The following is a 72,089-nucleotide window of genomic DNA, read 5'->3' on the forward strand; positions in this document are numbered from 1 at the left end:
TCACACTGCTGATGTCAGTGAATATGAGCCGAATATAGGTTATTCCATGCCCACTCGATCTAAATAGGAAGATCAGGAAGGAGTGAAAGCCCAACTGAGCCGATGATTATGGCTGGGGAGAAATCGATCGTTTAATCCAACACGAACGATCTCTCCTCTAACGCGGCAACACAGCGGCCGCAGCCTGCCTGCAGCGCGTTTCATAACATTCATCGGCTCAGCATACACAGTCGCGATGGTTGAGAAGATTAATCCTCCTTCTCACAGCCATCCCTAGAGCACTTGCAAACAAGTCTCGTCAGCCGCCAGATCGTCAGAGGGAAGAATGCCTTCCCGTGACGATTTAGCAAGCTCTATCCGGGAAACCCGTGACGTGCGTCCGCGCACATCCTCGGCATGAGCGGGACTGCATCATCGGTCTCGGATGCCAGACCCTCTTCCCTCAGGAAGAGAATCAGACGAGAGCAGAGCGATCTCGGATTGACAAACTCTCACATTATACAAACAAACAAACAGCTTGATAAGAGCTGACTGTGCATGCTCTTGATCCCAGGCAGAAAAACACAGCTCGTGTGTATATAATAATGAATTTGGATTACCTTACTCGAAGCAATTCAGACAAAACAGTCCCTGAAGACGAAAAAGCGGTGTCATGTTTGTGAGGCGCCCTTATATACTTCCTGGTCGCACCTTGATGACATCATAGGCTGTCGCCGGTCAATAGGATTGCCGTGATTCGATAGTAGTTCAGACACCTGTCACGCTGGAGGCGTTCCCCGTAGCGTCAAGCTGACGCAGCGCGAGTTCCCTTTCGAAAGGGAACTGTAGTTTCAACAAGATATTTCTTGTAGTAAATGAAGATCTATTTCGATATAAGAAAACAAGTCTAGATTTAACTTTCTTCTGAAGATTCATCATATGGTCAGTGAAAGTTAAAGAGCTATTGAGCCAAATTCCAAGATATTTATACGAGGATACCACTTCAAGATTTGCCCTATTCAGGGATGTAATACCTTTGTTACACGGACTCTTTCCAAACCACATTACAATATACCTCTGTTTTTGTGCTATTTAAAACTAGGTTTAACTCATGAAAAGCTTCTTGAATACTATTAAAACTATCCTGTACCGGTTTTACTTCATCATTCGATGATCCTATGGAGTAAAGCATGGTGTCATCGGCATATAAATGAATAAAAGTTCCCATTTGAAATGGTTCCTCATATTGTGTTGTTATAGGCGTTTATGGGAAAACTCCTTTTCTCAAAATATTGAAGCCTTTATTTTAAAAAGCAGTGCAGCTGCACAGCCAACATTGTGCAAGCTATAAGCGTGATGATTGGTTGGGCTGCGGGAACTGCATGAACCTATGGCAAGGCGGCATATCTGCTCGAACAGGGAGCATCCTGCCACCTGTGAGCTGAGCCCGCCACAGTGGGTGGCGCTATTAGCTATAAAAGCAGCTCATTTTCATAGAAATCACATTTATTCTCCTTCAGCGACGACTCACATTTTCGCAAATTTTTCCTGCTCTGAAGCCCTTCTCGCCACCTATCGAGCCGCAGTTCAGTGGACAGTGGCTTCCTACTCAGCGTGATCTGACTCGACGCCGCCATCTACTGATTTGCTGTTTCACCGTCGTTCAGCACCGACGAGTATCCTGTAATAATTTCACTTTTGGGCCCAAACAAGGGACGCCAATTATGTAGTGATTTTACCTTCGTCCATCCAAGGACGTTAAGTAAGGTAGTGATTGGTACTCACATCACCGCTGACGTTGTGATTTTTGGATCACACGTCATCTTAAGGTGTGGTTATGAGTACATCAGATGACCACCTTCCCCCTCTCTTAGTTTGGGACACTAGTCAAGGTCTTTTACCTTGGCTCTATGAGAACACTCCAAACAGGAGGCTGTTCAATCATTTTAGATTGAATGTAAAGTGGGGTCAGCTGATTTATCTGAAAGATTGGTGAGATTTCTAACTTGTAGAACCTTTTCTGTGTTATCAGCACAAGTATAATAAAATAGATTTTATTAACAAAAGATAAACAAGAATAACTAACACAACTACTAAATGAATACAATGAATGATAAAGGAATAAAGTGCATAAGATACATAAAATACATGTGATTAAGTTGAGTGTGGCTATGGAAGAGTTGCGTTATCTTATGGAAAGATAAACTGTTGTTTCTCTGAAACTAAGGTGAAAACCTTATTGTGCATCAAACAAATAAACTAAAGATTATTTGTTATTAACTAGCATCAGTTATATTACCTCTACTGTAAATTAGAAAATTATATACTGATAATATACAACAATGCCAAGGTTTCTGGAAAGAGGTTTGGTTAAGTGATATTTACGTTCCACTTGGTTGAGTAAGCAGTCCGATGGAGGTGACTTCTTCCTCTGGTTGTGCTGGGTGACAATGCAGTAGGAAAGGAGCTGGACTCCGTTTCAACAGTCTTGAACATGAACATGATCTGTGGGATGCTGATCTCCTGGAGCACCAAAGGGTCAGAAGGTCCTTAATCTGGAACACGCAGATAAAGGAACCTCGAAGTGAAGGTTTTACTCTCCTGAGCTTAACCTTGTTGCAAATGTCTGTTTGTGTCTTCTGACTCTGTGGGTCAGACACTCAGGACTTGGTCAATCCCCTTTTGTCTCTCTGGCATGGAGACTCGGGACGTGCTGTAGTCATCTCGCTGGACTAAAACTCTGAACGTAGTGGTTGTTAATGTCTCTTTCCTCACAGGCTGGAGGCTCAGAACGTGGTCGTATCTGTTGCTGCCTCACAGGCTGTAGACTCAGATCCTCAGATCTTTTGTTGTCTCTCTGGATTATTCAGAGACTCAGAACTTGGTGAACTGTTTGTCTCTCTCAAGGAGAAACTCAGAACTTGTTGCTTTGTCACAGTCTCTCTCAAGGAGAAACTCAGAACTTGTTGCTCTGTCACAGTCTCTCTCAAGGAGAAACTCAGAACTTGTTGAACTGTTACAGTCTCATCCTTGCTGGGGAGACTCAGAACGTGGTTGCTCTGTCACAGTCTCATCCTCGCCAGACAGACTCAGAACAAGGTGTGTCTGTTGAAAGGGTACCTTTATCCTTTTCTGAATAGGAGGAGATTGCAATTTGGCCCTTCTCCATTCCAGTGTTGCGATTGGCTGCAGGCATCAGAGGGGGCACACCGAGTGGCCCTTTCTCCTGTGGAACTCATTTGCATACTGTACACAGTTAGAAGTCTTTAAAGTGTCCTTAAAGTTTACCAATGCATTTCTCCCTTTCCAAACCACCATCAGAATACCCTTGGCAATATTCTAAACAAATAGAAACCAAACATGATTGGAAAAGATTGAACTGTTCATTAATTTGTTCATTAACAGCTGATTCTGTGTAAGATGTTGCATTACAAATACCTGTCACTGAGAATACTTATTTGAAATGGATGTAATTAGTATGAAATGGATGTGTGTAGTTTACATCAGTCTTAAGGTTTCCAAACATAGTTATGAATGGATTTAGATGGATCATTGTGGTCTTTGTTTCACCCACTACTGCTAAGGTCCTATGGAATTTTTATGGCAGTCATAGACCAGGACACTAGGGATTTGGGTGAAGGGCAGAAACTGCATGTGGACCAATGAGATGTCTTGTCCTTCCTGGGCTTGGTACAAGAGTTCTTCTTATTGCCCTCTAAGAGGTGTCTGGCTGTTGTCCTAGCATCTTTATCTGATGGCGTTGGACAGTTTGTTTGTGTCAGTCTATCAAGATCCAATCAAAATGTAGCAAATCTTTACAAACGAACTTACAAAGTCCTGGCGCACCCCCTACTCTGCCTGCTTACACACTTCCACCTCAACAGCGTTCTCAACATTAGATGTCACGGAGGAAAAGGACTATAAGAAACTTCCTCCCCTAGAGGAAGCGTTGGCCGTGCATCTCTGCCCGCCCACCGCCATTGGATGGAAGTGCCGCATCCATCAGAGCTGTGCAGGACGACTTCAGCTGTCGCCAGCCGGGCTTACACCTCTGCTGGTCAAGCAGCCCTGCATACTATGGCGGTCCTACAGGTTTTCCAGGCGAAACTCCTCTGCTCTATGGATGAGTCTGGCCTTCCGCGACCTGTGCAGCGCCAATAAGACCACCGCACAGGCTATTGGAAGGAGCCTGTTCAGCCTGGTAGTGCAACTTGACGGAGATCAAGGACACAGATAAGACTGCCTTCCTTGACTCCCCCATTTCTACCACTGGTCTCTTTGCTGAATGCTTCACTGAGGCGCAGAAGTCTTTGCAGGCCATGCAACACTTCTTTCCAAAACACTGCAGCTCTCCTCCAGGTCGCCCAAACAACGCGCGACCCAGCAGCCTGTCAAATCAGCGCCGCCGGTCTCTCAGCCCCCTGGCTGACACCAGGCAGTGCCCACAGACAGCAAAGTGCTACCCCTTCCCTAAGCGCCAGGGACCCAATATTTCGAGTTTCCCGTTTTCTCACTAGAGATTGGGAAACACTATTTTTATAAATGTAAAATAATGTAGAAGCTATCAAGCCTTGAGGAACATCTTTGTTAATAGTTAGGGGCTTAGATAGTTCTTGTTCAATTTTACATGTTAGGATCTACTAAATAGATAATTAGAGAACCACAATAGAGTTAAATTAGATGCACCAATACTACGTAATATGGATAAAAGGATAGAATGATCAACTGTGTCAAAAGCTTTAGCAAGATCAATACAAATAGTTGCACAAAATTGTTGTGTATTTAAAGCATTATAAATAGCATTCATTACTTTTACAACCGCTGTAATGCAACTAAATGATGAAGAAAACCAGACTGAGCATCAGAAATTATGCTAAATTCATCAAGAAACTATTAACTGCTTATTAATTAATTTCTCCATTACCTTTGCAACACATGGCAAAACGTCTCGGTTACGTATGGTAACCCTCGTTCCCTGAAGGAGGGAACGGAGACGTACGTCGGACGTACCGACGAATTGGGATCACTTCTGGGAGCCCCTATCAGCTTCGAGCTATCTAGAACCGGCCAATGGACAATTGGCGTGCGAGATTTGCATCTCGCGCCCCGCCCCGCGGGTATAAACAGGAAGCGAGAGCGAATGCAGGCTGTTTTTCACTGAGGAGCCACACGTAATGGCTCAACCTGCAGTGATGGTACAGCAACTGTGGCGACGGGACGTACGTCTCCGTTCCCTCCTTCAGGGAACGAGGGTTACCATACGTAACCGAGACGTTCCCATTCAGTCGGTCACGTTCGACGTACGTCGGACGTACCGACGAATTGGGATCCCCTATGGAAAACGCCATAGTTACTACCACTTCCAGCGCCCAGCGATGAGCCCCACAGACCCCGATCTGATGCGGGCGGGTAGGTTCACGCAGGGAGAGTCAAAGCTGCTGTTCCGCAAGACCCATTCAGCTGACTGTATTGGATAACGCTGGGAAAGCGTGCCTGTGAAGGCAGCTGCGGAAGACACATCATGCCCAGAGGGAGTTAACATGTGGAGAATACACGTATGGGCTGGCCGTGGGCAGCACAACATACGGAAGTCCCAGGGGTGGCCCCGGCCAATTAGGAGGGAGACAACACGTACCTGGGACGGCAGAGGAACTCTGCCGAGGGAAAGACACGGGCTCGCCGTAGGGAGCCGTACCGTGGAAGAATACACATACGGGACCGCCGTGGGGGTCTATAGAATCTAGCGAACGTGTTAGGTGTCGCCCAGCCCGCAGCTCTACAAATATCTGTCAGCGAGGCGCCACGAGCCAGCGCCCAGGAAGAGGCAACACCCCTAGTGGAGTGGGCTCTTAACCCGAGCGGGCAGGGCACGTCTTGGGACTGATAAGCCAAGACGATGGCGTCCACTATCCAGTGGGCCATCCTCTGCTTGGAGACAGCCTTTCCCTTCTGCTGTCCTCCGTAACAGACGAAGAGCTGCTCTGAGGTCCTGAAGCTTTGCGTTCTGTCCACGTAAGTCCGGAGAGCACGGACGGGACAGAGAAAAGCTAGGGCTGGGTCTGCCTCCTCCGAAGGCAGCGCTTGCAGGCTCACCACTTGGTCCCGGAAGGGAGTAGTGGGAACCTTGGGCACGTATCCAGGCCGGGGTCTCATGATCACATGAGAGTTACCAGGCCCGAACTCCAGGCACGATTCGTCGACCGAAAATGCCTCCAGGTCCCCTACCCTCTTGATGGAGGCCAACGCAATCAGGAGTATAGTCTTTAACGACAGGATTTTCAACTCAGCTGACTGCAGAGGCTCAAAGGGTTCTCTCTGTAGTGCAGTAAGCACCAGAGCTAAGTCCCAAGAGGGTATAGAGGGAGGACGAGGTGGATTTAATCTCCTCGCTCCCCTAAGGAACCTGACGATCAGATCGTGCTTACCTAGAGATTTTCCATCTACGAGCTCATGATTAGCGGCGATAGCGGCGACATAGACCTTGAGGGTGGAGGGAGACAGCCTTCGCTCCAACCCATCCTGTAGAAAGGTAAGCACAGAAGCGATCGAACATTTCCGGGGGTCTTCTCGGCGAGAAGAGCACCAATCGACGAACAGGTTCCACTTCAACGCATAGAGGCGCCTCGTAGAGGGGGCTCTAGCGGAAGTGATGGTGTCAACTACCGCTTGTGGTAGGTCACCTAGAACCTCCGCGTCCCGTCCAGGGACCAGACATGGAGTTTCCAGAGGTCTGGACGCGGGTGCCATAGGGTGCCCCGTCTCTGAGTCAGGAGGTCCTGTCTCAGAGAAATGGGCCAGGGAGGTGCTGTCGCAAGGAGCACTAGTTCCGGGAACCAAGTCCGGTTGGGCCAATACGGAGCAACCAACAGGACCTGCTCCTCGTCCTCCCTGACTTTGCACAGTGTCTGCGCAAGAAGGCTCACTGGGGGAAACGCATACTTGCGTTCTTCCCGGGGCCAGCTGTGGGCCAGGGTCCCCTCGGTCAAGGAATAAAACCACTGACAGTGGGTCGTCTCTGGGGAGGCAAACAGGTCTACCTGAGCGGTCCCGAAGCGACTCCAGATCAGCTGGACCACCTGGGGGTGGAGTGACCACTCTCCGGAAAGCACCTGCTGACGTGAGAGCTCGTCGGCTGCACGATTGAGCAGGCCCGGAATGTGAGTGGCACAAAGCAACCTCAGATGCTTCTGACTCCACAAGAGGAGATGGCGGGCGAGTTGTGACATGCGACGGGAGCGTAGACCACCCGGTTTGTTGATGACCAGTTTTTCATTTAGTACTGCCCTTCAGAAGCAACAGAAGATACTTGCAAGACAAATTAAGTACACTTTACCTTTTTCAAATTGAATAGGCCCCCCCCCCCCCGGCTCTTAATGCATTGTGTTTCCTTCTGGAGCATCAGTGAATGTTTGAACCTTTTTTACTAGTTGTGTTTGAGTCCCTCAATTGTCCTCAGTGTGAAAAGATGGATCTTAAAATCATAAAGTCATTGCTGGAGAGGGTTCAAATATGAAAAAGAGGCTGGAAAACGTCTCGGTAACGGAGACGTACATCGGATGTAACCGATGAATTGGGATCATTTCAGGGAGCCCCTATCAGCTTCGAGATCTAGAGAACGGGCCAATGGCCATTGGTATGCGGGATTTGCATCTCGCGCTCCGCCCCGCACCGTGGGTATAAAACAGGAAGCGAGAGCAACCCGCAGTTGTTTTTCACTTCGGAGCCGAACTCAGTGGCTCAGTACTGCAGTGATGGTACAGCAACTGTGGCGACGGGACGTACGTCTCCGTTCCCTCCTTCAGGGAACGAGGGTTACCATATGTAACCTAGACGTTCCCTTTCAGTCGGTCACGTCCATCGGACGTAACCGACGAATTGGGACTCTTGGAAAACACCACAGTTACTACCACTTCCAGCGCCCAGCGAAGAGCCCCTCAGACCCCGTCTGTATCGGGCGGGAAAACTCACGCAGGGAGAGTAACCCTGCTGTTCCGCAAGACCCATTCAGCAGACCTTTAATGGATAATGCTGGGAAAGCGTGCCCGGAGGGACGCTGCGGAAGCCACATCATGCCCGGAGGGAGTTACCATGTGGAGAATACACGTATGGACTGGCCTTGGGCAGTGCAACATACGGAAGTCCCAGGGGTGGCCCCGGCCAAGTTTATGGCGGGGGAACAACACCGTACTGGGACGGCAGAGGAGCCTCTGCCGAGAGAAAGACACAAGCTCGCCGTAGGGAGCTGTACCGTGGAAGAATACACATACGGGACCGCCGTGGGGGTCACAACATATGGAACCCTGTCTAACACAAGTTCCACCAATGCATACGAGTGTTAAACCTGGCGTCGGATGCTCCGCCACATCCGACTGCCGCGGGTTTGTGGAGGACTCGACAGGGTTCGCCTATCCCTAGGGGAACTCGACTGGAGCAGAATAAGCACTAGTATCCGTTCCATGGGGAAGGGCCGGCACAGCAAGCCGACACTAGAACGGGCACTCCGGTGTTACTGACTATGGGAAGCGAGCACACGGGAAGCTACCGGCTCTGCACGCAGGCTATAGAATCTAGCGAAACGTGTTAGGTGTCGCCCAGCCCGCAGCTCTATAAATATCTGTCAGCAAGGCGCCACGAGAAACCGCCCAGGAAGAAGCTACACTCCTAGTGGAGTGGGCTCTTAACCCGAGCGGGCAGGGCACGTCTTGGGATTCATATGCCAAGACGATGGCATCCACTATCCAGTGGGCCATCCTCTGCTTGGAGACAGCCTTTCCCTTCTGCTGTCCTCCGTAACAGACGAAGAGCTGCTCGAGGTCCTGAAGCTTTGCGTTCTGTCTACATAGGTCTGCAGGGCGCGGAGCGGACAGAGAAAAGCTAGGGCTGGGTCTGCCTCCTCCAAAAGCAGCGCTTGCAGGCTCACCACCTGGTCCCGGAAGGGAGTGGTGGGAACCCTGGGCACATATCCAGGCCGGGGTCTTAGGATTACATGAGAGTTACCAGGCCCGAATTCCAGGCACGATTCGTCGACCGAAAATGCCTGCAGGTCCCCTACCCTCTTGATAGAGGCCAATGCAGTCAGGAGTACTGTTTTTAGTGACAGAACTTTTAACTCAGCTGACAGCAAAGGCTCAAAGGGCGCCCTCTGCAGTGCGGTAAGCACCAGAGTTAAGTTCCAAGAGGGTATAGAGGGAGGGCGAGGCAGATTTAGTCTCCTCGCCCCACTCAGGAACCTGACGATCAGATCGTGCTTACCTAAGGACTTTCCGTCTACTAAGTCATGATTAGCGGCGATAGCGGCGACATATACCTTGAGGGTGGAGGGAGACAGCCTTCGCTCCAACCCGCTCTGTAGAAAGGAAAGCACCGAACTGACCATACACCTTCGGGGGTCTTCTCGACGAGAAGAGCACCAGTCGACGAACTGGTTCCACTTCAACGCATAGAGCCGACTCGTAGAGGGAGCTCTAGCGGAAGAGATGGTGTCTACCACATTCTGTGGTAGGCCACCTAGAACCTCCGCGTCCCGTCCAGGGACCAGACATGGAGATTCCGGAGGTCCGGATGCGGGTGCCAGAGGGTGCCCCGTCTCTGAGTCAGGAGGTCCTTCCTCAGAGGAATGGGCCAAGGAGGTACTGTCGCGAGGAGCATTAGTTCCGGGAACCAAGTCCGGTTGGGCCAATACGGAGCCACCACCAGGACCTGCTCCTCGTCCTCCCTGACCTTGCACAGGAACTGTGCAAGAAGGCTCACTGGGGGAAACGCATATTTACGTAGGTCCCGGGGCCAGCTGTGCGCCAGAGCATCCGAGCCGAGGGTCCCCTCGGTCAGGGAATAAAACAACTGGCAGTGGGTCGTGTCCAGGGCGGCAAACAGGTCTACCTGAGCGGTCCCGAAGCGACTCCAGATCAGCTGGACCACCTGGGGGTGGAGTGACCACTCTCCGGAAAGCACTTGCTGACGTGAGAGCTCATCGGCTGCACGATTGAGCAGGCCCGGAATGTGAGTGGCACAAAGCAACCTCAGATGCTTCTGACTCCACAAGAGGAGATGGCGGGCGAGTTGTGACATGCGACGGGAGCGTAGACCACCCGGTTTGTTGATGTACGCAGCGGCCGCAGTGCTGTCCGTACGGACTAGAATGTGCTTGCCTCTGAGCGGCCCCTTGAGGCGGCTGAGTGCAAGACGAACTGCTAACAACTCCAGGCAATTGATATGCCATTGCAGTTGGGGCCCCGTCCACAGACCCGAAGCTGCAAGCCCGTTGTACGTGGCACCCCAGCCGGTGGATGAGGCATCCGTGGAGACAACAGCATGCCTGGACACTTGTTCTAGAGGCACTCCTGCCCGTAGAAATGAAGGGTCCGACCCCGGGCTGAAGGTTTGGCGGCATCTCGGCGTCACTTGGACACGGAGGGATCCGCTGTGCCACGCCCATCTCGGGACTCGATCGTGTAGCCAGCGTTGAAGCGGTCTCATATGAAGCAATCCGAGCGGCGTTACCGCGGCTGCAGATGCCATATGCCCCAAGAGCCTCTGAAAATATTTCAGTGGTACCGCTGTCCTGCATTTGAATGAATTCAAGCAGTTCAACACCGACTGGACACGCTCCTCGGTGAGGCGCGCTATCGGGGCGACCGAGTCCAGCTCCATCCCGAGAAAAGAGATCCTCTGCGTAGGGCAGAGTTTGCTCTTCTCCAATGAAGAGTTTGCTCTTCTCCTATCTTGAACGGCAGCCTGTGAAGGGACCGGTTCAAGAACCGCAGATCCAAGATCGGCCGTAGAAGTGAAGTACGGGCTGTAGAAGCCGGTCTTCATATCGGCTAGAGGGACCGGCTCTATCGCGTCCTTTTCCAGAAGGACCGCAATCTCCGCCTGAAGCAAAGGAGCGTTCTCCTTCGACACGGAGGTGAAGTGATCGCCCCTGAACTTGGTGGGACGCCGGGCGAACTGAATCGCATAGCCGAGTCTGATGGTACGGATGAGCCAGCAAGACGGTCTGGGAAGCGCTAGCCAGGCTCCCAGGGACCGTGCAAGCGGGGCCATCGGAACCACAGATGTACCCGCAGGGGGGCAGCGAGGCGGCATGCAGGGACCCGACTCGGACGGCCTGGTGGTGGCCCGAATTGGGGTCTGAGTGTGCTGTGCAACACTTACCTGCTTCTGCTGAGGGGGTGTGCGAGTGAGGGAAGGCCTCTGAGGTGCGTCTCCTCACCCGGCACCCCCTGCTGGTGAACAGAGAGGCGTCTGAGAGTGACAAGGCATGGGAGCATCGAACACTGACAGGCGCGCTCTCTTGGCACCCAGAGATATTGAAAACTGCTCTTTTATTGAAATTTTGGGCGGAACAGAAAAAACAGAAACAAAGATTCTCCCCCGGCCCTCTTCCGGGGGAAGGAGTGGTGCTGCAGCCATCTCCTGGAGAGCCGTTTCCTCCATCTCTGGGTTGACAGTACCTCCTTGGCCCATCTCAGGGTCGCTTACAACGGCGCTTGCCACCTGGCTTGGCAGCGGCCTGAGCGGGCTGGACGGCCTTCCCGCGGCCGGCTCCGCGACCACGGCGAGGTGTAGGCTGCTGCTGGGCTGGGGCGGGAGCAGGGGTGGTGGCAGACGGCCGTCCTCGGCGACGGGCAGACGGAGACGCTGTGGCCGGCGGCGAAATGGGAGCAGCAGCTGGCCGCCGGGGCAGGATATGCTTGATGGCCTCCGTCTGCTTCTGGGCGGCCGAGAACTGTTGGGCGAAGCACTCAACCGCGTCGCCGAATAACCCAGCCGACGAGATGGGGGAGTCCAGGAACCGGTACTTATCGGTCTCCCTCTTGTCGGCCAGGTTAAGCCATAGATGTCGCTTCTGGACCACTAGGGTGGACATCGCCTGACCAATGGAACGGGCGGTGACTTTCGTCGCCCGGAGGGCGAGGTCCGTCGCCATCCGGAGCTCCCGGAGGAGCTCTGGGTCAGGTCTACCCTCGTGCATGTCCATGAGCGCCTGGGCCTGGTGGACCTGGAGCAAACTCATGGCATGCAAAGCGGACGCGGCCTGTCCGCAAGACCTGTAAGCCTTCGCAACTAGGTTGGAAGAGAACTTACAGGCCCGGGACGGGAGACGTGGGTCACCGTGCCAGTTGGAGGCGGTCGCCGGACACAGTTGCATCGCGACGGCCCGCTCAACTGGTGGGATTCCCACGTAACCCTTGGCCTGCCCGCCGTCAAGGGTAGTGAGGAGGGAGGAGCCGCTAGGTCTGTTTCTGGCACTGAAAGGCGCCGTCCACGACCTAGTCAGCTTCTCATGCACCTCCGGGAAGAATGGTACCGGAGCGGGACGCTGAGAACCAGCGCGACCCGCCCTGAGAAACCAATCATCCAACCTGGAAGGTTCGGGACGTGGTGGAGGGTTCCACTCAAGCCCGACCTTCCCGGCGGCCCGGAAAAGCATAGCAGTCAACTCGGGGTCCGACTCGACCGCTGCCACTCTCCCAGAGGGAGGCAGTACAGCCGAATCGTCATCCTCCGAGGACTGGAACTCCCCCTCCAATGCAACGATCGACATCTGCTCATCCGCGGGTGCCCCGAAAGTCACAGCTGGCGGCCCGCGGGCGGATCCAGCGACTTCGACCGGAAGCACCACCGGCTGAGGAGCTTGTGAGGGATCAGGGGCCCGCGGAGGCTCGCTCGGCGGGTTTGCCCTGAACGTAATCCTCAGATCACCCCGGGCATCCGTCGAAGTAGGCCTATCCTGCTGGGCAGGGATAGTACTAGATTGAGGTATGCGGAGGGGGACTCCACCTTCCCGAAGGTAGGCGAGTCTCGATCTAAGCTCCGAGATAGTCATGTTCCCGCAGTAGGAACATGAACTAATCACAAACGCTGCCTCAGCGTGCTGAACGCCCAAACACGTGAGACAGCGGTTGTGACCGTCAACGGGTGAGAGGGAACGACCGCATCCAGAAACGCACGGGTGGAATGACATCTTGAAAAAGACGTGATGCTCTTTTTGTGAGGAAACGCTCTTTTAAGAATGTGCTGAAGCACCCAGGGAGACCGCGGCAACACACAACACAGGAGATAGTGCAGCCTGTGTTTGCACTCAAGACAACGCCCTCATCGAACCAACGGGTTTGCTGTGAGAACAGCAGTTGTGTTTACACACGAAGCAGCTGAGCACGCGGTCCCGCTGATATGTGCCGTTGATCGCCAACACGAGCGTCCTCTTCGTTCTCCGGTCTTCTTTTTTCAAAGAAACTCAAAAACTCTTGCTGATACAGCAGTCTCGTCTTCGTAGTAACGCCTGTTCGGCTCCGAAGTGAATGACAACTGCGGGTTGCTCTCGCTTCCTATTTTATACCCGCGGTGCGGGGCGGAGCGTGAGATGTAAATCCCGCACGCCAATAGCCATTGGCCCGTTCTCTAGGTCTCGAAGCTGATAGGGGCTCCCTGAAATTATCCCAATTCGTCGGTTACGTCCGGCGTACGTCGAACGTGACCGACTGAAAGGGAACTGAAGAATGTGCAGAACCTGGAGGATTTTTCTGAAGAACATTGGGCAGTTTAACTGCTCAGGACAAACAAGGGACTCCAAGGAACGACACACTGAGAATCAATGGTTCATAAACTTTTTTATCAGGGTTATTTTAATAAATTCAGCTATTTTTTTGTCTTGTGGACTATATGTAAACATTTTTTATGTAAAATATCTTATTCAGGACAGTACTAAATAAAAAATAACATGCATTTTTTTATGATCTCTCTTATTTAGTTAAAAATATTCCCATTTTCACAGATTCTGCAAGCGGTTCACATACTTTTTCATGCCACTGTTTAATAAGTGACCAACTTTAAAAAAGAAAGGATCTAAGGTATTGAAACCAACAGGTTTTTCTGGGTTAAGTTTATATAATTCAAACAAAACGTGTGATTTAGTAACTGGTGAGCCTAAGGGGTAATGTAGTTTGAACACTTTTTGTATGTCTTAATTTTTAAATATTCTGCCTGACAACGTGATTTTGCTTTTGCTTTTGTTTGCTATGACAAGCAAAAAAAGAAAAAGAAAAAACAAATTCCTGTGGATCGTGTGGATTCCGAGCAGGGGGGGATTTTCTTATAAATCACATGATAGGCTGCAGGAAACAGCAAACACACCCACTGCAAACGATGTGGGAAAAAATAATGTGGTTTCCAAGCAGTGGGCGATTTTCCTATAAATCACATGATACAAGAAGCAGCATACACACCCACTGCAAACGACAGAAAACACATATTCTGTGTTATTAATTTTAGATGAAGGTTTGCTTTGCCTTTAGTACACGCTTCCTGAGGACATATTCCTAGACAATGCAGTTCAAATCTGTGTATCGATAAGCCAGTGAGGATTTTTGCATTATGAAAAATCGTTGCTACATAACGATTAACGACTTAACAGAAAGCTCGTGACTGTATTGAATGCGCTCATGATCGTCAGCCGAGGCTGTGGATTTACAGGTAGGCTATGTTGTGAATAATATTCACTTTCGTGCACAGAGAGTTTCGCTTAATAAGACTCAAATGATCATCAGGAGCCTAATGCATTATATACATGAATTGCAATGACCCCGGTTTTCAGGTAAATATATTCTTTACTGTTCTATAGCCTACTGAAGAAGAAAAGTCATCTACATCTTGGATGGCCTGAGGGTGAGTAAATAGCCTTATAGCAATTTTTCATTTTTGGGTGACCCATCCCTATAAGCTGATTTACATGAGTTTTTATTTTACCATTATATTAAACAGGACATGTTTAACATGTCCAAACTAGCTTGCAGTGTTTTATATAACTAGATAATCGGACATTTTTGCATGGTGTTTTGTAGGAACTGGAAGATAATGGAGGATAGTGATGAAGCAAATAACTTCAATTTGTCAAACATGGATCCAGAGGTAATTTACATGTCATTTCGATTTGATGATAATTCTTTAACACCAACAGCAGTGGCGGTTTTTATCCCACAACTGAACATCCTTAAGACCTTATTGTGTATTTTATCTATTCTTATTTTCGCTAGCCTATATACATCTATAACAAAAAACAATAAATGTAGCGCAGAATCAACTTCAGGTTGATATCTGTGATTGAGACTTGCATAACTTCGAGAACGTAGATTATTACCACATTTTATTTTTGCCAATTCATTATTACAATGAATCAAATATTGTCCCTAAATATTTTCTTTCCAATTGTGCATTGTGAATAATAGGGATACCACATTTCTCAATGTAATATTGAACCGTTCGGTACGGCATTCACGGATTTACTAGTTTGTCATATCAACATTATTTAGAGAAAAATAGCACCAAAGTTACAAAATCTTTGGAAGATATTACGGAATATTTATTTGACCATTGCAAAAGTACATTTCTTACTTAAGTTTATTTTTCACCTCTGTTTTTTGTGTTTATTTAAAATAAGACAAATCTGATATTATTTTAATCTTATATCTGTTATTTATCAGTTGAGATCGTTCTTTAATGCTGATCTAACAGCAGAAGACAGGAGCCGCGGTTTAAATCCCAGTTGTGCAGATGGGGTGCGTTGTAACAATGAGCCCCTATTAGAACTACGCTATTATTTTCTATACTTTTATGAATTCTTTTGAGAAACCATGATAAAAAGGGTGAATAATGACTGAGTCAATGTTCAGAAATTATTAATTATTATTATGTTTTGAACTATACTGTTTAGCTGCATTTAGCGATGTGTTTGTTGTCAAACTCAAAAATCAGTATATTTTTAACGATTAAAAAAATGCCATTATTTTATTTTAAAAAGTTAATAATTGTATTTTATTGATAAAATATTTTAGTTTGTCTTGTCTTCCAATCCAATCCAATCCACCTTTATTTATAAAGCACCTAAAAAACAACACTGTTGACCAAAGTGCTGAACACAATCTATAAATAAACAATAACATACAACAAAGGCGCCACAAAAAATTATAAAACAATCAATAGCAATAAAAGTAAATACAACAGTAATATAAAACTAAAAAGTCAACCCTCAGACTGAGTTAAAAGCCAAAGAAAATAAATGAGTTTTAAGATGGGATTTAAAAACAGACAGACTCAGTCAGTCTGATGTGCAGAGGCAGCTCATTCCAGAGTCTAGGAGCTGCCACGGCAAACGCACGGTCACCTCTGAGTTTACGTTTGGTCTTGGGGACGACCAGCAGAGCCTGGTCAGCCGACCGGAGCGAACGTAAAGGGGTGTAGGGCACAAGCAGATCAGACAGGTACTGGGGGGCCAGGCCATGCAGAAATTTAAAAACAAATAAAAGAATTTTAAAATCAGTGCGAAAATGCACAGGGAGCCAGTGGAGGGATTGGAGGATGGGTGAGATATGGTCAAATTTTCGAGTTCAAGTTAAAAGACGAGCAGCTGCATTTTGCACTAGTTGTAATCTTGCCATAAGTGATTTGCTAAGACCAGTGTAAAGTGCATTGCAATAATCTAAACGAGTGGTGATAAAAGCATGGATTAAAATATCAAAATCATGTCGAGATAAAAACGGTTTTACTTTGGCTAGTTGCCTCAGATGGAAGAAGCTGGTCTTCACCACTGCACTAATCTGTGCATCAAGTTTTAAATGACCGTCCAACTTGACTCACAGGTTTGTAACCACAGGGCTAATGGCTCGGGTTAGATAACCCAGGTCAACAGGAACCGCAGCAGCTGAGTCACTAGGAGCAAATAAAACAAACTTAGTTTTCCTCTCAAAAAATTCATAGCCATCCATGCTCTCACTTCATTCAGACACTCTAAAAGGGTTTTTAACTGACTTAGCGGAACATATATTTGGCAGTCGTCGGCATAAAAATGGAACGAAACATTGTGACTTCTAAGGATTGACCCCAGAGGCAACAGGTACATTGTAAAGAGCAGCGGCCCAAGGACAGACCCTTGAGGAACCCCGCACGACAGAGGAGCTGTAGAGGACACAGCATAACTGACCTGAACTGAAAAACTTCTGCCTTTCAAATAGGACATAATCCAGGCCAAGGCCAAACCCTTAATGCCCACACAGTTCTCCAGTCGAGACAATAAAATTTGGTGGTCAACTGTATCGAACGCAGCCGTAAGTTCCAGTAGCAGCAGAGCAACAGTATCACCAGAGTCTGAAGCCAGAAGAATGTCATTAAAAACCCTCAGCAGAGCTGTCTCAGTGCTGTGGGCTGATTTAAACCCAGACTGGAAAATTTCAGTTATACCATTTTCATTCAAAAATGTGCTCAGCTGCAGATAAACAACTTTCTCCATAATTTTGGAAAGCAGGGGAAGCTTCGAAATAGGCCTATAATTAGAGAGCTCAAGTCGGTCCAGACCAGGTTTCTTTAACAAGGGTTGAACAACTGCATGTTTAAAACTCATAGGTACAACTGCAGTAATTAAACTGACATTAACAATATCAAGTATGCAGGGCGCCACTGTAGGAAGAACCTCTTTAAAAAGACGAGGGGGAATCACATCATTGGGGGAGCCAGTGATCTTCATTTGACCGATAATCTTTTCTAAAAAAGGCAAGCTAACCGGCTCAAACTGGTTAAAAACAGCAGAACAGGTTACAGAAATGCCAGGGTCATACAAAGGTGGACCGCAAACATGCTTGGTCTTTTCAGCTTTTACAATTTTTTGATAAGAACGCCAACTCTCTCTAAGTATCTGAAAAGACACTTCGAGTTTATCCCTCTTCCATTTTCTTTCCGCCCTTCTGCACTCGCGTCTGGCAGCACGGGTAACATCGTTCAACCAAGGATCAGGTCTCGGTTTGGACAGCCTGGTTTTTACGGGGGCTACAGTGTCTAATGCTGCATGGCAGGCAGCGTTAAAACCATCACACAGATCTTCAACAGTAGTGTTAGGACAAAGAGAGACACGATTTAGATTAAAAACAGAGGAAAACTGAGCAGCAGTGGAAGGGTTAATTATCCGACCACGGCGTACAGGAGCGCACGGTTTAACTACGACACAAGAGAGGGAAATTTCAAATACAACAGGCTTATGATCAGAGAAAAAAGTCTTGTCTTGTCATTCGCTTTCAACATGCGCCTCATAGTCAAGAGCAGTAGCATCCCTGACCCAATGTGACATTCTTTGGTGGCGGCAGAACCTCTGTTATGGCCCCCATGGCAAACAAACAGTTGCTCTGACTTACGCCACTGGCTAGTGCGGTGGACGTAGGCCTGAAGAGCATGGACTGGACACAGTCTATGAATTTTCTCCTGAGCCGGCGTTGTGAACGGCAGAGGGCAGAAGGTTTCAAGAGTGACAGGATGTACAGTTGAGAAAGGAACCTCAGGCAGGTAGACAGGGTGGGGATGCAAAATCACTTTGACCAAACCTGGGGTCTAAGCAGGATGGCGATATTGACAGAGCCTGCATGTCCCCAATTCTTTTCAGAGAAGTTATAGCCATAAATAAAAAAAACATCTTTAGAGTCAGAAGTTTGTCAGACGCTGATTCTAGAGGTTTAAATGGGGTCTCAACCAGACCCTTGAGGGCTGGTCCCATGAAGGGATCTTGGTTCTTAATGGAGGTCACAACTGCCTGGCACAACAAAGTGAGCAGGAAGAAGATGCCTCCCAAGCGGCACCCCATCCACCAGGGCGTGGCAAGCCAAAAGAGCGGTCACATAAACCCTGAGAGTGGAGGGGCAAGTGCCTGTTGACAATTCCTTGCAGAGAGTTGTAGCCAAAAGAAAAAACAATTCTAAGGGTCAGAAGTCTGTCAGACGCTGACACTAATGGTTCAAAGGGGGCCTCAACCAGACCCTCGAGGACTAAAGCTAAGTCCCATGAAGGGATCTTGGTTCTAACAGGTGGCCTCAACCGCCTAACCCCACGAATGAAGCGAGCGAGTAGAGGATGTCTCCCAAGCGGCACCCCATCCACCAAGGCGTGGCAAGCCGAAAGAGCGGCCACATGAACCCTGAGAGTGGAGGGGCAGGTGCCTGATGACAACTTTTTTTTGCAGAAAATCCAGAACTGAAGTAACCTGGCAGTTGACTGAATCTACATTGTGTCGTACACCACCTTTCAAAGACACCCCATTTATTAGCATAAACTTTCCGAGTGGAGGAAGCCCTAGCACTTAGGATGGTCTCAATAACTGCAGGCGAAAGCCCCGTGTCCCTCAGTTGGTGCCCTTCAGGGGCCAAACATGAAGGTTCCACAGGTCGGGCCTGGAATGGAATATCGTGCCCTCTGCCTGAGACAGAAGATCTCGCCGGAATCGCCCAAGGCGAGCCGTTGAGGAGAAACACTATCTCCGAGAACCAAACCCTGTTCGACCAATGCAGCGCTATCGATAAGAAGCAAGACCATTGTTGGCGAACCCTGGCTAGAACTCCCAGGAGCAGAGCGACTGGAAGGAGGGCATACAGACGCATTTTGGGCCATGTATGGACCATCACATCCAGACCTAGCGGGGCTGGGTGACAGAGAGATGCAGGGACATTGCGCTGTCTGAGAAGAGGCGAAGAGGTCCACTCCCACTCTGTAAAATCTGATCCAGATCTGCTTGACTACTTATGGGTGGAGTTTCCACCCCCCCATCTGTAACTCTGTCTGGACAGTAAATCTGCTCCCACATTCAACCGCCCTTGAATGTACACTGCTCGAGTGACAGGAACTTGTTCTGAGCCCAGAGAAAACCTGTCTCGCTATTCTGATAGTGTGAGCACAGACCCCCCTGGTGATTATATATATGAGACTTTAGCTGTACTGTCCACCCGCACTAGGACATGACAGCCCCTCAATTGGGGGAGAAAGTATTTCAGGGCCAGAAATACAGCCATCAACTCCAGGCAGTTGATGTGCCGACTGAGTTGATGACCCTCCCATTCCCGTTGGGCTGGACGACCACTTAAGGCCGCACCCCAGCCCGTCAGGGAAGCGTCCGTCGTTAGCAACTTGCGACGACAAGGTACGCCTAGAGTGGGACCCAAGGCAAGAACCGGGGTCTGAACCACATAGTTAGTGTACGAAGCCACATGGCGCGCCACTTTATTTGCCTGAGGATTGGCCCTAAGTTCTCTGGCTTTGAGCCACAACTGAAACGGTCTTATGTGCAACAACCCCAAAGGGAAGCCCGTGGATGCTGATGCCATTAGACCTAACACTCTGGTGCTGATGATCAGTAAGATCTTGGTCTAGCCTGACTTTGCTCAGGGAATACTGAATGGTCTTGATTCGAGCGGGAAACCGTTGTGCCCACCTTGTGACCAAAAACCGAACAAACCCTAGATAAGTCGTTCTCTGGGCAGGAGAAAGAACACTTTTCTTGGTGTTGAGTCTCAACCCTAGAGAAACTAGATGAGCTAACACACTGTCTCTGTGTTGAAGCACCATCTCATGTGATTGTGCTAATTTTAGCAATCGTCTTTGTAATTCAAAATGTGAATGCCCCGGAATCCCAATGGAGCCAGTAATACATCCATGCATTTCGTATACGTGCGGTTACAAGGCTAGCCGAATGGAAGACCCGAAAACACTTCCTGTGTTGTGGCAGTCTTTATATGCGAATACATGCGTCCTTCGGATCAATCGTGCCGAATCCAATCACAATGTTGAATATGCAACACGACCGCCTTCACTGTAACATCTTGACCTTGAGGACTTTAACTGCTTCACGGTTTAAGACTCGAAGATCTAAGATTGGACACCCCCCCCCCCCACCCTACTGTGGACCAGGAAGTAACAGCTGTCACTTGTGACAGTACGAACGCCAACTCCGCCTTCACGAAAGTGGAGACCATGCAGTTCAAACACAGAGGACGACAAATAAATTAGTTTACTAATTTTTACTGTGCTTAACATCCATGCAGAAACGCCTGGCAGAAGTTCACACGCTGCCTGAGACTCTGAGAGTGACAATTTTAACACTTCCTGTTGAGGGGATGTTAGACGTTCTATGTCCTGGATGATAGCAGAATTTAAACACCGAACGTCTAACATTTTACTGGAAACCGGAGTAGTAGATGTAGATGGATGGAGTAGTTTTGTGGATAACAGGGTGGGGCGAGCAAATGTTTGACACGCCCTGTCCCGTGGGGGCAGACTGGGCACCAGACCACCGGACTTCTTATATTGATGACAGTCCCGAGGTCTGCCCTGGGAGGTTGTTGAGGATGACGAGCTGATCTCCAGTCTTTACGAGGGAGAGCGCGACTCGCCACACTCTGCTTATCACCCCCCTAAATCTTGAAGGACCGAAGAAAGGTTACTGACAGCCCCTCCCCTTGAGTGCATTGAGGAAGAAACTGAGTGAACCCTTCCTCATGTTTCTTCCACTCCTTTAAATCTGGCCACTACAGAGTTAACTGAGTCACCAAATTAACCACTCAAATCCTTCAGAAGATCAGCCTGATATGTCTGCAAGACAGCCATAGTGTGCAGTGCAGCGCAGCACCAGCCTGTCCCCTTATATTTATAATTCTTATATAAATCATATACAATATATATTATATATATACAGTGAGGAAAATAAGTATTTGAACACCCTGCTATTTGTCTGAAATTGTCATCGTAGGTGCATGTCCACTGTGAGAGACATAATCTAAAAAAAAATCCAGAAATAACAATATATGATTTTTTAACTATTTATTTGTATGATACAGCTGCAAATAAGTATTTGAACACCTGTCTATCAGCTAGAATTCTGACCCTCAAAGACCTGTTAGTCTGCCTTTAAAATGTCCACCTCCACTCCATTTATTATCCTAAATTAGATGCACCTGTTTGAGGTTGTTAGCTGCATAAAGACACCTGTCCACCCCATACAATCAGTAAGAATCCAACTACTAACATGGCCAAGACCAAAGAGCTGTCCAAAGACACTAGAGACAAAATTGTACACCTCCACAAGGCTGGAAAGGGCTACGGGGAAATTGCCAAGCAGCTTGGTGAAAAAAGGTCCACTGTTGGAGCAATCATTAGAAAATGGAAGAAGCTAAACATGACTGTCAATCTCCCTCGGACTGGGGCTTCATGCAAGATCTCACCTCGTGGGGTCTCAATGATCCTAAGAAAGATTAGAAATCAGCCCAGAACTACATGGGAGGAGCTGGTCAATGACCTGAAAAGAGCTGGGACCACCGTTTCCAAGGTTACTGTTGGTAATACACTAAGACGTCATTGGTTTGAAATCATGCATGGCACGGAAGGTTCCCCTGCTTAAACCAGCACATGTCCAGGCCCGTCTTAAGTTTTCCAATGACCATTTGGATGATCCAGAGGAGTCATGGGAGAAAGTAATGTGGTCAGATGAGACCAAAATATAACTTTTTGGTCATAATTCCACATAATTCCAACGTGTTTGGAGGAAGAAGAATGATGAGTACCATCCCAAGAACACCATCCCTACTGTGAAGCATGGGGTAGCATCATGCTTTGGGGGTGTTTTTCTGCACATGGGACTGCACTGTATGAAGGAGAGGATGACCGGGGCCATGTATTGCGAGATTTTGGGGAACAACCTCCTTCCCTCAGTTAGAGCATTGAAGATGGGTCGAGGCTGGGCCTTCCAAAATGACAATGACCCGAAGCACACAGCCAGGATAACCAAGGAGTGGTTCTGTAAGAAGCATATCAAGGTTCTGGCGTGGCCCAGCCAGTCTCCAGACCTAAACCCAATAGAGAATCTTTGGAGGAAGCTCAAACTCTGTGTTTCTCAGCGACAGGCCAGAAACCTGACTGATCTAGAGAAGATCTGTGTGGAGGAGTGGGCCAAAATCCCTCCTGCAGTGTGTGCAAACCTGGTGAAAAACTACAGGAAACGTTTGACCTCTGTAATTGCAAACAAAGGCTACTGTACCAAATATTAACATTGATTTTCTCAGGTGTTCAAATACTTATTTGCAGCTGTATCATACAAATAAATAGTTTTAAAAAATCATACATTGTGATTTCTTTTTTTTTTTTGATTATGTCTCTCACAGTGGACATGCACCTACGATGACAATTTCAGACCCCTCCATGATTTCTAAGTGGGAGAACTTGCAAAATAGCAGGGTGTTTAAATACTTATTTTCCTCACTGTATATATAGATATTCCATATAAAATAATATACAATTTATATAAGCTTTGCCCACGACAGCGAACGTTTATTTTCTACATATGGCTTCGTGGGGAGGTTAGCCTGGATGCCAGCCGAACTTAGCCCCGCCCACAACATTTTTACTCGGGCAGTTCGGTCTGGACTTGCTCAATAGAGAAGTAATTATGCCCGAACAGAAGCTGTTCGGACCAATGAAATTGTCAGGGCGGGCTTTAGATGATGATGGACAGATGAGAAACAGTAACGTAATCATCCACGTCATCAAAGAGCGCCTGGGTTGAATTTGTTCTAATCCTAAACGGAGAATATATGCATTCACCTTTACTATTTCTCTCAGAAATGATGATCGTGTTGGTAAGTACTCTGTGTCTCCTTAAATTCTTTTTTTACAACACCGGCAAAGTTCGTTTACACTCATCTTTTTCTTCTAACGCTAGGCTACTTATTCCAGCGTGCGTGCAGACAGGGTTGCCAAGTTTTACAACAAAACCCGCCCAATTGCTAACGTTCCTCAAAACTAGCCAAAAACAAGCCCAAAAGCTTTCCAGGGGGTTCTCCGGGAAAAAAAGGCATTTGGGGGGTAAAATATGTGTTATTTTGGAAGGACTGCCTGCAAAAATTCGCATTCCTGGGTCTGTATATCACATAATTGGGGTCGCTTCAACCCGTGGACTTGGCAACACAGTGCAGTTGAGTTCTGTTGACATTTGACTACTAACGTTATGCGTCGCTCGGTCGCTCCGTTGCTCTGATTGGTTGTAGGTCTATCCAATTGAGGTCTTTCCTGGTTCGGTTGAAACACGCCCCATAATCACAGCCCACCGGAGCAGAATCAGACTCATATTCTGACTAGAATTGAGTATGACGACGTCAGGCTATGGGGAGGTATGTCTCTTTAATGAAAATGCAGACCCAGATGAGAGATAGCTTGTGAGCGTCTCCCACCTGGGGTATTCTCACATATCCACGCAATTTCGCACCCATGATAGTCGAAAATGTCGACGTCAAGGGTACAAAAACACGTGAAGTAAATGTTTTTTCTAGATAGAAACCTCAAGCTCACTGCGTTCGGGGATCTCTCATTCACGGTACCAGACAAACTGCCCTGGCCACCGCGCGAACAACCACCTCGATAAATTCCTCGTATGGATTCACTATCATGTGAGAAAAGATCGCAGGCGGCTGCTCAAGGTCCGCGGACCCAGAGATTCATCATCATTCCCCGCGTGATCCCGAGGCGCGCTCCGCCGTTTCTTCGGCTCGCACGGGGAATGATGATGAATCTCTGGGACCTCGAGCAGCCGCCTGTGATTGTTCCTCACATGATAGTGAATTAAGGTAAACATGTATTTGGTGAGCACACACAGCAATAAACGTGCTCTTCCAGTTCTGTTATTTGAAAGAGAACATGGATATACAGTGTTTTACTCTGCTGACTCGTTTCCAACTGATTAGATTTACCTAGAACTCTTTCCACTAATGTTTCTTTGTAACAGATGAGAAAGAGAGAGAGAAATCTGCACACTGCCATGTTGAAAACTAACTCCTAACAAAGATCTCGAGTTGAGTCTTGAAAGAGAGAGATATTTTGTTTTTTTTCAGAGACTTTGTAACACACCATAACACAGAGTTGGTCTGAAAACAAAAAGACCTGGTTTGCTCCAGCTGAAGCTCATCTATTTATAGCCTCGTGCAGCAGGTGCGCCTATGACGTCACCGGCCGAGGCTATAAATACCTGTTTTCACACTATTTTCACAGCTGGTTATGTCAAAGACATTCTATTTGCATAAGCTTATGCAGCATTGAGTGTAGCTTTTGAAAGGGAACAGTTGTGTAAAAATTTTTCAGGATTATTTAATGAATAGAAAGTTCAAAACAACAGCATTTATCTGAAATAGAAATATATTGTAACATTATACACTACCATTCAAAAGTTTGGGCTGAGTAAGAGTTTAGTTTTTTTTTTTTTTGCTTTTTTTTTTTTTAAATAAATTAATTATATTTATTCACAAATATGCCTTATATTGATCAAAAAACAGTAAAGACATTTATAATGTTTACAAAATCTTTTTATTTCCGATAGATCTTGTTCTTTTGAACTTCCCTCTGGGTTAAATTTTTGATTTATCAAATCAAATAATCCAAATAATCAATATCAATAATCCTGAAAAAAAAATACACAACTGTTTTCAACATTCTTAATGATAAGAAACGTTTGTTGAGCACATATATATCAAACATCAGATTAGAATGATTTGTGAAGGATCATGTGACATTTTTAAATTGTAAAAATATTTCACAAAAGTACTGTTTTTACTATTTTAGATCAAATAAAACCAGCCTTGGTGAGCAGAAGAGACTTATTTAAAAAAAAAAAAAGATCTAAAACTTTTGAACGGTACTGTAGGTCTAAAGTCTTTATGTAAAGAAAATGTATGGTCAGATTACTTCTTTTAAGTTAAACGTGAAACAATACATTCAATCAACAATTCAAGCTTTCCTGTAGCTCAAACAATAGAGCATGGCGCTAGCAACGCCAAGGTCATGGGTTCGATTCCCAGGGAAAGCAAGAACTGACAGAACTGACAAAATGCAAAAATGTGTACCTTGAATGCTATGTAAGTCGCTTTGGATAAAAGCGTCTGCCAAATGCATAAATGTAAATGTAAATGTAAATGTAAATGTCAATCATTAAGTCTCCTCACATTCATTATAGTTCCCTCTGTCGCATTCCTCATTAATATTCCCAGGGGAGGGGTCGTTGACGCCTCAGGTGTGAATCACTGCATTATTCATGTTGATCCACACCCTCCCTGCATACAGCCATTCTGCCTACAAAAGTTAAATGACTATATTGTTTTGAATGAATGAGTGATCAAAATGGCTTTCACATTGTTTTGAAGAAAAAACTCTAGGTAACAACATCCTGTTCTGAAAAGCCTTGTGAAAAAATGTTTAAAGTGTGTTAGATGGCCTTATTTCAGAGACTTAACATTTTAGTTTTTTCAAAAACTATGCATAAACATTATTTTCTCAAAACTACAAACTTGTATGTACATGTTGCTAACATATTACTGTAGCCCTGTTTGTGCTGAATACAGTGTAATTAGACTTTAGCCAATAATATGCTTTAAAGCAACTGAAAAAAACACAATGTCAGAGCATGTCAAAACATTTTCAGGGCCACTTAGGGTGCTTTCACACTTGGTTCGATTGCCTGGACCGAACCTGAGTTCGATTGCTCCCCCCTCCCCCTGCCCCCGCTGAACTGTGTTCATATTATATTATTTGTATCCGAACCGGGGTGCGTTTGCGTCATCAAAGCAGCAGCTGTTTACCCGGTTGCTTAGTAACGACAGCGAGCGTGAAGGTGGCAAAATGCATAGCGTTGCTCACCTCACTTTTATATTTTAGTTTTTTAACCGTTGGAGTTGTTTCTAAAGCTTCAGTACGTAATGGCACTTGCGTCTATATGCCGCAAATGTACGTCAATGCTCTAAAGAATGCTGAAGACGAGCAGAAATGAGGTTTACAGCTCTCTGCTTGCAGTATGTCAGTCACGCTCGTCAGGAAAATGAGTGAAACACACACAAACACACATTTTTATCAAACCATACGTCATTAATAGCAGTTCACTTCCGCGATTTAGTACGATTGCGTTCACATCAGCAGCAAACCGTACCGGAGTTCACATGATTCATACCCCAGACCACCCTTTTTAAGCGGACTCTGGTACGGTGCGCGGGTGCGCACCCGAGTTCGGAAGACCGTGTTCACATCATCCAAACGTACCGAACTCTGACGTCAATCGAACCCGGGTGCGCACCATAACTGCTAGTGTGAAAGCACCCTTAGTGTCCTAAGGGTTAATAATAAAGTGTTTCTGGGTTAGGGCAGGGGTGTCCAATCCTGTTCCTGTAGGGCCACAGTCCTGCAGAGTTTAGCTCCAACCCCAATTAAACACACCTGCAGTTAATCAATGACTTACTAGGCATATTAGAATCTTCCAGGCAGGTGAGTTGAGGCAAGTTGGAGCTAAACTCTGCAGGACAGTGGCCCTCCAGGACCGACTTTGGACACCCCTGGGATAGGGGTAGGTGAACAAACATGCAATGAATTAGAGAGGGTAAAAGTGAGTGGGTCCAATATCATTGGTCTTAAAAGTGGGTTGATTATGTCCCACCCACATACAATGGTTCCGACGCCCATGGGCACTGTCATATCTGGCCATAACATGTCATATACATGTAGCCTATAATACGCTCTAACACATTAATTTTTTTACATTTTGGGAGGAGTAAAATATACATATGTGTTTATTCAACATACAGATGCATTTACACTTGTCCAGTTTCGTCTGGAATTTGTCCCAGACCAACTCCTGAAGTGGTTTGAGTGATCAGATTTAAATCCGTCTCGAAAGCATTTCTGAGGGAATGGTCTCTTCACTTTTCAGATAAAACACATGGTATAAAAAGGCCCATAGAAGAAAGGAGAACTGGATTAAAACTTTCCACTGTGGATGCAGTGCTTTTTCTTTCATGATGCTCTGTAAGAGACTGTTCTTTTGGCTGTAGCCATGCATGTTAGGAGGCTGTCTAATTTTTTGTTTTGGATTGGACGTTCCAGCTTTAACAGCTATAACGCATGACCTGAACGAACCACCAATCATTAACTTAACCCTCCTATCCTTGCTTAGGCGGGGTTATTCAATTTGATATCATTGCACCAGTTCAGTTTAGAATCTGAAGGTTACTTGCTTTTGTGTCTCGTATCGTCTTTCAATGTGGATTCCCTTTTCGGTCCTGGCTGGAGAGGGGTTTCCCCGGTTCTTTGATTCGCTGACGGTCTTGTAGTGTCTTTGATCGACGTCTATTATCAGATTTCATTGAAGCCATCTTCTGAATTATAAACAAACAAATAAAAAAGATACCATGCATGGTGCACTTTCAATCACTCATTCAATAGTTACATACTTACAGGCAGTGTTGGGGTAGTTACTCAAAAAAAGTAATTAGTTACTAGTTACATCTGCAAATTGTAATGAGATTACTTTACTAGTTACTGTATTTGAAAAGTAACTTCACTACTTATTACTTTACTTTCCCATTTCTTAATTTACCGTGTAGATATATGGGCAAACATCATATGGCTCTATGGCAGTGTTTCCCCAACAAAAATGACTACTGTCAAATAAAGATAAATAAAATAATAAGAACAAATACAAGCAGCAGCACTAATAAATACTATTGAGCAAAGACACTAATAAAATAAACAATGCTTTTCAGGTTTTTCAGGTAGGGTACGTCTAACATTAGTTTTCAGGTCCAGAAATTGATCAAATGTAAAATAACATTGCATATTTGACTGTATAAATTAATCCTATTAAATTTACAAAATCTATTCAATCAAGAGCAGTGAGTGATGCCCTTGTCTTTTGTTGTTTGACATTAAACAGACAGCAGTAAAGGCTACTGCCCCTTTAAGACCTCATGCTCGGATATGCGTTGTCTTAAGGCATATACAGACTAAAGCCCTATTCGCACGGGATTAGTATTATCTGGGGACCTCTGATGATTTGTAATAATTGCAGAGAATGTCTGTGATCTTAATCCCGTGCGAATCGGCCATGTCTGTAATTTGTAAAGTAAAAATTCCCCCGCAAATTACCTACCATATTTCGCCAAACACTGAGGTCCTGTGATAATATTAGTCCCGTGCGAATCGGCATCTCTGTGATTTGGCCGGGATTAGGCGGATCGTATATAATTTTTGCAAGGTTTTTGTGTCCTGTGTGCGCATTTTTATCTTTATCTTTAACGAAGAATGGCGCTAGGCTGCATATAATGCGCACCGTTATGAATTCCCGTACAGCCGCGCGGATTATACTTTCACTTTAGAATGAGCAATTTGTGAGTAAATTGCTTGAATGGTGTGTTTAATATTATTCTTAATGAAAAACACAAAAACAGAACAGTACCATGACACACTCGCTTAAATGGGCGCTTTTACATTTAGCTTTGAAACTGAATCTTCCGCCGTATATTGTTATTATATTGCTCAGTTCAGTTTTTAATTGTAGCGTCTGTTCTCTAACTGAACTAAATTATTTTTATTACTATAAAACAATCAAAATGATATTTCTGCAGGAAAGACTCGGGAGAATTATATCGACAATAGTGCATTTAATAATAGCTCAGCAAGCTAATAATATACAAAGTCAATTTGGCGTAGGCCCCGTCCGTAGGCATAATCCGAGGGTATCGGATCTGCAATTCCTGCCTGAAGACGAGGGCAGGGGCGCAGCCGACCCCCCGGGAGGTATGGACAGGACCATCCTGGTGGTGGTGGGGAGGATGGGGGTAATCGTCGCTTCAGATCTGCGTAATCGTCGCTTCAGTATCTGCGAACTCAAACATGTGTAAGTACCGGGCTTTTATACGGTGAGCATGAGAATATAATTGGGTTAGAATGAAGGCAATAAGTGACGTAGTAATTGAGTCTTCCCAGCAGAACTTATGCTAGAGCTTTCATTGATACAACTGTTTATAATTTCATACAGCTATATCTATAACGAAAAAAACATTTACATGTCTTGACATCATATCCGGGAGATAAGTCAATAAATTTGAGTAAAATCAAAGGCTTGCTTATCCCGTGCGAATGCGCCACGCAAAACTCAGATGTGGGTGGGTAATTTCTAAATCACACGAGGTCCCCAGATAATACTTATCCCGTGCGAATAGGGCTTATGTTTGCTAGGATTAGGGATGAAACGGTATGGAAATTTAACATCACGATTATAGTGACCCAAATTATCACGGTTATCAATATTATCACGGTTTTGTTCAAATGAGATGAAAGTGTTCAAAAAGAACAGATGCACACACTTAAAACATTTAAAGGGGGGGTGAAATGCTGTTTCATGCATACTGATCTTTTTGCACTGTTAAAGACTTGGATTCCCATGCTAAACATGGACACCGTTTCATAAGCTAAGGTGGACGTTTGATGGGAGTATTTCTTTGCCAAAATTAGTACTTCCTGTTAGTCATAAGTTTCGGAAAGTTTTTTTCGATCATGGGTCCGCTTGACGTCAACAGGGCTGAATTTCCTTGTATGGGCCGTACGGACAATTCTACCGGAAGAGCGCGCGCGAGAGAGAGAGAGAGCGTGAAAGCAATAGGCTACGCCCATCAAAGCGCTGGCTCGTACAGATGGAATTTGCTTTTCCGGATCAACAACTGAGTTGCGCAAATATTTATGTCTGTTCCCTGCATTTCGGTGCCGATTGTTTTATAAACAAGGCCCAGTTCGACGCCGGATTTTCAGATCGCTAATACTGAAGGATGGAGCGGTCCCATCGATAAAGGTCCCAACGTTGGAACCGCAGGTTTGACTGCTTCAAATGTCTGTTTTTGCCTATGCCCATCAAGTAGCCCAAACATGATCACGTATTGATCAATGGAGCATGCGATGTATAGTGTGTGTACATTTGTTTAGCTGGCCACTATATGTGTATGTTTGTGTATTGTAAAAGCACTCCAAACAACAATACACAAAGAATGGGGAAATATGTTGAACTAAATAAGCGCGGTTCTTCATTCAAATGCGCTACTATTCAATGTCTTTCTATGTAAACACTAGCCTGACGCGCAAAACCAGTCCGCTTACTACAAATCATGGCTACACAAACCACGCGTAAACACACACACACACACACACACACACACATTGTAACACTCGCGCTTGACATGGTGTTCTAAATAACACAAGCCGCTAAACATATTATATAGTTAGTGTAACTTATACCACATAGTCGACGTCCTGCTCTAGTCGTTTTTGCTGCTGCTCCTGTTCAACTTCAGCCTCTGGGTCTGATTCCGGATCATAGATGTATGGATGTATCCGATTAAAAGCCATTTTTTATGTTGAATAAAGTTTTTCCCCGCTTTTAGGGATGACGCAGCTTTCAGACGAACTCAACACAGTAACAGCGGCGCGCGCTCGACATTCTTTAGCTCCGCCCACACGATACGCCCCCAGCCGCACGGCTTTTTCCGGAAAGACTCGGAACAGCGCATCTTTCTTTTATAATTATAATAAAAATAAAGACTTTTCGGAGATATGCAGGATGCAGTGCTACTCTATAGGTACTCAAGATTGACATGAGACTGACTGAAACTGAGTGTTTCCCCCCCCCTTTAAACAAGTTTTATATTTGAAATCAACAAACAACAAATAAATCAAGCAGCTCTATGCACTTTTTTAAGCTAGATTCTATTCTGTGGGATGTCCTTCCTTATAATGGCCGTCGTCAATAGCAACGCATAACGCATAAATAATAATAATTTGTCGTAAATATAATCTCTAATATTATCTCTGTAAATATATTAAAGCAATATTCTCATCAGTGTTCAGCAATGATGCATTTTAATCTAGCATATTTTTGTGTAAGAGCCCAAACAGTATCCTAGTGAAATATGCATATCCATATTTCCATATGATTTGACAGTTTATTTTATTAAATATCAAAAGGTGTGTATCATACCTGACACCTAGATGAACACCTTACAGTCAGTTTTATGACTGTCATTCTCTTCAAATGCTATTGAAGTTTGAAACATGTATAACGTTACCACTGTTGTGTGTAACTTTAGAGACGGTCCCTAAATTCGCCTGCATTATGCCAGTCATATCAGATGCGCTGTAGCTCTGCTGTTTTTGTTTGAAACCATCTTCGCTGCTGAAATAGAACAAAAACAGTCAACCTCTGTATGATGAGTGAATCTCCTGCGTACATCGCACGTTTATCTCCGCTTTGAGAGATTTCAGCGAGTGAGAGCGGCACGCGCTCTGAACATAACTCCGCTAATCTGAACGCCTCTGATTATGAGACGACGTCGCTTTCATAAACTCAATAGAAACACGTGTAAGTGGTTATAATGCGCAACGCGATTATAACAGATGGCTTTTGAGAAGACTATAATAAGTTCAACAGCAAGAGTGGCAACAGTGTGCAGCCGAAATAACGTTACACCCGCAAATGGCGGTTGTTAACCTCTTAACAAGCGCCCCATTTTTTAGGAATTCTTTGAAAACGATATACCCAAATGAAAATGTCTGCAGCTCTTAAACCCTATGGTCTATATTCATAAACCTGGTCTTATTTTAAACTAGACACTTGAAATATTGCTACCCAAGAGTCATAATAACTCAAAGTAATATGGGAACAGAGTAATATACATGTAAATATACATGTAAGTGACTCACGTTTTTTGTTTTTTGTTTTCACTTAGGGAAAAAAATATTATAATTTAATGTTAAGAGCCTGAAAATAACTTAAATATAAAACTGAATGTCTAATCATTTCATGATTCAAATATGAGGATGATTCTCTCAGTAATGTAGCTTCTGTGAGCTTTTATGTCAAGAAAAGTCTAGGCGTCATTTCAAAAAGGCCATTTATTTCAGAACATTTGCTATTGTAAAGAGTAGTTTTTCATTCAAATAAATCTGCAATAAACTGCAATATACTACTAATTATAATGGATAAACAGTTACTGAAAAACTAAAGCAACTATTTACAGAGATTACAAAGTGTAAAAAACTCATTTAGCTGATGGGAAGCGTCTGTGAGAGACAGCGCGCTCCACTGCAGCTGGCCATGGAGAACGCGCAGCCAGCGCGCAAAAACAGTATTCACCAAAGCCTACTTACGCAAACTGCGCAAGATAATGCCTTTTGATTGGTTACTAAGTCCATCAATCAAACCTTTGTTGGAAAGGCATTGGCTGGGCACCGAGTGCCTTTATCCAACGAAAACCATGGGCGCAATGATTGACAGCTCACCAAGCCTGTAAGGCACTTCCTCTATATGATGCATCCCAGAAGAGTCTCTGATTGAAGGAGAGAGACGAGGGAGGGTTTAAAATACGTGGGAGAAGCTATTCTAGCAGGGGGAGTTTGCCAGACACGGAATAGAATCGATATTTCATTGAAAATGGACATGATTGATCACGCTAACTCAAAACTCTCTTGCAAACAACGGAGGATTTTTAGTTTTTTCCCTATTTTTTCGTTGTTTTGGATTAAAAAGTGGGATGCATTTTGAAGAATGGACTCTTACACAGAGATGTATGCGGGTGTTTATTGGATTCGTCCGATCTGATCTGAACGACAGGAGATGAAAGATGAGTAACGCTGATATTATGCTAATGTTTACATGGACGGTCCTTTAGCGTTTCATTTAACCCTTTCCTCTCTGGTGTATTTATTGCAAAAACAAGTTCAGAACATGAATCTTGAGTGTTTTAGCTTTCAAATGATGCATAGTTTGTGATAGTTGATTGAATATTTTGTATAAAACAAAAGTAAATAAAAGTACACACCCCCCCACTTCCGTCAACCCCCCCGTCCACGATCCGATGCGGGTTAAGAAGTTAATGTCAAGCCCTGATTATTATCCCTTAAATGTCACCCTAGCCTTGACTGAATTTGTTCGTTCGCGTCACGTTATTATTTCCCAGACGTAGTTTTGGTATTGAGGTCAAAGTCCACTTGCCTTGCGTTCGTAGTTTTGAAGTGTTCCCCCTATTACAGCGACTTTCTTCTGGCATGTTCTTCAGACATGGTGACCATCTTCCCTCAGGACTTTTGTAAAAGCCAAAATATGACCACACCTCAGATTTGGTCCTTTTAGAAGTCTGAAAAATCTCCAGGCGCTGTCACTGCCTTCTGCCATTTATTCCCATTCAAAAGACAGCAGTGCGCTGCACCAGACTGACGCTGACTGGACATGATTTACCGCGAGTTTTCACAATCGTGATAATCACACGCGGTTTTAATGATAATTAAATTTTATACAATATTACTAACCGTCACTAAATTTTATCGTGGTTTATCGTGAAACCGGTAATCGTTTCATCCCTAGCTAGGATACTCATCAAGATGGGCATGTTGACATAGTTTTTGTGTGAGTTTGTCCGTTCAAGAGCAAAACTTGAAAGAGAACTCAATATTTGCGCGCTGAGACGTGTGCGCGCTTTCGGATGAGTGCACAGACACAAAATCTTCTCACAGCACGCGCGACTTCTCATTTGTGATGACGCGAAAAGGACTGGTCATATTCGAACATACTGCAGCACTCGCATGCATTGAACAAAGTTTACAAAGAGAGAATTTGAAGGACTTTTGCACGGCACCCCTGCTCTTGTCAGACGGCACCTCGGTTGGGAAACACTGCTCTATGGCAACGGTGCACGCAGCACTTAAACATATCAGATCTTTACACACAGGCAAACACGGCTTGAGTAACGCAGGAAAGCGCGTTCCTATAGTCTAGTAAAGTAGTGTAGTTACCTATTTTTTTGTGTAATGTGTTACTTTACTTCGTTACCCAAAAAAGTAATATCGTTACTGTAATCCGTTATTTTGTAACTCGTTACCCCCAACACTGCTTACAGGAATTGTGAGGTATATATATGCATAATGGTCACGTGTATTGGTTATAGACATGATATAAAATTAGGCAATCGAAGGTTGTTTGAATGAAAGTCCGACGATAAATCCTTTGAATTATTCTATGTAGTTTATGGGTAACAAACAGTTTCTGTGGGGTTTTTCCTGTGGATTGTAACCGTGTCACTCAGGGTTAATTTAAAGGTCGTTGAGAAAACGGCGATCTGGTTTGTTTCTTTGTCTTGTGATCAAACTACTCTGGCCGTTATCTTAGTTTTTGGTCAAAGTTTGCAGGGCAATAAAGCACTTAGCTGGGGTTGTTTCAGACAGAATGGAACCTACATCTTTCTGGTGATTAGATGGTTGATTTATTGGGGTCTGGAGTGTTGAGTTGAGTTTTGTGTGGAATTATGTTTGAACGAATCATCTGAAGATTCAGTTGTGTCTGGTGCGCCCTCAATTCCTACATATTCTTCTCTCTAAAAGCAGGAATCTTGAGAATTGGCACGCCTCACGCGGAGAGGGCTTATATGCTCTGAGAATGGACACTGCACTAGTGGTCTGTTACGTCCCAGTAACAAGCTCATATATTTCGCAGTAGATTCATTTAGATTGATAATAACGGGTAATATTAGGCTTACTGCGATAGTCGGTTACCAGTGTTCAGGCATATATATATACACACATACATACTTATATATATATATATATATATATATATATATATATATATATATATATATATATATATATATATATATATATATATATATATATATATATATATATATATATATACATATATATTTACACTATAAACAGAAATGCAAGGGGGTAAAATATTTTTTTAAGTGATCAATTTATGTGTGTTCCTTTTCAGTCGGTCACGTTCGACGTACGTCGGAACTGACCGACGAATTGGGGATCTTTTTCAGAGACCAATCTACTTTGAGGGTTTAAAAACGAGCCAATGAACATTGGCATGCATTTCACGCATTCCACGCTCCACCCACAGCGTGGGTATAAATACGGAAGTGGAATACCGCATCTTTGCCTTCTGCTTCAGAGCCGAACAATTGCTGTGGTTTCCAGTATTGTTTCCTTCAAAGAGTGTTACTACGTCTTTGGATCTGGTGCGGGTGATATAACAGCAGGGTCGCGTCACGTTTGATGAACAAACAGCTGTTTTAACAGCTCAGAGCTGGGCGTCTTCAATGAGATTGAGTGCTCACAACAGGCTTGCACTTTCGAACTACTGTGAGCCGCGGCCGTTTCCCTGTGTGCTTCAGCACTGTCAGTGCTTTTCCTCTAAAAGAGTTTACACAGTTTGACCCTGTGTCTTTTTCAAGATGTCATTCAAACCGTGCGTTTCTGAATGCAGTTGTTTCCTGTGCTCATTTGACGGCCACAATCTCTCTCACATATAAAAATGTGAAAATGCGTTTGTGGGTGATCCATGTTCTCTCCATGGAGAATGTGATCACGTTGGTGCGCTGTTCATCTCACCTTTCTCGTAAGGGCTTGAGCATTCAGCCGTGTGCCTTCGAGCGGCCGGCTGACAGCACGGGTTGTCATGGCAACCCAGCGCGTCACTCGCCACTCTAGATGACTAGTCAAGACTATGAAACCTTAACCCCTAGGAGTCTGAGCTGTTTTGGGGCCCTTTAGAAGGTTTGACATGCTCTGACATTAGTGTTTTATTCAGTTGCTTATAAACACATTAATGGCAAAAGTGTAATTACACTGTATTCAGCACAAACTGGGCTACCATAATATGTGAGCAACATGTATTTACATGCTTGTATTTTTGAGAGAAAAATGTTTATGCATGGTTTTTGAGAAAATTAAGGCCTCAAAACACACAATAGATGTGTCCACAATACTTATGACTAATGGGTGTATTTGCCTAGAGTTTTTGCTTCAAACTGATGTGAAAATCATTGAGCCTACTCATTCATATAAAACAATACACTGATTTAAAATTTGTAAGACAGTTTTTCCTCACAAAGCCTGTATGTGAGGGGGCGTGATATCTAATGAATAATTGAGGAGCTCTTTTCCAAAACGCTATAAATCCATTTCAATAGTTTTCAGGAAAATAGTTTTTTTTACCTAGACCTACACATTTTGTGAATATTCAATTTATCCTGTTAAAATGTTTTTTTGGCTCAGTCTGAACATGTTGAACAATGATTATTAAATCAAACAACAATATTGTTGATGATAAATTCAAAGTTAATACATTTTTTTTCAAAACGCTATAAATCCATTCATTTTTTTTCAAAACGCTATAAATCCATCAATTTTTTTATTTATTTATGGTTTGTCTTTTTTTTTTAAACAACAACAAGAGAACATGCAACATATAATCAGGGACTCATAAATTAATATAAATTATTGATGATAATGATAACAATATTCAATAAGTTATTTAGTAATACATATTCAATATAAATATAAAACATATAATAGCCTACACATAAAAATACAGTCATTTTTAGTAAAGTGTAAAACCTGTAACAAATAGGACCAACTTGTCCACTACATATGCATGAAAAAAAACGAATTGTTATATTCAATATTCAACAATGCATTTAATAGTGCATACAGTAAAGTGTCTAACCTGTAAAACAGTAGGACCATTGTCTGCTATACATTTTTTTAAATCACATAGTGTGTGTGAGAGTGAGCGTGAGTGAATGCGAGTGTGTGTGAGAGTGAGTGTATGCGTGTGTGTGTGAGTGAATGCGAGTGTGTGTGTGTGTGTGTGTGTGTGTGTGTGTGTGTGTGTGTGTGTGTGTGTGTGTGTGTGTGTGTGTGTGTGTGTGTGTGTGTGTGTGTGTGTGTGTGTGTGTGTGTGTGCGAGCTCGTGTGAGTGAATGCGAGTGTGCGTGTGTGCGTGTGTGTGTGCGAGCTCGTGTGAGTGAATGCGAGTGTGTGTATGCGTGCGAAATGCGAATGCTAGCGTGCTTATGGTCCTGGACTTTCGGACGCTTCCTTGTCACTTGCGTGAAGTCCATGAGATGAAGTATAGCGTGATCCTGGTCAACCTTGTTTGGTTTTTCATAAAAAATAATTGAAATGTATCCTCAGATCGTCCGGCGACAGCCTCTCGGCCTGACAGAAAACTTTGGCAGCAGCTTTGTGTTGATATCCCACTGTTGTTATCAACGCGCTACCTGAGTGACGAAACTTCTTTTTTTGTTGTTTTTTGTGATTTTCTTTGTCCAGTCGGCGTTTTCTACCCCCAGGTGTAGGTCTCACTTGCTCATCAAGGCCATCAAAAGTGTTATCAGAGTTTAAAGCACTCATTTTAATGAATGAACGTAAACAAACAGCTGTTCAGAGTGCCGCCCTGTTGGATTACGTAGTACGCTCATCGAATTCTGATTCGTCGAGAGGATTTATCGTGTTTTGGCTAAAAATAGGTTTGGCATTTATCGCGCTTTGTAAAGAAACAGCATCTTGCAGTACATTTTAAACAAGGAAATATAGCGATTTGGCATGAAATGTTGATGGAGCAGTGAATAGGTTCAGTACACAGCAAAATGACATGATAAACTCATTTTTTTTTTAAATGGCGTTTATCGCGTTTTGGAAAAGAGCTCTTCAATTATGGGTATTACCTGAGAGGACAAAAGAACACAATAGCCTGCATAATGAGCTGCACAATGAATGAGCTTCAGGTAGGCCTATGTGACACAGAGCAACAGGACAAAGGACATATATTATCTATTATATACTGTACTTATCAAGTAAATGCATCTTGATTTAAGAATGTTTAAATATTCAGACCAGAAACAAGAAAAAAATACTAAGAGCATTTTTTCTACATTTTTTGTACTTTTTGTTTTTGAAAGTAGTCTCATGCTAAAAAAAATAAGAAAATAAAATTAAGATACAATTTATACAAAATGAAATTCACTGTAAAGAAAGCAATTCAATTTCTACAAAACAAAAAAAATAACCTTCTACTAAACAAAACTCCAGAATAATTTATTTAGAATGTAGTCAACAAAGGCCTATTATATTTTAAATGATCAAAAGATTTGACTACACTGAAAAAAATGATCTTCTTATTTAGTTGAAAATTTTACTTATCTAGTAAATGCATCTTGATTTAAGAATGTTTAAATATTTAGTCTAGAAACAAGACAAACATGACTAAGAAGAGCATTTTTTTCTAAATTTGTTGTACTTTTTTGAAAGTAGTCTCATGCTAAATAAAAAATTATAGTAAATAATTAAAATTGAGATACAATTTATACAAAATGAAATTCACTGTAAAGAAAGCAATTCACTTTCTACAAAACAAAACTCGATATTAACTCGATAAAACAAACTTTGATATTACATTTAAAAAATAACATTAGGCTATAATATTTAAACATCAATATAAATAAAAATACATTTGACTGGTACTATATTTGTAGCATCTGAACAGACATTTGTGAATAAAAGCTTTATTGATGTGACACTAGGCTCTTTTACAATGAATAAACACGTTATAATCTGTCCAAAACAGGCCAAATAAATCTTGTCTAAACAGTCTTGCATGTATGACATTTTATATTGCAGCAGGATTCATATTTAAACAGTCTTTTTGCATTTAATAATCACAGATGCTAACAGAATAAACTTTTTACAGTCTATGGAGTTGATGTTTGGGCGTCGACTCTGGATCGTCAGTATTTCAATCTGAAAGAGTGCGCGATCCGTGGACGTGGTCGCATTACCGGATAATGAAGTGGCTCGCGGGTGACTGACATTACTCTCTTTTCGAACAGATTACATAAACACCGAATATTTGTTTTTGATTTGGTTTACATTGTTTAAAACTTGACATTTAAACGTTTCTTTAGACATATGTCTAAAGTTGAGAAACATTTTGAGTCCCCCCTCTCTTGCCTTACAGTGGATTGGTCCACTGCGCACCTCACTGACACACACACACACACACACACACACCCCTCACCAACACACAACTGCGGTAGGCTCAGAGAGTACAAAGATCAGTAGTTGATGAACTCCAGTAAGGGCTGTCAAGTCTATTTTATACACTTTAAACATCGGATGAAATTATTTTATTTCTCTTTTAATACAGGCAATGCTGAGTTATTAATTAATCACCAAAGGCAAAAAATTATGATACCGATGTATTTTTCCACAAGTCCAATGTTTTAGTGATTATAGTATGGTAACGTTAGCTTGTTGTAAGTCACCCACTACAACTAACAAGGTGATAAGCCTATGCGTGAACTGATATTAGGCTAATTATTATATAGCCTATATATATATATTATATATTATATAGATATTTAGCGCTGTGTTGGGCTCAATGCTATATGGAAGAACTTCGAAGAAGCAAGATAATTGAAAAATTATATTACCGTGTGTTGAACCTATGAAAAGCAGTGCACGTCGCTCTGTTTTATGTCGGATTGCAAATAGCCAAAATAACTCCAAACCACTGAAGTTGAGTGACCTTTCTTGTCAACGATATCTGTGTCCTCCAAGCTAGTCATGAGCACTGAATTTTCTTCACTATCGCTCATTTTTCTTGCTCCACTCCAATCCTCCAAGCCTGTCAGCCTGTCGGCCACTGTGACTGTCAACAAAACCGCGTGCGGTGCCCAGAAGCTCGGTCTGCAAAACGCATGCGCAGCATTGCGCATAGTGTTTAAGCATTATATTGAGTATTTATCGTTCTGTTGTTATCATTTTATCGAGGAAAATTGTTTTGCGATAATTATCGTTATCATTTTAAGGCCTACAACCAGCCCTAGGTAAGTTCATCGGCGTTGTTATATGGGCTGATACACACACAGAGACGGTGCACGCAAGCCCCGAAGCCTGATCACTTTCACTTGCGTCCTCATGAAGTTTATCAATTAAATGAGTTTAAAGGCTTGCCAGTTTGAACATTAAAACGACTGTGCACTATTCAAGAACAACAATACGGAAAACTTCTCTGTTCAGTTCTCATGAGCTTTTTTCTGTGAAACGTGTGTTGTGTCTCTGTGTCTTCTAAGGGCACCACGGCCCGGAGAAACGAAGCGTCGGACCACGGGCTGAAAGTTTGGCGACAAGGAGTAAGGAGTCACTGGGACCCAGTACTGGCTGCTCTGCCACGCCCACCTCGGGACTCGGCTATGAAGCCAGTGTTGAAGCGGTCTCATATGAAGCAATCCGAGCGGCGTTACCGCGGCTGCAGATGCCATATGCCCCAGGAGCCTCTGAAAAAATTTCAGTGGGACCGCTGTCCTGCCTTTGAACGAATTCAAGCAGTTCAACACCGACCGGACCCGCTCTTCCGTGAGGCGCGCAGTCTGGCTGACCGAATCCAGCTCCATTCCGAGATAAGAGATCCTCTGTGTGGGACAGAGTTTGCTCTTCTCTCGGTTGACCTGAAGGCCCAACAGGCTGAGGTGACTGAGCACCATGTCCCTGTTTTCGCACAACTGCTCCCGAGACTGGGCGAGTATGAGCCAGTCGTCGAGATAGTTGAGGATGCGAACGCCGCGTTCTCTGAGCGGAACGGCTGCCTCTGCGACTTTCGTGAAGACGTGAGGCGACAGGGACAGCCCGAAGGGCAGGACTTTGTACTGATATGCCTTCCCCCTCGAACGCAAAGCGTAGGAACGGTCTGTGTCGAGGAAGGATAGAGACATGAAAGTATGCATCCTTCAGGTCGATCGCTGCGAACCAATCTTGGGGACGGATGCATTCGAAAATGCGTTTCTGCGTTAGCATCCGGAATGGGAGCTTGTGCAGGGCCCGATTCAGGATACGCAGGTCCAAGATTGGCCATAACCCACCACCTTTCTTGGGTACAATGAAGTAGGGGCTGTAGAACCTCGCCTTCATATCAGCTGGAGGAACCGGCTCGACCGCGTCCTTCGCCAGTAGGACATCGAAGCACCACTGTAATCCTCAGGTCACCAAGGCTTATTAACCAAAGTAGTCCTTTCTGGCTTTTGCAAGAAAAGAAACTAGATCGGGGAATAGGCAAAGGGACTCAACCCCGTTTGAGGTTTCATAGTCTGGACCGCGCATCTAGAGAGTGCCAAGTGACACGCTGGGTTGCCGTAGCAACCCCCGCTGTCAGCCGGCGCCCGACGGCACACGGCGCGTTGAACGCTCAAGCCCTTACAAGAAAGGTGAGACGAACAACGTGCCGACGTGACCATGCTCTCCTGAGAGAGCATGGATCACCCACAAACGCAATCTCACATGTTTATATGTGAGAGAGATCGTGGCCGTCAAATGAGGACAGGAAACAACCGCATCCAGAAACACACGGTTTGAATGACATCTTGAAAAAGACGCAGGGTCAAACCGTGTTGCTCTTTTAGATAAGGAAAACTGCTCTTTCAGTGCTGAAGCACTCAGGGAGATGACCGCGGCTCACGCAGTTCAGATAGTGCAAGCCTGCGTGAGCACTCAGAAATGGAAACGCCCAGCCAACCAACAAAACCAGCTCTTTATCTCCTCTGAAGCGGCCACCCGCTGAAACGCGCCGTCACACCCGCACTGGAACAGCAATCCTTCTCACGAGACTCGAATAACACTCTTCGTAGACACAGCAATGACACTGTTCGGCTCCGAAGTAAAAAGCAATGATCAAGCATTCCACTTCCTTATTTATACCGCACTGCGGGATGGTGCGTGGAATGCGTGAATCGCATGCCAATCACCTTTGGCTCGTTTTTAACACACTCGAAGTAGATTGGTCTCTGAAATCAGATCCCAATTCGTCGGTCAGTTCCGACGTACGTCGAACGTGACCGACTGAAAGGGAACTCATTGTCATTGCCGTCCTGTGATGTATCATTAAAGTAGCTTAGAAACTCAAGCATTATAGCATAGATTTTAATAGCTTTTGAAGTAAGTACAAACCACAGCTTCATAATTAATAGAGACAGTATGACAAATTCACACATAAAATCACTCTCTCATTAATGCATTCAAAAAAAGTCCCTGGAATGTCATATGGCTGTTCATCATGAGTCTCGTTTGTGGACTAAACGTGCAAGATCGCCCTCTAGCTTTCAGTATGAATGAATCACAGTACATGAGAACACCGTGTTTTTTATAAATATTACTCCTAAAAATATGAGAATCTATCAATATTTCTACAAATTTGCACACTTTTGAACTAAAAGCCCTGGGGGACGTTGTTTTGTCTAGCGCTTCATGACGTCCGTACATGAGTTTTTTTCTGAATGTGAGCGGCTGACGGTCATAATTCATATTTAAGGTATTGACTCCTTTTTTCATTTTCATAACCCTTGACATAAAGATTTTCAGAATAAAATAGGTCAAATACTAAGGCTTGAGTCTTTTCATTTACAATCATTTACATTAAAACTTTATACAACTTTTAAAACCAATATAAACAAAGACTGCTTCAATGCGCCTTCGGTTTTTTCAACAAAAACGCGTTAACTAATTTAAGTGGGAAAAAGTTTTAAACTTTCAAAAGTCCATATTCCTCACAGTGTGTCTTCTAAACTCGATAAAAAGCAGAGGAATGATGAAGCTTGTTTGTTGACTGAGGTGATGGGGCGTTTAAGACGATTAGCATGTGAATTCTGCATAGCGTGTGGGTGTGGGCACATTACGGATAATGAGCAGACGCTTGAGAAAACATACAACTCATGGCTTTCATACGGATTACATAAACAGATCATTTTTGTTTTTGACATTTGTTTTCGATTACTTTAAAAGTATACTCTTCAAGCTTTCTAAAGACATATCTCTCATGTCTGTGTGGCAAGTATTTGGTAAGTTACAACGCATTTCAGAACGGACTTCCCTGAGAGACAGACAACAGAATGTGCTTCATGCATCATTTTTGTTTTATTTATTTTACGAAAAGCAAAACATTTTGTATAGTATACACAAATAAAATGATGTATAACACTTATATGTATGACAAAACTCGTTATTTGTGTCTCTTTCCCACTGATAAGAAAAAAAGCGAGGTGAAGCACTGCTGGAGCTCATGCTGTAGAGTCACAGTGCTGTAGAGTCACTATTGATCAATGATTATCATGAGGTCAGCAAATAAGGCCAAATATTCAAATTACAAATATATCATCAAGTAACTAACATCATCTGATCACCTTTTCTCTTGCTGTTCTTGCCATATGAAATGATTACAGCAGCCAGAGAAAAACTAATGTTAAAAATTCAAGAGTTAAACTGTACAACTAAGCAAACACTAATCACCATAATGGCGACCAGGGGCGCCACCAAGGGGGGGAAAGTTAGGACGATTCTAAGGGCCCACACACTTTTGGGGCCTCCAGAGATCGGTTTTATTAGTAGTAACAGTACTAGTAGTAATGTATTATAAATGTATAATCTACCAAAGAGTTACAAATATAAAAAAATGATGGCATTTCCGGCAAAATCCAGCAAAATGCTCCACTCATTAACCGCTCACGGGTAAAACTACGTTCACTCATATCCCACTCCGTCATGAAATTTCTCTGTGCTATAATTGTTGCAGCCATTAAGGTATTTATTTGTATATTTTTTGTTTAAATATTATGATGTTGTTTTTTTATGTCTATGTTGTCAATCTGTCAATCTATGTCGATTATGAAAAGTGAACAGTATGAGTGAGAAAGGACACATCATAAGATGAATGGAGTTGATCAGACATGATTGTGACCACTTTATTAAGTTTTGTTTCGTATAATTGTATCTTAATTTTAATCAATGTTTCATCAGCCAATCGGGGCATTCTGGGTTGAGCGAGCGGAGCTTAATTGGTCAGTATTATTAAATTGCAGACAAAGATTTTGGATAGCTAGGTTGGTGTGGTAGAGGGCCCAACATCATATTCTTTCATTGGGCCCAAAATTGCTAGCGGCGCCCCTGATGGCGACCAAATATTTTCAACAAAACATCAACATATAAACCTCTGCTCATTCTTAATAAGAACTTTTGTAGACATATGAAATAAACAAAGTCAAAGTGGTCAGTAATAAGTGAAGCTGGTAATAATGTTTGTGGAGTTGTTTAATTCTCCTCTGCCGAGATCTTGAGAGATTGAATGTCTTTTATCTTCAGTTGATTTCATCTAAGGCTGTGAGTAAGTTTTAGTTTTTTTTGGGGAGCCTAAAAACCACTAGAAATCTGAAAATGACACCCTTGCTTTTTCGTGTGTACAGCCAATCTGTATATTTTGTGAAATGATGTCATCGCCCCACTTCTCAACCCTAGTTTGACACGTCACCGATATGTCACGTAACAGCAACAACAACGGCTTGTGTTCGGTTTATTTGCATGCTCCAGGTCTTTTTCTCTTTTTTCTCTGTGGCAGAAATACATGTATTCTACACAATTTTGAGTCAGTTTCAGTGGTTTCGTGTGAATGCAGATATTTCTTGAGACGACGCTGTGTTTACGGATTTTTTTTAGAACAAGGAAAAAAAAAAGATTGGATAGGGAAGGCTCTGGCTTCGTGTGGATGTGGCCTCTGTGCTACATTTAACATCCTGTAGTGTGCACGCTGAACAGTGTTCTTTTCACTTTGGCTAACCCATGTGGGGCCTACTTAGAAACTGAGCTTGAAACTGAAAAATTCTAGCATATATTTCTTTCTGGTTTTTGAAGTAACTAAAACCCAGAGCTTCACTATCAGTAGAGAAGCACTGCACAGGTAGGATTAATTCACACACTTTCTCCTTAATGCATTCAAATAAATGTAATCTTACTGTGCTACTTTATCTGTATCTGATTTAGATTGAGCAAGAAATCTGTAAGAATCTGTAAGAAATCTGTAAGAAATATAACAACTCATAGACAAAATAACTGATAAAATAAACTGTTATGTAGGAACAATAGCCTTAGGCAGCACACAAGGCAACCAGAACGTCTCGGGTTATGACTATAACCATTGTTCCCCGAGAAGGGAACGAGACACTGCGTCGTCGAGTGACAACACTCTGGGGGAACGCCCACAGCGTTACGCATCTGAAGGATGAATGAAATCAAGCCAATCTGATTGGTGGTGCGTCGTGACGTAGTAGATGACAGCTTACCCGGAAGATACAAAAAGGAAGCTGATGCAAACACACATTAGCTCTTTTGCGATGAAGCAAGCGCTCTAACCGTGATAGGTGTGGCGACGAGACGCAGTGTCTCGTTCCCTTCTCGGGGAACAAGGGTTATAGTCATAACCCGAGACGTTCCCCTTCGAGGGAACTCGAACTGCGTCGTCGAGTGACAACACTCTGGGGAACGTTAATACCCACTAGGCCACACCGAAATCACCCCACGTCCTAGTGTGAAGCTGGAGACCCAGGCACACTCAGGACGCAAGAACTCGAGCACCAGGCGTCACCGGGAGGTGCAGACTGTAAAAACGTATGAAGGTGTGCGGGGTGGCCCACCCCGCCGCCTCGCATACCTCTTGAAGCGAGACGCCAGAAAGGAGGGCCACTGATGAAGCCATGCTCCTGGTGGAATGGGCCCTCACGGCCATAGGTGAAGGCAAATTGCGCACCCTATAAGCCGTGGCTATAGCCTGGACGATCCAATTACTGATCGTCTGAGTTGACGCAGGCAGCCCCTTCTTGGGTGAGCCGAAGCACACCAACAACTGGTCTGACCTCCTCCAATGGGAAGACTTCTCTAGATAAATACCCAGAGCTCTGACCGGGCAGAGCAGATGAAGTCTCCCCTCTTCCGCCGTCAGGTGGGGAGGGGGATGGAAAGCCTGAAGAACCAGAGACCGGGCTCCCTGAGATGGAACCTTGGGAATGTAACCCGGTCTAGGGTGAAGAATGGCCCTTACTCTGCCGGGGGCAAACTTCAGGCAGGTTGGCGTGACCGCCAAAGCCTGGAGATCTCCCACTCTCCTCAGAGAGGTAATGGCGAGTAGAAAGGCCACCTTCAAGGTCAGGTTCTTAGGCTCAGCCAGCTCCAGTGGCTCGAAGGGGGCCTCAGCCAGCCCTTCCAGAACCACCGCCAGGTCCCAGGTTGGGACTCTGGAGCGAGCTACCGGCCTCATCCTCCGAGCCCCACGGAGGAACTGTACAACCAGGTGGTGCTTCCCCAAAGGTCCATCACCTAGAGGTGCGTGGAAAGCCCCAAGGGCAGCCACGTACACCTTCAGGGTGGACGGGGTAAGACCAGCGGAGAAGCGATCTTGGAGGAACTCCAGCACTGAAGCCACTGGGCAGTTAACTGGATCCACCTCACGCTCTCTACACCAAGTGGAAAATACATTCCACTTGAGGCTGTACAGTCTCCTGGTAGAAGGAGCCCTGGAGCTGAGTAAGGTCTAGACTACCTCTGCTGACAGGCCCGCCTCTAGGTACCGAGCCCCCTCAGGGGCCAGACCCAGAGGCTCCACAACTCCGGCCGGGGGTGAAATATTGTGCCCCCTGCCTGAGAGAGCAGATCCCTCCTCAGAGGAACCTGCCACGGAGAGCCGTCTAGCAGAGTTATGATGTCCGAGAACCATACTCGAGTGGGCCACCGGGGTGCTACTAAGAGCAGGCTGATGCCCTCCCGGCGGACCCGCTCCAGAACTCCCGGGAGCAGAGCGATCGGGGGAAATGCGTACAGACGCAGCCTCGGCCACGTCTGCATCATGGCGTCCAGTCCCAACGGGGCTGGATGCCTGAGAGAGAACCACAGTGGACAGTGGGACGTCTCTCGAGACGCGAACAAGTCCACTTCCACTGGGCCGAATCTCTCGCACATGGCCTCCACCACCTCTGGGTGGAGTCGCCACTCCCCGGGCCTCAGCCCCTGCCTCGACAGGATGTCTACTCCCTGGTTTTGGTCCCCGGGAATGTATATCGCCCTGAGGGACGATAACTTCCCCTGGGACCACAGGAGGATTTGATGCGCCAGTCTGCATAGAGGGCGCGACCTCAAGCCCCCCTGGTGATTGAGATACGCGACAACCGAAGTGTTGTCTGAGCGTATCAGGACATGGTGGCCGCGGAGGTCCGGGTAAAAGCTCCTCAGAGCTTTGTAGACCGCCAGCATCTCCAGGCAGTTGATGTGCCATGAAGAATGCCGGGTCTCCCACAGACCTCTCGCAAAGCGGCCTTCCATGACCGCGCCCCAACCAGAGGGAGGCATCTGTTGAAACGGCTTTCCGGCAACATGATGCTCCCAGCACTGGCCCCTGGGACAGGAACCAAGGTTTCTGCCATATGACGAGGGAACGAAGGCATCTGCGCGTTACCCTGATCATACGAAACGGATTTCCCCTCGGGGAAAACCCCCTGGCCCTCAGCCACCACTGTAGGGGTCTCATATGCAGCAGGCCAAAAGGTATCACGTTGGACACTGCTGCCATGAGCCCCAGCAGTCTCTGGAACTGCTTCACAGTGAGGCTGCGGCCTGGCTCCACTCTGGAGACCTTCGCCAGTATGGATTCCACGCGTGCGGGAGACATACGTGCCCGCATCGACGTGGAATCCCACACGACTCCCAGGAACGTGGTCCTCTGGGAGGGCGTCAACACGCTTTTCTTTGTGTTGAGTCTCTGTGGCCGACCACAGTCCGGACCACCCCGTTGAACTTCGGGGGAGGAGAACCGAACTGTAGTCTGTAACCCAGCTCTACAGTCTGCAGGACCCATGTAGATACACTCGGAAGGCATGTCCATGCGCCAAGATAATCTACTAAGGGAACCAGCCTCTCGAGGCTGGCCACGGGTGTCAACCGAGCCTCGGCAGGGAGAAGTCGGGAACGATTTTCGGTGGGTGCACACGTTTGCTGTCCAGCCGCAAGTCCTGTTGGAGGCAGCGAAGACAACACGCGTGTGCGGGAGATCAGTGAGGCCCGAAGCGTCTGTGACGGCGGGAACACAGCACTGATCTCCCAAGAGCTCCGGGGGGAAGACGACCTCGGTCGTTCCAACCCGGGGGGGGGGGCAGCTCTGAGCGATCCAGCCGCAGCTAGGACCGCTTAGTGGCAGCCTTCTTCGCCTGAAGGACGGTCCTCAGATCGACCTTAGGCTCTGAAGGCTTGCCACGAGAGCGCCGCCTCTTTTGCCAGGCTCCCTCAGGAGGGGCGCGAGAAGCAACGCTCTCTTTCTGCACCTGCCGGTGCGAGGAGCTAGTAGACGGCCGAGGCTGTCCCTTTGAGACAGCCTTCCCCGAAGAGCTGGATCGACGAGGGAGATACTGCTGGAAGGCCGCCGCCTGTTTTCTCACCTCCTGGAACCTCTCGACGACGGTGTTAACCGCACCGCCGAAAAGCCCAGAAGGGGAGACCGGGGAATCTAGGAGAAAGTGTTTCTCTCTCTCTCCTTCATCCCCGACAGGTTTAACCAAAGATGCCTCTCCACACACACCATACCCGCCATGGAGCGGCCGATGGAACGGGCCGTCTCCTTGGCGATGCGGAGAGACAAATCGGTGGCCTTCCTGAGTTCGAGGACATCGTCCGGAGACGGGCCCCCGCCCTCGTCGAGCTCCTTGAGGAGGTCGGCCTGGTAGGCCTGCAACACCGCCATAGTGTGCAGGCAACTACCAGCCCGCCCAGCCGCCATATATGCCCTCCCTACCAGCGCTGATGTATCGCGCGCTGGTTTGGCGGGCAATACCGGGGTCTTCAGGGACGAAGCGGCCTCGGGAGAGAGGTAGCTCGCGAGAGCCTCCTCTACCCTCGGCAGTGTCCCATAACCCTGTTCGGCCGCCCCCAGTACGTTACCGAAGTCGAGTACTGGAGGGCTGGTTAGTCTGGCCGAATAGGGTTTATCCCAGGACCTACACAACTCATTGTGTAGGTCCGGGAAAAAAGGCAGACCCCGGCGTGGAGGTTGAGGCTTGCGCCTGAAGAACCGTTCATCCAGCTTACTGGGCGGCTGGATTTCCGGTTCTTCCTGCGGCCAATGGATGTTTAACTTGGCCACAGCGCATGTCAAAACCTCCACTAGCTCCTCTGGAGCGGGTGCATGAAGCGATGGCTCAGGCTCCACTGCACCCGCCTCGACGCTCAGCACATCCGACTCCTCAGAGCCAGACAGCTGAAGCATCGGGTTCTCCGCCCCGCGGGAAGAAGCCGCATCGCGGGCTTCCGCACGGACCGGGAGAACATCGGAGTCCTCGGACGAGGATAGGGAAAGTGCCTCAGCAGTCCCATATCCTGTCACGAGGTCCCGCTGCGAGCCCCATGATCTACGGCGCCGCCGTGCCTCAGCAACAGCGGGCCCAGAACCCTGGGGCTCGCGGGCTTGGCCGGTCTCGCTGAACACAGCCAGCCGTGAGCGCAACACCCTGAGCGGCAGCTTTTCACACTCGCTACAGGCGGCTCCCTCGAGAGCCGCCTTAGCGTGCTGCACGCCCAGGCATTGTACACACAAAAGGTGTGTGTCCGTGCCCGAAATGAATCGCGGACACGGGTGCACACACCTTGTGAACTGTTGCTCACTAGCCATCTTGTAGGGATATATTTGTGACAAAACAACACCAAATAGACAGACAATTTTTACATATAGAGCTTCGCTGAAGAGCAAAAAAGCTAATGTGTGTTTGCATCAGCTTCCTTTTTGTATCTTCCGGGTATGCCGTCATCTACTACGTCACGACGCACCACCAATCAGATTGGCTTGATTTCATTCATACTTCAGATGCGTAACGCTGTGGGCGTTCCCCCAGAGTGTTGTCACTCGACGACGCAGTTCGAGTTCCCTCGAAGGGGAACTTGAGTCTCAGCTCAAGTTTTCATCAACATCAAGTTTGTTCACAAATTTTAGCTTCTAGATGTAAATTGTGGCATGTTGCTATATATATATATATATATATATTTATTTATTTATTTTTTTTTTTTTCCCTAGGGAGTGCCGAGATCTGATCTGAAACCCTGCAAAGATCTAGAAGCCGAACTTGTGGCTTTTGGTTTGGATGGCTCATTCTGGACCAAAGTATTCAAAGATGAGTTAAAGGTGACTGATACAAAACAGCTTGAGTATTTGGATAATGAGGACTTTGAACTGCTCAAGAAACACACTCGCTACAGATGGGAAAAGAATGCTCTTCAAAAATTCTTAGGTAATCTAGAACCAGATAAATCAGAGGCAGTGGCAAAAGAAGTAGAAAAATCTACTTCTAAGGAAAAACCTGTGTTAGCAGAGCATCTACCAAATCTAGATAATATGACCCAAAACATGACAAAAGAACTTGAATCAACACTGACACATGACCTAGAGAAACCAAGAATCACACACATGATAAATGAAAGACCTCTGAAGGACTGTGTTGACAGTTTGATAACAAGGTTCTCTACAAATAATGATTCACAATGTTTACCTGCCATGTCCATTTCTGATAAAGAGATTTTAAATACAGCTTCAGGAGGTCTTGCACTTCAGGGCATTTTCAAAACTGGGAAAGTTGAAGATCTTTTGAAGGAACGACAACAATTAATCAGAATTGATGACTTTAAACTTGCTGGGCCAAGACATACCTCTCACTATATGAGGTATGAGTTTTCCTCCTACAAATCTCACCAAGAATTTTTAGGATCTGTTGAAAAATTGGGCTACAGCTTCAGTGCAGAACTTAATCTTGGATTTTTAGATACACAAATAAAGTTTGGCTTACAAAATACTTCTCAATCATCAAGAACTTTTCAAAGCCAGTCTGAGCGGTCTTATGTGGCAATGACAGTATTTCATTACATGCCACTTGCTTTAGCTTTCATTGACCAGCTTACGTTGTCTGACTCTGCAAAGAAAGAACTAATAGAAATCAATGAATTGTTGCATGCCACTGATGAAGATGAAAATCATTTTCTTCTGAAACATGTACAGAGATTCTTTGAAAGGTTTGGATCTCATGTGTCTCAGGGTCCAGTACATTTTGGTGGAACATTTTGGAGGAATGCATATGCTCAGGGATTTTCAGAACAGAACTATGATAAGGTGAAATCCCAGCTGTGCAATGTCTTGGCAATGAATAGTACTGTGCAATCAAGCAAGGAAATTTCAGCTTCAGTTTCAGCAAGTTACTCAAAAGGGAAAGGAGCTTCTCAGATTAGATGTAATGATGACCTCAATACAGTGGTCCAGCTCTCTGTTGATAAATCTGGAGGTCCAGCAGAAACAGATGATCACACACTGTGGAAAAACAACCTTGCAGCAAATAAAAGAACCTGGGCAGTCATAGACAGAGGATCGACTTTGACGCCAGTGTGGGATATCATCAGAACATCTAATAATGATCAGTTTAAAGACCCTCTCAGATTGTGCACATTTCTAATGAGAGCTTATAAAGAAATCACACACCAGGATGTAGAATCTGCAGATGATGTTAAAGCACTCAGAATTGTTTCTGAAGCCAAACAATTGATGCTGTCAGTGGATGAGTGGTCTCTTTCAGATGCTGAGAAACATCTTCTAGATTTACTCAGAATGAGAAGGCAAATTAAAGAATGCACCACATCATTCACACAATGGATTGATATTTTCCTTTCCAACGAGGCACTTCAGAAATTCCTGACCAAACTTACCACGACATATGCTGATGACAACATAAGATTCTTGACATACTTGGTGATGGAGACGCATTGTCATCAAGTAAAAAAATTCCCAAACAGAGCACAGATTTTAGAATGGGTTAAAGGGACCCCAGAGGTGGCTGAAGATGTATATGGAATGTTTACTCCCATCCAACAGTTTTCTGATGTAACAACGGTTCTGGAAAAAGCAAGTGAAGATTTTCTGCAAAGTTCCGAGGAAGACATAAATGTGACTATCACATGCAAAGTTACCCATGCAATAAATTCATGGCTTGAAACTATGAAAGAAAATAGCCTTGATGACTTAGTTTTACTTGTGCTCTCAGTCACAAAACATGTTGGACACAGAGAGGACACTTTTCATCCCCTTCTGGGTTCTCAGGAAATTGATTTTTTAATAAAAGAGCTCTCAGATGTACACAGCAAATATAGGGGATTTCGCAAGGACAGTATTTTGAAGGCACAGGCCTTTAGTCTGTTGACATTGCTGACATCAAGACACAGCGGTCATGAACTATCTGTGGATAAACAGAAAACACTTGATGCCTTCAAACAGACTATGAAAGAAGACATTAATCAAGATCTGAAACACGCAATTGCTGATTTCACGAAACATGTAAACTGGGAACTCTTGGAGGAGCAACTGAGGTCAATGCTCTACGGCACTTCAAAACTAGAAGGACATTTTCCATCCACTGGGATTTCAGAAAACACAGAAGCTGCAGACACCTCAAATACAGAGGATGCTGTTAAAGCAGCCCCAGTAGATGGATTTCCTAAACTAAATATTGGACTTGCAAGTCCATATAAAGAGTTGTTTGAAAGATTGGATTTGCTTAAATATTATCCAGCAAAACTGACAAATTCAAATCTTCATAATATAAACATGTTGTCAACATGCATTACGCAAACTGTCACAGAGAAAGAACTATGGGTTCAATTTATTTACAGACTGTTAACACTAGATGTCAATGTTAGGTTCCTGTGCATTGAACCTACATTACAAATTTCCTCTAAGTCTTTACCATGCAGCTTGGAGAGTTTTTGTGATTTTAAGGTGGAAAATGTTGATTCTAATGCTAATGAGGATCAAATCCACCCCATGGACATCTATATGGCAGTTTATCATTGCTCCAATGATTTTGCACGGCAATTTATTTTTACCCAGCTATCCAAATGTCATTTTGCAGTACCCCTGCTAGTGCCCAATCTATCCACTCGACAAGTAGAATTGCCTGTGTGGCCACTCCAAATAAGTGCACTTGCATTGCAAGCCACAGAACAATCTCCAGTATCAGGGTCTGTATTGGACACTTCTTTTCCAGTTGTGTCTTTTATGAGACTAGGAACATCCATTAACTCAAAATCAAAAATTATGAATGACATGATTAACAAGAATGGGCACCCCACTTTCTTCAGTCGCCACTGTAGAGGAAGTACAACGACACGTGTTTTGCTGGAAGGGGTAGCAGAGATTTCATGGTACCTCCCAGAAGGGAAGAAAAGTGACATTTTTGAAAGCTGTATGGCCTTTATCAACCTCCATGGTGACGCCTGCAAACATCCACAACAAGTCCAGTTCCTTATGGGAATAAGTTCCATCATTGTATTGTTGTTACCTGAAAATCTCAGTGATTCTGCAATACAAGAGGGGATCAAAAATTTTCTAGAATGCAGCACACCTTTCATTGCATTGTTCTCTGGGATCGAGACACCAGACAAAAGAGATCCTAACAGAATTGCAGCTAAGAACCGAAATGAAGCTGAATTAACCCAGGAAACACTTTTTAAAATGAATCAGCTTCTCTCAAACGGAAATCGGAAACAAATCCTGAAAGATAATTTTGAACAAGGAAGACAGCAAGGATTCATAGTTGAAACAGAGGCTGAATTGAAAGGAAGAGAAAAAGCTATGGTGCTTATGGACATATTATATGTTGAGAAAAAGACAAAAGGAAACAAAACAGACAGGAAATCATTGGGCTTGAAAGATGTACATTTGCCTTTGCAAGACAAGCTGTGGATGCAGTGGTGCATCAAAGACAAAGAGTTTCATCGTATACGGTGCAAAAAAAACATGAGCATTGAGCAGCAGCGTGCTGAAATAACCGAAGAGAAAATGAAGATTAGAGCTAACCAACAGAAAAGATCATCAGAAAATGTTTTCATGGAAAAATTCCTTCAATATGTTGTTGATGTCGAGGAAAAGGAAAGATTATACTTTTTAAACTGCTTCAAGAAAAGCCTTAATGAGGCTCTCAGAGGTAATCTAGTTGATCTAACAAAACAATATAACAGAACATGGCTAAAATACAGAGAAGCATCACCTGGAGAGAAAGGAAAATACCAGACTGATCTTTGTGAATTATCTGAAAGAATAAAGCATGCCACATTTGGACTTCAACATGTGTTACGTGAAATAAGTCAAATATATGAATCCCATATGTCTGTTGAAGAGAGCAAGACCATTCATGAAATTGAACTTGATAAGCTCCCTGAAATGGGAGCTGATTTGATGCTCTCTGGACACCCATTAGAACTAATGGATGGAGATGTAAATTTTGTGGCAATTGACTGGGTCAGTGCTGTCCTGGACAAACTTATCCACAAACTTGGTGATAAAAGAGTGTTAGTACTTTCTGTTGTAGGGCTTCAGAGTTCTGGAAAGTCTACTCTTCTCAACACAATGTTCGGGCTGGATTTTGCTGTAAGTTCAGGACCATGCACAAGAGGAGCATTCATGCATCTGCTCCCAGTCAAGGAACAAATAAGGGATGAGTTGTTGTTTGATTATGTACTTGTAGTGGACACAGAGGGACTACGCTCAACAGTAACTGATCCTGATGTTGTGGTTAAAAATGACAATGAATTGGCCACCCTCATAATTGGAATCAGTGACCTTACACTGATAAATGTAATGGGAGAAAATCTATGTGAAATTCAAAACATTCTGCAGGTTTGTTTTCAGGCATTTTTGAGAATGAAGAATGTAAATATCAGGCCAAGTTGTATGTTTGTTCACCAAAATGTGTCAGACATTACAGCCAAAGACAAAAACCAAGGAGGACGAATACAGCTTATAGAGAAACTTGATGAAATTTCCAGGGCTGCTGCAGAAGAAGAGAATCAAGTTGTTGTAGGCTTCAGTGACATCATAAAGTTTGATGTGAACAGTGATGTGTATTACTTCAAGAATCTTTTGGAGGGTGATCCTCCAATGGCTCCACCCAACCCATCGTACAGTCAGAATGTGCAGGAGCTTAAGAAGAGGGTGCTCTCAATTTCAACCTGGCAGTCAAACTCTACACTTCTCACTCTGTCTGAGGTCAGTGAGAGAATAAAAGACACATGGAATGCATTGTTAAATGAGAACTTCGTTTTTAACTTCCGTAATTCCTTGGATATGAAGGTGTACAGTGATCTTGAGAGAGATTACCAGAGGTGGTCATGGAAATTAAGGAAAATGGCTTTAGAGACACAAAGGACCTTGAACTGCAGAGTGAAAACTTGTGATTTAAATACTATCAATGAGTCAGAGATAAAAAGCATCTTTGAAGACACTCACACAACAATCAAAGCTGATGTTGACAAATATTTCAGGGAGACGAATCATTCTGATATTCTCTCTCAGTGGAGAGTTTTGATTGATAGAAGGTTGGAAATTTTGAAAGAAGAGCTCTCTGAAGAAACGTATACAAAAGGTCTAAAGGAAGTAATTCAAAGGAATCTTAAACTAGAGCTTGACAGCAAGACGAGGGAGTATGAGCGAGACTTGTGTCAGAAAGGCATGGCTGCAGCATCTGCAATCAAAAACCAAACTCCAAATGAGGCTCTAATACTGGATGAATTTAACAAACTTTGGATACAGTGGACAACTGATCTGTCGTCTAAGAATCCAAAGGACACAGAAACAAATATACAGAGTTTAGTCGAAAGTGCCTTATTGACTCGCTTTGAAAAACACAAAGATGTTGTTTGTAATAAATCAGAGGAAGTTTTCCAATTTGATACTGGCAAACATATTAAACAATCATTCTTTCACAAATTCAAGATGAACAATTGTCAGATGAATCAAATTGGAAATGAGATTTCCAAACAAATTTTGCAAGATATCAGTAAGAGAATTAAAAAGAAGGCTGCAGATGGTAATGATGTTACTGAGAATTTCATTCATGAGATTTTGGAAGAAATTGATGAAATGACCCTCAAATATCAGAAATCCTATGGTTTCCAATTTACAAGTTTGTACAAAGCTTGTTTATCTGCTTATGTTTGCAGAATATCAACAAGGGAGCTCAAAAAAATAAATGAAAACTTCAGGTCAGAAAACGACCCCCTCACACACTTAATGAAGAAAAAGCAAAATTTCTTCCAGTTATTCAAACGCTACTGTCAGGGTGCAGAATCGGTTAAGACTTTCGTCTCAGTTTTAATAAACAGTCTTCAAGAAGCAATGCAATGTGCTCTTTCTGAAAAATTAAGCATTGAGATAGCAGATTACATGAGACATCACCATGAAGCACTTCGAGGAAATAAGTCTGATTTTGAGCATCACATTATGAAACATTTAGCAGAAAAACAGAAATTTGAAGAATACATTGAGTACATTAATAATCCAAAATCCTTCTGTCGAGATTTTATAACAGAATGTGTTGTGAAGCATATCAGTGATGAACAAACGAAAGTGTTAGAGGCACTATCTTCCAGCTGGTCACAGCTAACAGAGAAAGTTATGGTTGAGTGCTCTTCTGCATCAGAAAAAATGAGAGAAGCACAAGGCAATGCCTCAATGTGGCTTGATGTATTTTGCTTGAGACTTGGACAGGAGATTTCTTTGTCAAGAGAAGATTTAAGAACTATTGAAAATCTGCATATTGATAATGCACAAATCCTCCAGGAGACAGTTGCTATTTCACTCAAGGACATGTTGGAAAAAGGACGGAATAACCCCAAAAGTATCTTAGGCTCAGGGCCTATTATTATTATTAAACTAAAAGAAAAAACAGTTGATGTTCTCTTTGAACAGCTGAGTGGATGCTGGGAGCAGTGTCCTTTCTGTAAAGCTGTGTGCACTAACACCATTCCAAATCATGGGACAGATCACACTGTGGAGTGGCATCGATGTCAGGCCATTGGTGGTCTTTTTCATCAAAAGAGGTTTTTATTTTGGGATATCGATGTAGGCAAAAAACATTTTGTTCTGGACTTTTGTTCAACATCTGTCATAAGTGACATTCAATTCAAAAGCCCTAACTCAGGAAAGTGGATCTATTTTAAACATTTTGAAGAAGCAGGCCCTCCTTACAATAGCTGGAAAATTAAACCAGACAATCAGGATAAATTATACTGGAAATGGTTTATCTGCACCTTTAGTGAACAGTTGGAAAAGCTGTACAATTTCAAATTTGCAGGCCGTGGCGAAATCCCGGAGAACTGGAAACAAATAAAAAAAGATAAAGTTATAAAGGAGATGAATGACATTATTCAGAAAAATGCCTTGAAATCACCATAAATTATTAGACAATTATTAGACGAAGAAGTTGTTCTAGACTTCCAAAAGGCAAGTTGTAATCACAGAATCAGTAGCCTATATAAGCGGCTGCTTACCTCCTCCTGTGACAATTCTTATAACAACATTATTTCTATTTAAACATCAATACCTTTACTGCTACTGATATGTATATGTATCTATTTATATTTCTTTAATTAATCAAGAAGTTCAGGGGAATCTTGGCACTCAAGCCCCATTTGTTATTGACAGCATGCAAAATACATTTATCTCATATGAACTAGTGAACTTGTGAAACTATGCTTGTGCTTCCTCTTGTTAACTTTGTGAACCTTTAGTGTATCTTTTTAATAAATGTAATATTAGCAAGTTAGCATACCATGTCCCATTTATGAAACTGTTACTTAGAATATTAAAAGGGTAATATAATGGCAATGCTTTGTATTTTGTGATGCTGATCATGTATCATGTCAGTTAATTGTTATACATTGTCTCTGGTTTCTTTTAATTTGCCTCAAATGTAAAAATATTTTTGGACTGCTGTATACAAGAATATAATACATTGAGAAAGGTCACATAATGTGACTGAAATGCAAGACACTTTTTTCAGCACAGCAATGGCTTTTATCTCACATTTAGTGTCTTTCTTTTCATTATTAGAGTGTATAGGCTTCTTTTTGCATCTTTGCCTATTTGGATATTTTCAGTCTACACACCTCATTTTGAAAGCGTTGTGGGTTTTTGGCTATTTTTTCAAAACAAGAACTACAATTTGAGTAAGAAGAAACTTAAGTAAGTTAAATAAAAGAAGAGATGGATATTGCCACTATTTTTGTGAAAAAAGACATGTTTGTTGTATGATATATATGATATATATTGATGTTCAATACAAATGTTTTTATATACCTCTGTCTTGGTCATTTTTTACTTACAAATATTTTTAATATATTTTTTGTATTTTTTCCTTTTAAACCTGCTCATCATTGATTCATTTTCATTGAAATTAGACTTTAATGAATAAAAAAGTAACTGATAGGAAGTACTGTAATACTTTAGTCAACTTGAGCAAATTCATTACTTAGAAATTACTTAGAATTAAAAGGTTGATTTTACAAAGCTATGATATTTTTAACAAAAAATTATTTTTCAAGTTAATATAACATTTTAAGGCAGTTAAAGTTTTTAAGTTGACTTTCAGACAACAAATTTTGTGTTGTAACAATTAAAACTGTTAAAACAGTTGTACTAAATTAGTAAATGTTCATTCATTACAACCCATCTAATCAAGAGCACATGTATGATTCTACATTTCGTAGCACAAAATGAAGTTTAAACATTAAATATTAACCATGTAGCTTTGCATGCTATCAAAGATATGCAGAGTCATGATTGCTGCATGAGACCAAAACGGTCGTATTTATTTTTCTCAACTCCTGTGCCGGAACAACGCAACCACAAAAGGTCTCGGTTACGTATGTAACCCTCGTTCCCTGAAGGAGGGAACGGAGACGCCACGTCGGAGTACCGACGAATAGGAATCTCGCTCGCGAGAGCCAATCTACTTCGAGTGTAACTAAACGAGCCAATGCACATTGGCATGCAATGATTGCACCAGGTGCTCATGCCACGCCGTGCGGGTATAAATGAGACACAGGTGATTGCATCAAATCAGCCTTTTGCTGAGGAGCTGGGTAGGTAGACAGGCACCCCAGCAGGGTACAGAGGACATGGCGACGGGACGTGGCGTCTCCGTTCCCTCCTTCAGGGAACGAGGGTTACATACGTAACCGAGACGTTCCCATTCAGTCGGTCACTCTCGACGCCACGTAGGAGTACCGACGAATAGGAATCCCTACCAAAGCGCCATGGCTTCTGCCCCCATCCAGTGCCCTGTGTGAGCCGCTTGAGCTCTCTTACCTGATGAGATGGGGCTCACACCGGGAAGTCCATCACTGCTGTTCCGCATGACCCGCTCAGTGATTATTGGATAACACTGGGAAAGCGTGCCCTAGAGAAGGGAACGCTGCGGAGCCCACATCGTACCCCGAAGGAGTTATCTGGAGTACAATGCTGAGCCGTAGCCCGCAAAGAGAAGGGGGCTCAGTCCCACTGCAGGGAAGGCTCTCCCAAGGGAAAGACACGGGCTTCCCGTAGGAGCGACCGTGGAAGAAAATATGGGATCCCCGCAGGGTCACTCATACGGCCCAAGCCCAATACCGGTTCTCAAGGATTCAGCGGCAAGGGGCCTGATGCCAGACGTTCCGCCACGTCCGGCACCGAGGGCGGTGGAGGACTCACAGAGTTTGCTTCTGGAGAATATAAGCGCCGTAGCGCAGCAAGCCGACAAGAGCCGGGGCCTCTCAGTGCTTCTACCCGTTTGAGGTGAGAACACAGGAGGAGACCGGCTCTACACGTAGGCTATAGAATCTAGCAAACGTGTTGGGTGTCGCCCAGCCCGCAGCTTTACAGATGTCTGACAGCGAGGCGCCACGTGACAGCGCCCAGGAGGATGCAACACTTCTAGTAGAGTGTGCTCGCACCCTGAGCGGACAGGGCACACCTTGTGCTTGGTAAGCCAAGGTGATGGCATCCACTATCCAGTGGGCCATCCTCTGCTTGGAGACAGCCTTTCCATTCTGCTGGCCTCCGTGACAGACAAAGAGCTGATCTGAGGTTCTGAAGCTTTGAGTTCTATCCACGTAAACCCGCAGAGCGCGGACGGGACAGAGCAAAGCTAGGGCTGGGTCTGCCTCCTCCGGGGGCAGCGCTTGCAGGTTCACCACCTGGTCCCTGAAGGGAGTGGTAGGAACCTTGGGCACATAGCCAGGCCGGGGTCTCAACACCACGTGGGTATCACCCGGCCCGAACTCTAGGCACGATTCGTCGACCGAAAATGCCTGCAGGTCCCCTACCCTCTTGATGGAGGCCAATGCAGCCAACAGCAAAGTCTTCATTGACAGAATCTTTAGCTCTGCTGACAGCAAAGGCTCAAATGGGGCATTCTGAAGTGCTCGGAGCACCAGAGCAAGATCCCAAGAGGGTATGGAGGGGGGGCAAGGAGGATTTAACCGTCTCGCCCCCCTAAGGAACCTGACGACCAGGTCGTGCTTCCCAACCGTCTTACCTTCTACATGGTCGTGATAGGCGGATATTGCAGCAACATAAACCTTGAGGGTGGAGGGCGACAGCCTACGCTCCAACCCCTGTTGCAGGAAGGAAAGCACAGACGCGATCGAACATCTTCGGGGGTCTTCTCGGCGAGAAGAACACCACTCGACGAACAGGTTCCACTTCAAGGCGTAAGCCTGTCTTGTAGACGGCGCTCGAGCCGAAGTGATGGTGTTAACTACCTCTTGAGGTAAGTCACCTAGAACCTCCGCGTCCCGTCCAGGGGCCAGACATGAAGCTTCCACAGGTCTGGACGCGGGTGCCAAAGGGTGCCCCGTCTCTAAGTCAGAAGGTCCTTCCTCAGAGGAATCGGCCAAGGAGGGGCTGTCGCCAGGAGCATAAGTTCAGGAAACCAGGTCCGGTTGGGCCAGTACGGCGCCACCAGCAGGACCTGCTCCTCGTCCTCCCTGACCTTGCACAGAGTCTGTGCAAGTAGGCTCACTGGGGGAAACGCATATTTGCGCAGCCCCTGGGGCCAGCTGTGCGCCAGGGCATCCGTGCCGAGTGTACCCTCGGTCAGCGAATAGAACCACTGGCAGTGGGACGTTTCTGGGGAGGCAAACAGGTCGACCTGTGCCACCCCGAACTGTCTCCAAATCAGCTGAACCACCTGGGGGTGGAGCTCATGAAAGCTCGTCGGCCACACGGTTGTGCACACCAGGGACATGAATGGCCCGAAGCGACCTCAGACACTTCTGACTCCAGAGGAGGAGATGGCGGGCAAGTTGCGACATGCGACGGGAGCACAGACCAACTTGTCGGTTGATATACGCGACGGTCGCAGTGTTGTCCGTGCGGACCAGTACATCTTTGCCCCGTAACCGCGCTTTGAGGCGGCTCAGAGCAAGATGCACTGCTAGCAATTCGAGGCAATTGATATGCCAATGCAGGTGCGGGCCCGCCCAAACCCCTGACACTGCATGCCCGTTGTACGTGGCTCCCCAGCCCATGGCAGAGGCATCCGTGAAAACCACAGCGTGCCTGGACACCTGTTCCAGGGGCACTCCGGCCCGAAGGAACGAGGGGTCTGACCATGGACTGAAGGACTGGCGGCAAGCCGGTGTGATGCTCACCCGGTGAGTGCCGCGTTGCCACGCCCATCTCGGGACTCGGCCATGTAGCCAATGCTGAAGCGGTCTCATATGAAGCAGGCCGAGCGGTGTTACTGCCGCAGCGGCCGCCATATGCCCCAGGAGCCTCTGAAACTGTTTCAGTGGAACCGCCATCCTGCCTTGAAACGTGTTCAGGCAGCTCAGCATCGACTGGACACGCTCCTCCGTGAGGCGCGCTGTCTGTTCGACCGAATCCAACTCCATACCGAGAAAAGAGATCCTCTGCACGGGGGCGAGTTTGCTCTTTTCCCAGTTGACCCGAAGACCCAACTGGCTGAGGTGTCTGAGCACCAGGTCCCTGTGTTCGCACAACTGATCCTTGGACTGTGCTAGAATGAGCCAGTCGTCGAGATAGTTGAGGATGCGAACGCCCTGTTCTCTCATGGGCACAAGGGCCCCCTCCGTGACTTTCGTGAAGACACGGGGGGACAGAGACAGCCCGAAGGGCAGGACTCTGTACTGATATGCTCGACCCTCGAACGCAAAGCGCAGAAACGGCCTGTGTCGAGGAACAATCGAGACATGAAAGTACGCGTCCTTCAGGTCGATCGCTGCAAACCAATCTTGGGGACGGATGCATTCGAAAATGCGTTTCTGCATGAGCATCTTGAACGGTAGCTTGTGGAGGCTCCGATTCAGGACTCGCAGGTCCAAGATTGGCCGTAACCCACCGGTCTTCTTGGGTACAATGAAGTACGGGCTGTAGAAGCCGGTCTTCATATCGGCTGGAGGGACCGGCTCTATCGCGTCCTTCGCCAGTAGGACAGCGATCTCCGCACGCAGGACATGGGCATCTGCAGCATTCACCGAGGTGAAGCGGACGCCCTTGAACCTGGGGGGGCGCCGGGCGAACTGAATTGCATAGCGAGACGGACTGGGGAGCTCTAGCCAGGCTCGCAGAGACCGTGCAAGCGGGACCATAGGGACCACCGGCGTACCCACCATGGGGCAGCGAGGTGGAATGCAGGTACCGGGCTGGGGCGGCTGTCTCGTGGAGGCGGCCCGCAGTGAGGTGAGAGTGTGCTGTGCAACACTTACCTGATTCCACAGGTGGGCAGGAGGAACGTGAGGAGGTCGTCCACTGCTGCCCGCTGGCGAAGGGGGAGGATGATTGTGGATTGTGGATTTGACCGGCCACAACTCTCCGAGCCCCCTGAGGACCCAGAGATGGAGAAAACTGCTCTTTTATTGAAAATTTGGGTACCGCTGGGCTCACAAGAAACACAAGATTCTCCTCCCGGCCCTCCTCCGGGGGATGGAGCGGTGCGGTCACCGTCTCCAGAAGAGCAGTCCTCCCCATCTCGGGGTCGCCCGTCTCAGGGCTGCTTGCCCTTGCCCCTGCCTTTGCCACCTCTCTTGGCAGGAGCCTGGACGGGCGGGGCGGCCTGCTTGCGCCCGGCTCCACGACGTCGCTTGGGTGGAGGCTGCTGCTGCGACGCGGGAGCGGAGGCAGACGCAGGCGGCCGCCCTCGGCGACGAGCAGACTGAGGTGCTGCCGGCGGCGGGGTGGAGACAGCAGCTGACCGCCGTGGCAGGATGTGACTGATGGCCTCAGTCTGCTTCTGTGCGGCCGAGAACTGCTGGGCGAAGTTCTGGACCGCGTCGCCGAAGAGGCCGGTCTGGGAGACGGGGGAGTTAAGGAACCTGATCTTGTCGGTCTCCCTCATGTCTGCCAGACACAGCCAGAGATGGCGTTCCTGGACCACCATAGTGGACATCGCACGACCCACGGCCCGCGCCGTAACCTTCGTCGCACAAAGCGCGAGGTCCGTTGCGGTTCTCAGTTCTTGGAGAACTGCAGGATCGGGACCACCCTCGTGCAGGTTCTTCAGTGCCTGGGCCTGATGAACCTGCAACAACGCCATAGCGTGTAAGGCGGAGCCTGCCTCTCCACAAGCCTGGTAGGCCTTTCCGATCAGATCGGACGAGTACCTACAGGCTCGGGAGGGGAGACACGGGTTCCCCCTGGATGTGGAGTTAGGGCACAGTTGCATAGCAACTCCACGGGAGGAACCTGCGTGTAACCCTTTGCCGGTCCGCCTTCGAGGGTGGTGAGGGAGGAGGATCCACTGGGCCGGTTTCGGGCAGTAAAAGGTGCCGTCCATGACCGAGTGAGCTCCTCGTGCACCTGAAGTAATCCTCTGTGGAGGGTTAGATCGAGGCAGAGGCACGGGGACTCAACCCCTTGCGAGATGGAGTCTAGACCGCAACTCCGAGATGGTCATGTTCCCGCAGTGAGAACATGAGTCATCCACCAGTGCTGCCTCAGCGTGCTGAACGCCCAAACACGAGATACAGCGCTGGTGACCATCCCTTGGTGACAGGTAACCACCGCATCCAGAAACACACAGATAGAATGTCATCTTGAAAAAGACGCAAGCTCTATCTGTGTTTGCTCTTTCAGAAGGACGCTCTCTTTGGTGCTGAAGCACGCAGGGGGCGGGGTCGCGGCGACACAGTCAGGGGGTGGGTGCAGCCTGACGTGCGCGCTCTCTCACACGAAGGCGCTCTCTTACCAGCCGTAAGAACGGCTTTTCAGCACTCTCCACCTAGCGCACCGAACCAGCTGTGAGAACAGCCTTTGTGGTTGCTCTAACAAACAACACAGAGAAATGATCCGAAAACCACGCGACCGCTGCTGTGCCGTCACACCAACACCGACTGAAGAGATCGCTTCCGAAAGGCGGCTTCCGTCTTCAGTCAGGACTGCGAAGTAGTGAGTGATATCTGGCGTTACCATCTACCACCCGGCTCCGAAGCAAAAGGTTGATTTGATGCAATCACCTGTGTCTCATTTATACCCGCACGGCGTGGCATGAGCACCTGGTGCAATCATTGCATGCCAATGTGCATTGGCTCGTTTAGTTACACTCGAAGTAGATTGGCTCTCGCGAGCGAGATTCCTATTCGTCGGTACTCCGACGTGGCGTCGAGAGTGACCGACTGAATGGGAACTCTCTAACTCTCCCACTTCTTAAAGGGGAAGTGCCAAGTATGTATGTGTGTGTGTGTTTGTCAGTGATATGTGAATTATGGATCAGTGATGTGTGGGTTGGGACATGAAAAAAAAAAGGCAAAATGACATAGGAAAAAAACAACAACAACTGCCAAGTTAACAGATGTCGCATGGAAGATGGATCGGTTTATAAAAGACAAGAGAAAAGCTGTAGATGAGGTCTCACAGACATCCCAGGCAGGTGCTGGTCATTCAAAAGCTAAATGAATAAAATATGATGAGGCATATCTTGCTCTCGGCTTCACTGATAATGTGGTTGGCGAGGAGGAGAGGCCAATGAGTGTCCTGTCTTATGCTGTGTTCACACTGAACGCAAATAGAGCATCAAATTCGCTAGTTGTATGCTTGAACATTTATAAGTGGGTGAAAGTTTCTGCGCGTTCGGTCTTTTCAGCGGGGCAAAGTAATTTAATTCCAATTTACTTTTATCTGACTCCATTTTATCATGACCTTGAATTTAGGTTAGAATGCCGATTGGTTATTAGGTCATTTGTATAGCAATTTAACTACACATTTGATTATTCTATTGAACTCTTTACTCTTATTTAAATAATTAATTCGGTTCTCAGAGTCGCACAGGATCATCGCACCGGCCGCTATGCGGGCCCACGATCACAAATACGCCAGTCGGATCATTAACCAGAGGTTATGGCTAAAGCGATTTAACAATGCTGCCCATGCTTGCTATTGTTAAAAAGTACTCATGTAGCCCCATTACAGTCACCTATATAACAACTTAGTTAAAGCTAAAACAGTAACCAGAGGTTATGGCTAGTACTATAAAATAATGCCGTATTATCTCAATAGTATTTTATCTGGCCCCCTATAATGCGACTGCATAAGTCAAGCAGTTTAGTCAGAAATCTAGAATCTTGCCAGATATGCCTCATGCTCCATACAATCCGAGATCTAGTATGTACTTAACCCTTGTCGCAGATTTTCGGTAACAAAGGATACACCACAATGCACTAAAATCCATTATTTCAGAGTAAGTCAGAATAAATCAATGTAATAATTTATTATTAGTCAGGTAAATGTATCATGCCAATTACATAATCAATTCAAAGATAATCCAGACATAACATCAAAAGCTCTGAAGTAAAGAATAAAATATAGAATAACATAACATTGTGTGTCTAAGACATGCGTTACAGGCTGACCTGAGTAAAGATTTGCGCCCTGACCCTTCTGCAACATCTCCTTAAATACTCAGACCAAGACAGAAACCTCTTTCAAATGTAAACATGAGTTCACAATGGGAGTTTGTATTAATCAAGTCCTGTAGACCTGCAATTTACACCTTATTGAGGACAGGAGGTAAAGACCGATTGGCAGAGGACACACCCACCACAATAAGCAAAATATCTCTAAACTCTTAAAACCTTTATTACCTTTTGCAGTACTATTACAAATTATACCAAACATGCATAATATTGTATAGTACTTGCTCATATAGATTGTGGGTGAATTTCAGCATGTGGAGAGGAGAGATGAGGGTGAGGGGGATGAAATGTAAATTAAGGTGATTGACTTTGTAGGCTATGGCTGAGCCTCGGGTGGGGATGCCACTTTCACAAGAGAGAGTTAAAATATGAATTCCCCGAAACATCCTTTGTGTTCTCGGGAGTAGTCGTTCCTTTGCCCCATATGTCCCGGCATCTTGCAGTCTTAAACTATGTAAATAAGACCCAGGTGTGCACATGCTTTGATGTCACTGAGAATAAAATGTTCTTCCAGAATGAGAGCAATGAGAGATGGAATGAGAGATGCCTGCTGTCCCAGCACTCAGCACACAAATTAAATATTTTAAAGGGTTTATTTAAAAGGTCTTTTTTTAAACAGTTGAATAGTGACGATGATAATAATAGTGCTGACAACTGTAACAATAATTTCAAAAGAAATAAGTATAAGCTTCAGGCTTTGGGAGGGGGCAAGGCCAAAATATTTAAAAAATATAATAAAAGAACTGTGAGTAAGAAAGTTTAAATAACCTATCAAAAGAAAATCAAATAACAGCAAAACTCTTCCCTGATTACCTGACTAACCAAACACAGGACAAAAATGTTTAACAAAGAAAATGGCACCCACCTCCTTACAGCCTCTGCAACCAATAACAATAAGGCGACAACACATCAACTCAGCAGCCACCGCAGCAGGAGCAACAGGTTTTCATAAAACAATATAGCTAGAGCACACTCAACTATAGAGCACAATGTCTGGGACAGTCAACAACTTACACTTCCTGGAAAACGTGTCTGAACAGCCAGTCCCTTCATAGGGGTTGTTTACACGTTTTTATGAAGTTTTGCCATTCATCTACACAACAACGTCGTTTTGGGGGCTTGAAATCGCAAACGTTTGAAAATGGGTTTCAAAGTGCAAAGTTTTGAAAACGAGACCATTATCACCTGTGTAAACAACAAAAAAACGCGAAAATGATAATCTCATGCACATGCGTATTACATACTAGCCTATACTATAAGCGTGTGCGTTTGGGCACAAATCTCCTCTGTAAAAGAATGCGTATGTGAGCAGGTGCACACACAGTCTGCTCCAGTCCAGAGAAATGATAGCACAGATAGGATCATATATCCTATGTGCCCGAGTCGGCACAGCGATCACACTGAAATCAATGTTGATTTCAGAAATTGATCTGGCATCATGACCAGTGTTGGGTAAGTTACTCTAAAAAAATTATTAATTATAGTTACTATTTACATCTTAAATAGTGTAATTAGATTACTGTACAAATTACTCTCTCCAAAAAGTATTTAATAACTTATTAATAATTCCTTTCTAAATCCCATATCAACCTCGACTATTTAAGTGATTCAAGGATAGACATGAAACGGCTCTTTTAATTCATTCAAATAAATAATATAAAACTACATAAATTATTCTTATTAACTGACCAAAGTATTACAAATGTGAGAAGGGTACATAAAAACATGCATTTAAAAGTTAGACTTTAACTTTTTGATGTTAATTCCACTATTGTATTATACACTGATGTAATAATTTCACTTTTGGGCCCAAACAAGGGACGCCAATTATGTAGTGATTTTACCTTCGTCCATTCAAGGACGTTAAGAAAGGTAGTGATTGGTACTCACGTCACAGCTGACGTTGTGATATTTGGATCACACGTCACTTAAGGTGTGGTTATGAGTACATCAGATGACCACCTTCCCCCTCTCTATTTGGGACACTAGTCAAGGTCTTTTACCTTGGCTCTATGATAACACACCAAACAGGAGGCTGTTCAATCATTTTAGATTTAATGTAAAGTGGGGAGAGTTGGTCAGCTGATTTATCTGAAAGATTGGTGAGATTTCTAACTTGTAAAGCCTTTTCTGTATTATCAGCACAAGGAAGACACAATTGTAATAAAATAGATTTTATTAACAAAAGATAAACAAGAATAACTAACACAACTACTAAATGAATACAATGAATGATAAAGGAATAAAGTGCATAAGATACATAAAATACATGTGATTAAGTTGAGTGTGGCTATGGAAGAGTTGCGTTATCTTATGGAAAGATAAACTGTTGTTTCTCTGAAACTAAGGTGAAGAACCTTATTATGCATCAAACAAATAAACGAAAAATTATTTGTTATTAACGAACATCAGTTAAATTAACTCTAATGTAAATTAGAAAATCATATACTGATAATATACAACAATGCCAAGGTTTCTGGAAAGAGGTTTGGTTAAGTGATATTTACGTTCCACTTGGTTGAGTAAGCAGTCCGATGGAGGTGACTTCTTCCACTGGTTGTGCTGGGTGACAATGCAGTGGGAAAGGAGCTGGAATCCGTTTCAACAGTCTTGAACACGAAGATCTGTGGGATGCTGATCTCCTGGAGCACCAAAGGGTCCTAAAATCTGGAACACGCAGATGAGGCCCTGAAGTAGGTGCAGAAGGTCCTTAATCTGGAACACGCAGACGAAGGAACCTCGAAGTGAAGGTTTGCTCTCCTAAGCTTAACCTTGTTGCAAATGTCTCTGTGTGTCTTCTGACTCTGTGGGTCAGACACTCAGGACTTGGTCAATCCGCTTTGGTCTCTCTGGCATGGAGACTCGGGACGTGCTGTAGTCGTCTCGCTGGACTAAAACTCTGAACGTAGTGGTTGTTAATGTCTCTTTCCTCACAGGCTGGAGGCTCAGAACGTGGTCGTATCTGTTGCTGCCTCACAAGCTGTAGATTCAGATCCTTGGATCTTTTGTTGTCTCTCTGGATTAACCAGAGGCTCAGAACTTGTTGCTCTGTCACAATCTCTCTCAAGGAGAAATTCAGAACCTGGTGAACTGTTTCAGTCTCATCCTTGCTGGACAGACTCAGAACAAGGTGTGTCTGTTGAAAGGGTACCTTTATCCTTTTCCGAATAGGAGGAGATTGCAATTTGGCGCTTCTCCCTTCCAGTGTTGCGATTGGCTGCTGGCATCAGAGGGGGTCCACAGTGAGACTCACCCTCCTTTCTCCTGTGGTACTCATTTGCATACTGTACACAGTTAGAAGTCTTTAAAGTGTCTTTAAAGTTTACCAATGCATTTCTCACTTTCCAAACCACCATCAGAATACCCTTGGCAATATTCTAAACAAATAGAAACCAAATATGATGGGAAAAGATTGAACTGTTCATTCATTTGTTCATTAACAGCTGATTCTGTGTAAGATGTTGCATTACAAATAGCTGTCACTGAGAATACTTATTTCTCTGAATAAGTATGAAATGGATGTGTGTAGTTTACATCAGTCTTAAGGTTTCCAAACATAGTTATGACTGGATTTGGATGAATCATTGTGGTCTTTCTTTCACCCACTACTGCTGAGGTCCTGTGGAAGTTTTATGGCAGTCATAGACCAGGACACTAGAGATGTGGGTGAAGGGCAGGTACTGCATTTGGGCCAATGAGATGTCTTGTCCTTCCTGGGCTTGGTACAAGAGCTGGTCTTTTTGGCCTCTAAGAGGTGTCTGGATGTTGTCATAGCATCTTATCTGATGGCGTTGGACAGTTTGTTTGTCTCAGTTTACCAAGATCCAATCAAAATGTAGCAAACCTTTGTCCACTGTTATGGAGAGTGGCCCGGCCATAAACTGGGCCCTGGAATGTGCTGTTTACTACACTGACCTAAAGGATTATTAGGAACACCTGTTCAATTTCTCATTAATGGAATTATCTAATCAAGATTGGTGCCTCAACCTACACCTCTCTATGCAATAACAACTCCTTCGAATACCATACTATTACAGTTACAACTCCTGTTACAACCCATATTGTAGTCATTTACCGCCCCTCAGGTCAATTAGGCACCTTTGTTGAGGAGTTGGATGTGTTGCTGTCCTCATTCTCAGAGAATGGCAGCCCACTTGTAGTCCTTGGTGACTTCAACATTCACATCAACAAACCTTATGCTGCAGTCTTCCGCTCACTCCTAGCCTCATTTGATCTCACCCAACTCAGCACCACACATACCCACAAATCTGGCAACCAACTTGACCTCTAAACAGTCAACTGCACTACAGATAACATTTTGGTGAAACCTCTTCACATCTCAGATCATTACTTCATCACATTTAATCTACAATTTACTACTCATGCACCACCAGTCCCTCTAACAGTTATTTTCAGACGAAACCTGCACTCCTTCTCCTTCTCATCTCTCCTCTGCTGTGTCATCCTCTCTTCCCTTATCCACACAATTCTCCTCTATGGATGTTAACACTGCGACAGACACTTTATGTTCCACTTTAACTTCTTATCTAGATAGTATCCCTCTAACCCTTGGTTATCTGATGTTCTTCGTGAACATTGGACCAAACTCAGGGCAGCAGAGAGGAAATGGCTTAAATCAACCGACCCGTCTGACCTGAGTAAGTATCAGTCTCTGCTCGCATCCTTCTCAGGTGAAGTCCATGCGGCTATATCTTCATATTTCCACAACAAAATCAACAGCACCTCAAACACATGCACACTCTTCAGAACATTCAACTCTCTCCTCTGTCCTCCTCCGCCTCCTCCCACCACCTCTTTATCTGCAGATGATTTTACCCATTTCTTCATAGACAAAACAACAACCATCAGCAGTCAATTCTCACCCCCACACACACAGGATTTTACATCAGCCAAATCCACAGCCGAACATCATCTCTCCTCATTCTGTACACTCACTGAGGCAGAAGTATCTAAACTTCTCCTCTCCAGCCATCCGACCACCTGTCCTCTAGACCAGGGGTTTTCAAACTTTTTGTGTGTGTGGACCACTATTTGTAATCAAAAAATGTTGCGGACCACCTCATAACACACATAATAAAATATGTCTACACACAGTCCTACCTGAATTATTCCGCACCTCTAAATAGGCTTACTAGCACCAAAACTGTAACTAGTCATCACATCAGTACAACAGGCTTGTTAAAAGAAAGTTTACTGCAGACAACGGCTGCTACATATTTAATGTATTTATTCTGGCTCATAGATGCATCCGACTCACTGTCAATCTCTTAATTTTTTGTAACTTCTGCCTCTGTCTCTTTTCTCTTCAAAGAACCTGTTGCTATCCACCGATCCATACACTGAACTTGAACGTCACGGCCGAGCGCCACTAGCCTATTTTTGTTATCGCACAATAACTTGACAATTAAATACAAATGTTATATCAATATAGGCCTACATATTCTTTTTACTTTTTATTTTTTATGGGAATTTCCTGGTAAAATGAAGGTAAAAACATATTATTTTATTTTGCCTTTCCACGGACCACCTGCAGTACCCTCACGGACCACTAGTGGTCCGCGGACCACAGTTTGGGAATGACTGCTCTAGACCACATCCCATCACAACTCCTACAAGCCATATGTTTTATGAATAATTTTTGTAGACATGTTAATTTACTGAAGGCTAACAGGAAAGCTAGGTAACTAAATGTATTAAATTAATTCACAATATGCACACATTCATTACTAATCTTATGCCCAGGCTGAAAAAAGCTGAGCTTTTTTATTTACTGAGAGCTACAAATGGAATTATATTAATTTACAATATGCACACATTCATTACTATTAATCTTAGGCCTAATCTGAAGAAAACGGCTTTGTTAATATTTCTTGTTTGTTAATTATATTATAAATTACATTACATAGGCCTATTTCAATTCAAAATGGCGAAATTAGACAAAGGTTTATTAATTTGCCTGAATATTTTTGTCATTTGTTTAACATTTCTGACTTAAAGAAGCAGCTGTCAAATGTGAA

The 72,089-nt window shown here is 44.8% G+C and overlaps 1 protein-coding gene across 1 annotated transcript; it reads left to right on the top strand.

Annotated features, from left to right (window-relative positions):
* The first annotated feature begins 14,126 nt into the window (after window positions 1-14,126).
* Window positions 14,127-58,430, top strand: LOC307120750 (interferon-induced very large GTPase 1-like). Its single transcript, XM_079807917.1, has 4 exons — window positions 14,127-14,454; window positions 14,603-14,646; window positions 14,823-14,889; window positions 50,342-58,430. Exons 3-4 carry the CDS (start codon window positions 14,836-14,838, stop codon window positions 57,533-57,535), a joined length of 7,248 nt encoding a protein of 2,415 aa, XP_079664043.1. The 5' UTR covers window positions 14,127-14,454; window positions 14,603-14,646; window positions 14,823-14,835; the 3' UTR covers window positions 57,536-58,430.
* The last annotated feature ends 13,659 nt before the right edge of the window (window positions 58,431-72,089 follow it).

Source organism: Gobio gobio (genome assembly GCF_949357685.1).
Source record: "Gobio gobio genome assembly, chromosome: 24".
In the NCBI taxonomy this organism is placed as follows: domain Eukaryota; kingdom Metazoa; phylum Chordata; class Actinopteri; order Cypriniformes; family Gobionidae; genus Gobio; species Gobio gobio.

What these genes read in the sequence shown, in the direction of transcription:
- LOC307120750 (XM_079807917.1), top strand. Translation starts at nt 14,836, where the DNA reads ATGGAGGATAGTGATGAAGCAAATAACTTCAATTTGTCAAACATGGAT. An exon ending in TGTCAAACATGGATCCAGAG is followed by an intron (nt 14,890 to 50,341) that starts GTAATTTACATG and finishes TTTTTTCCCTAG; the next exon opens with GGAGTGCCGAGATCTGATCT.